Genomic DNA, 72,089 nt, shown 5'->3' on the forward strand with positions numbered 1-72,089 from the left:
TGTGTACACCTGTTTTTGATTTCCCTAATTATGTTCATTATTTAACCCTCTGTCTTTCCTGTTTGTCTTGTCCGTGATTGTTTCCTGTTTTGTGGTTGTTGTTTTTTTTAAACCATGTTATTTTTTGTGAGAAGTTTATTGATAAATTTGAGTAAACACGTTTTGGTTTACACTTATTCCTGTGTCCTGTGCCTGACTCCTCCACTTCTCAATGGAAACCATTACAAATTTACTGTAATTTTATAAGTTTTGCCATTACTTTTGCCATGTTAATATGATATCTGAGTGAGAATGACTAACATAAACAATGGGGCCCATCCTGGAGGTCAGGGCCCTCGGCACGTGCCCAGCTTGCTCTATCGGTATTCAGCCATGATTACTACAAGTTTAGATAGATGGCTAGACTAACTACCAATCAAAATATTTTTAGCTGACATGCTAATTGAGTGAGTGTCAGTGACTGACATAACAAGAGAAAAACTGCTGAATGATCTACAACCAAATGTCAAAATTGCAGCTGGTGTATTCTACTATTTTTGGGGGGCTGGGGTCCCCCTAGCTTTTATTCACCCAACTTCTAATAACCTTAATCCAATAAGACAGAGACATTTTTGGTTGATTTCACATGGAATTCACGTTTGTTGACGACTCAACCAAATGTAAATCAAAACTATACATTGAACTGACGTCTGTGCCCAGTGGGCTGTGACAGATTCAATATCAATGGACTGGTTCAAAATCAACATACGGCAATGGCATCAATGATCAATACATAAGGCCAACAAATCACACTATAGTTAATTAAATGTGTATTTTAAAGTGATACCATGTCCAGACCTTGTTGGTGGAAAACCATCTACAGGAAATCTTGAACAACCAATCAAGTCATTCTTACATGGCACCAAGCAAAATGAATAGTTATTCTCCTTTTGTCACATCAGTCATTGCGTGTTTCATGGTTAAGGGAAAGAACTTAGCAAGATGATCAGAACCAGCTTTATTTTGGTACTTCTCACTCAACTTTGTAAGTGCATGCCTAACCTATTGTCTTACTGAACTGCATAATTTTTTAACTGAATGTGTAACCTACGTCTTCGACTATTGGAAAGTAGTTTAGTAGTGCAGAAACAGGATGGAATACTGTAGTTACATCAATGTAGTTTTGACAGCTATGAGAGGAAATATCACCAAATCAGTATGTTTTCCATGGTTTTAAGGACATTGATTAGGCTTTGTCCTAGCCCATTTCCAGATAGCTCTGACCACTTTGGTAATTATTCTACAAATTGATGTCTGAATTGGCAAAGTTAATATATCTGCAAAACTTCTTTCAAATCTATTGCAGACCTGATTCAAAATGAAGAAGTTAATCAGCCAGTTCCACTGACCACTGTTCAGCTCGGAGACTCCATATCTCTATCATGCCTATTCGCTGATAACAAACGTTTTCAAGTCCTCTACTGGTACAAGCAAACTATTGGTCAAATGCCCCACGTTGTGGCAGCTATTACTGATTCTTCCAAACCTGTTCTTTCTGGAAAGTTTAATAACCTACGTTTTAAAGTGGACAAAGCTGAAGACGTATCTCATCTCATTATCAGCAATATCAGCACATCAGATGAGGCAACCTATTACTGTGCAGTGGGAACAAAGTATCAAATGGATTATAGAAATGGAACCTTTTTGGCTACAAATGGTAATTTCATTTGAATTGTATATTTTATTGTTCATCAGTATATTATTATCAGTGTACAGTATAGTCCTCAGTGGATATTATAAAGTTCATCTTGGTACATTGTTCTAAACTTGAGAATATCCTTCATCCAACAAAATGCACAATGTAGGTGACAGTGGAAAGAGGTTTACCAAGATAACTCTGGAGCAGCAGCCAGAGTCTGACCCAGTCCATCCAGGAGACTCTGTGACTCTGCAGTGTACAGTACTCTCTGAGACCTGTACAGGAGAACACAGTGTGTACTGGTTCAGAGCCGGATCAGGAGAATCCCATCCAGGAGTTATTTACACCCCTGGGAAAAGGAGTGATGAGTGTGAGAAGAGCCCTGAGACTCCCTCTCCTACACAGAGCTGTGTCTACAGCCTCTCTAAGAACAACCTCAGTCTCTCTGATGCTGGGACTTACTACTGTGCTGTGGCCACATGTGGGGAGATTCTGTTGGGCAATGGAACAAAATTGCACATTGGTAGGTGATGAATATTATTTACAAATAATGAAGGTGAAATACAGATGTGTAATAACTTGTCTACTGTGTAACACTTTATGCTGAGTATACAAAACATTAAGAACACCTGCTCTTTCCACTACATAGGCTATTGATTGATGTCACTTGTTAAATCCACTTCAAATCAGTGTAGAAGAAGTGGAGGAGACAGATTAAATAATGATTTTTAAGCCTTGAGACAGTTGAGACATTGATTGTTTATGTGTGCCATTCAGAGAGTGAATGGGCAAGACAAAAGATTTAAGTGCCTTTGAAGGGGGTATGGTAATAGGTGCCATGCGCACCATTTTGTGTCAAGAACTGCAATGCTGCTGGGATTTTCATGCTCAAAAGTTTCCCTTGTGTATCAAGAGTGGTCCACCACCCAAAGGACATCCAGCCAACTTGATACAAACATTGGAGTCATCATGCTTCTACATCTGCATTGCTTGCTGTTTGGGGTTTTAGGCTGGGTTTCTGTACAGTGCTTTGTGACATCGGCTGATTTAAAAAGGGCTTTATAAATACATTTGATTGATTGATTGATTGATTGATTGATTGATCATGGGCAAGCATCCTTGTGGAATGCTTTCGACACCTTGTAGAGTCCATGCCCGACAAATTGAGGCTGTTCTGAGGGCAAAAGGGGAGTGTGCAACTCAATATTTGGTAGGTGTTCCTAATGTTTGGTATACTCAGTGTAGTTTAAAGGGATTTTTTTTTTTTTTAAATGCCATATACACTACCGTTCAAAAGTTTGGAGTCACTTGGAAATGTCCTTCTTTTTGAAAGAAAAGCAAATTTTTTGTCCATTAAAATAACATCAAATTGATAAGAAATACAGTGTAGACATTGTTAATGTTGTAAATGACTATTGTAGCTCAAAACGGCTGATTTTTAATAGAATATCTACATAGGCGTACAGATGCCCATTATCAGCAACCATCACTACTGTGTTCCAATGGCACGTTGTGTTAGCTAATCCAAGTTAATAATTTTAAAAGGCTAATTGATAATGCTCCAGACACTCAACTAGTCTAAAGAAGGCCAGTTTTATTGCTTCTTTAATCAGGACAACAGTTTTCAGCTGTGCTAACATAATTGCAAAAGGTTTTTCTAATGATCAATTAGCCTTTTAAAATGGTAAACTTGGATTAGCTAACACAACGTGCATTTGGGACACATGAGTGATGGTTGCTGATAATGGGCATCTGTATGCCTATGTAGATATTCTCATAAAAAAATGGCAATTTCCAGCTGCAATAGTCATTTACAACATTAACAATGTCAACACTGTAATTCTGATCAATTTGATGTTATTTTAATGGACAAAATATGTGCTTTTCTTTCAAAAACAAGGACATTTCCAGGTGACCCCAAACTTTTGAACGGTAGTGTATATGCAAAGATGAAGGAAGTTTTATTCTCAAATGAAATTGTAAAAAAGTGAGGAAAGAAAATCTGATTTCTCGAATACTTTACTGCCAGTATACTATATAGGGAATATACTGTGTACTGTGTTGATCATCATACCACTTCAGTTACTTATAATATTGTAATAAACTAGTTCATTGAACATGCAAATTCTTTTTGGTTTAGAAAAAGCAGCTGATCCTGTCATTATCGCTCTGGGAGCAACGTTGGCTTTAAGTGTGACTGTGATCAGTATCCTTGTCTGCACCAGAAATACAAGGCCAATTTGTGAACATTGTTATGGTGAGCTGTTGAGAATTGCAAATTGTAGATTGGCACAAATACATTTTCGGATACATGTAGCCAAATGTCTTGCTTCTCTGGGAGTATCCTGTCATGGTTATGCTTGTTGCTTGTTTTCTCTCATGGAAAAAGTAGGTGCCTCTCAGGATATAGGACATGACAGCTCAACAGTGGAACAGTTAAATGGCCAGGTAAATAAATTGATTTGTATAACTTTGCTGCCCATTGATTTGGCTGTTGGCATTACTTTTGTACTTTTTATTATTAAGTATTTAATATACCATTCAGAGTACAAAAAGAAAACGCAACGAGATGATGTAGGTGTAATTGCTCTAACAAATCTCAGTTATGACGCAGTGAGTTTATGCCATCACATATATGCTTTATGTTACCAGTATGGCAAAAAAAATGTGATTATTCACAGGATGAATATGCAGATACGTTGAATTATGCTGCATTGAATTTCTCTGAGAGGAAATACAAACGAGGAAGAAAGAAGAGAGAGACACCACAGGAGAGTGTGTATTCTGATGTCAGGCACTCAGATTGGGACTGAAATTGTTTCAACTACGGTACTGAGTAGTGGGTCTAGTTAAGTCATTAATCTCTCAAATGTTTCATTTATTACAATAAATGTTGTGTTTTATCTTTCACATGAAAAGGTAACACAGCAGAACAGCAAAAACGGAAAAGAACACTGAAATGTCTGGAACTTTGACATTCAATTTAAAAATAAATTAAACCTTAAAAGAAAATATTAATAGCATGTGTTTTTGTTTTCTAACCATGTATCTAGATACTGTAAATGCTTGATGTGTTTTAGCACATGAAAGCAGCATTTACATTTGCCTACACAAAGTAAGTTGTTTTTGTAACTTTATAATGTCCCGGCTTCATATTACCTGTTTTGTTGACATGTCAGTCTGTAGAGGTTCCTAATATTTTAGCTTCTACTGTACTTTTTATCAGTGAACTTTCCTGTTCAATGTTTAGCACAAGTGTACAATAAACAATGGAAACCTGTTCATACATGGATAATCCTGATATTGGGTTCTGTCTTCTGTGAACGTTTCTAGCAAATTATTCTTACATTTACATTTTTGCAGTCTTTGTTATGTTGATCTCATTATCAGTGTACTTTCATTATCATTCTCCCCCCCATTGCTTTTAACTTTTTTAGAATTAGGGATATTTAAGACATTCTTAGTTCTCAGCCACATATTTCTGTTTATTGAATAAGTCTGTAATTAAACAAAATGTACCAATTCCTATCAAAGTACAATACTTAGTAACTCCAAATACATTTTTGCATATCATTCTATTAAATTGTATGATACCTCAAAGTCGTAGCTGAGTAAATCACTCACGTTGTCTTAAAAAGCCACATTTGTCTTCTCCTCATACTGGATGAACTAACATGGAATTAGGCCTACTCCTTTTTATCAACAATATTTAGATTGATAGCAAACAATTCAAAGAACGCTGCATAATGACATAACGGCTCTAATTAGGCAACTTCTGGCTTCATTTAAACTCTACAGATAGGTTTCCCAGATACAGATTATGCAAGATTGTACACTAAGAATCGTGTTCAAGGACTATTCTCCACTGAAAATACTTTTAAATGCAAGACTAGGCTGACTCTGTCTGGGAAACCGAACATCAAAAGATGATCAGTTGGTTTAAATAGCATGGATACAGAACAGCATTGTTTAACAAGTTGAACGTACAAAACAAGACCATTACAATGTTACAGGAAGCACTGAGTGTCATCACCAGCCTATCAGGTTGGTCTTTGATTTTCATTTACGTATGACACACTTCATGTTATTGTCAGATGACATCGGCATAGTGTAATAGCTACTCAACAAGATGACCAGAAGCAGGGTTATTATCGTACTTCTCAGTATATTGTGTAAGTGCATTTCCAACCTGAACATTGAGGGAACCAGATTAAGATTTGTCCTGGATTTAAAAGCATTTTCAATAGAGGTCTTCTAATGATTTTTATTACTAGGTTTTATCTGGTTCTGGGAAATTGGGTTGGTTGCAGTTATGTACAGGGTTTTTTAGTTCACATTATTTAATTTGAAAATATTTCATATTTGAAGTTTCTTTGAATGCATAGTTTTACAAAAATACTTAACAATTGATATTGATTTTTCAAATCTATTTTACACTTATGTAGGTAAGACTGTCAAGCAGCAGCCAGTATGACCCAGTCCATCCAGGAGACTATGATTCTACAGTGTACATTACTCTCTGAGACCTGTACAGGAGAACACAGTGTGTACTGTAACCCCTAAAACATACAATAAGATACCAAACCAATTCATCATTCAACATTATCTAACTCATCACATTATTTAAAATTGAGCTTTTATAATGGTAATTTGCAAAACTGTCAGCAAAGGTCAACTCTGAAATTGCCTACTAATTTAACATACTGCAAATGTATTCACACTTGATTTCTGAAATAATTACTGAAACAATAAAGCACAAGCCAGACACTGTATATAGGATTGGCTAGTAACTCTGGGAATTACATTCCTTTAAACTGTAGAAAACAATCTGTAATTGATATCTATGAAAAAGTATTGCTTGTTTCTGATAGGTTGCAACTTACAGTGGTGGACCGACTGGGATACCCCCTGTTCATTTATTTCTCAGGGTTCCAGTTGTCTTAGTGGTAAAGGTCACTGCATTGTATTGTAGACAGTCACCACTGAATCCCTGAGATGAAACATGGAGAAAACAATTAATGTAATTAAGATAGTAATCCCTTATATGCTTGTGTAGCCTAGTATTTGTACCTGTTGACCCAAGTGGTTAGCAATGAGAGGGCCATCACAGATTTGCAGAGAGGTGGAACCTGTTCTAACAACAGAATGAATATAGAAGTAACTATATTCTATATGTTATTTAAAATCAATAACCTCCTGACATGATGTTTGGGTTAAATAGAACAAAATGAATGAATCGTTAAAAATTGAATGTTTCATGTAGTCCATTTTTTTATAGCACCTGTTATTAAATTATACCTCAAGTTATTAAATTATAGCACTGGTTATTAAATTATAGCACCAGTTATTCAATTAATCAAATATCAATGCTACACACAGACCATTACCAACTGGAAGCAGGGCATAGCACTGGTCCATCCCAACTACAAACATATGGGGGAGCACAATTAGAATGAACTAATAACATCTTTGTATGATTGTGGGATAACAGATTCACAGAAGAACAACAGACCACCCTCATTTATCTGTCCCTGCTAAAATGCTAAGTATTCAAAAAACGATATAGTCTGAAAACTTGCATTGCAATAGTAAAATACTTTGTAGCTGAATAAGATGATGTCAACTGCAAATGTATATTCAGATTCTTTGTAGCCAAGACAATATGATTGATTTGTTGAGGTGACTTTTTTATTTAACTGCAATATAAATTGTGACGTTCCTGGAATACATACCTTTACTTTCTGATGGATTGTATTGATAGTAATTATGGAAAAGGGGGCAGCAGGTAACCGAAAGCGTTGGGCCAGTAACCGAAAGGTTGCTAGATCGAATCCATCAGCTGACAAGGTAAAAATCTGTCATTCTGCACCTGAAAAAGGCAATTAACCCACTGTTCCTAGGCCATCATTGTAAATAAGAATTTGTTATTAAAAAAATTATTTGGGATCGGTGTCCCTTCCACGGGATGGTTGAGCTACCATAGGCTAATGCGATTAGCATGAGGTTGTAAGTAACAAGAAAAAATCCCAGGAAAACAGACACTGTCAAGTCCTGACCAGTAAAGGGGTTATTTGTTATTGTAGTTTGGTCAGGATGTGACAGGGGGTGTTTGTTTTATGTGTTTCAGTTTTTTGGGGTTATTGTTCTATGTTAGTATATTTCTATGTTCTTTCTAGTTTTTGTATTTCTATGTTTAGTTTATTGGGTTGACCTTCAATTGGAGACAGATGTTCCTAGTTGCCTCTAATTGAAGGTCCTATTTAGTAGGGGTGTTTTTCTATGGGTTTTTGTGTGTAGTTGTTCCATGTGTAGCTGTGTGCCTTACAGGACTGTTTCTCGTCGTTGTTTTTTGATTAAGTGTTTATTTTGGTTTTTTTCATAATAAAGAAGATGAGTATTCACATTGGTCCCATCCTTACGCTTTGGTCCCATCCTTACGACGAACGTGACAGACACATCTAATATTGGCAGAAAGCGTACATTCTTGTTAATCTAACTGCACTGTCCAATTTACAGTAGCTATTACAGTGAAATAATACCATGCTATTGTTTGAGGAGAGTGCACAATTTTGAACATGAAAAGTTATTAATAAACAAATTAGGCACATTTGGAAAATTAGGCTCTGTCTTGATACAACATTTTGAACAGAAATGGAATGGTTCATTAGATCAGTCTAAAACTTTGCACATACACTGATGCCATCTAGTGGCCAAAATCTAATTACACCTTGGCTGGAATAATACATTATGGCCTTTCTCTTGCATTTCAAAGACGATTGTACAACAAAATACATAAGAATTGTTGGTTTGCTCTTTGTATTATTTTTTACCAGATCTATTGTGTTATATTCTACTACATTCTTTTCACATTTCCATAAACTTCAAAGTGTTTCCTTTCAAATGGTACCAAATAATATACATATTCTTGCCTCAAGATTAGATTGTGGTATGACATTTTAGGTGAAAATTGAAAAAAAGGGGAAAATCCTTAACCTTATCTCTAACTAATTATCCATAAAAACGTATTGATTGTTTAAGTTGCATCTCATATTCCCAGTACTACTTCATCAATCTCTAGTAATCGATTATACACACATACAACTTTCTCATTCATTTTTTCATGTCTTCACAGAATCAATCGATAACGTAGGAAATCTTTGGTAGTCACATTTTTAATATAGCCCCCCTTTTTAAAATTTTCGCCGAAAATGATATACCCAAATCTAACTGCCTGTAACTCCGGCCCTGAAGCAAGGATATGCATTTCCTTGGTACCATTTCAAAGGAAACACCTTGATGTTTGTGAAAATGTGAATTGAATGTAGGAGAATAAAGCACAATAGATCTGGTAGAAGAAAATACAAAGAAAAAAAACAATCGTTTTTTCTATCATCATTTTTGAAATGCAACAGAAAGGTACCAGTTTAAGCAATCACTCTGGTTATAATTCCTATGGTGTCCACAAGTTGGCAGCAGTGTATGTGCAAAGTTTCAGATGGATAAGTTGACGTATGGGCGAACTACATGACATTTAGTGTGAAGTCACCCAGGTACATTTGGGAAATTGTGAAGGACAAATTTGCATTCATATTAAATTTTTCTGCAAGAATATTGTCAAATCTGTATACTTGGACTTTGATATAGCTTTTCCAGTATTTGTAGCCATATTATAAGTTCAATATTTGAAAAATATAACTGAATATTCTTATAATTTTTGTCCAAAAGGAAAAGGTATAATGTCGTACAAGGTTAGCAGCTACATTTTACGACAGATACAGGGTTTCCAGATACTCCCGTAAAGCCCAGCTCATTGACTATCTACAGTTGAAGTCGGAAGTTTACATACACTTATGTTGGAGGGATTAAAACTTGTTTTTCAACCACTCCACAAATGTATTGTTAACCTGTTATGGCTAGGGGGCAGTATTTTCACGGCTGGATAAAAAACGTACCCGATTTAATCTGATTATTACTCCTGCCCAGAAACTATAATATGCATATAATTATTAGCTTTGGATAGAAAACACTCCAAAGTTTCTAAAACTGTTTGAATGGTGTCTGTGAGTATAACAGAACTCATTTGGCAGGCCAAAACCTGAGAAGATTCTGTACAGGAAGTACCCTGTCTGACCATTTCTTCCCCTTCTTGATTATCTCTATCCATTACAAAGGATCTCTGCTGTTACGTGACACTTCCTACGGCTTCCATGGGCGCTCAGAGCCCGGGAAAAAGCTGAATGACGTAATTCAAAGCCCTGGCTGAAACACACGAGCGCTTTTGCTAAGTGGTCTATCAGAGGACAAAGGGCTTAGGCTCGTGCACTGGCCGGCCCCGTCTTTCTGTTTTTCCCTCTATTTACCGAAACGCAGATTCCCGGTCGGAATATTATCGCTTTTTTACGAGAAAAATTGCATAAAAATTGATTTTAAACAGCGGTTGACATGCTTCGAAGTACGGTAATGGAATATTTAGAATTTTTTTGTCACGAATTGCGCCATGCGCACGACCCTGATTTACCATTTCGGATAGTGTCTAGAACGCACGAACAAAACGCCGCTGTTTGGATATAACGATGGATTATTTGGGACCAAACCAACATTTGTTATTGAAGTAGAAGTCCTGGGAGTGCATTCTGACAAAGAACAGGAAAGGTAATAACATTTTTCTTATAGTAAATCTGATTTTGGTGAAGGCTAAACTTGCCGGGTGTCTAAATAGCTAGCCCGTGATGGCTTGGCTATGTACTTAGAATATTGCAAAATGTGCTTTCACCAAAAAGCTATTTTAAAATCGGACATATCGAGTGCATAGAGGAGTTCTGTATCTATAATTCTTAAAATAATTGTTATGCTTTTTGTGAACGTTTATCGTGAGTAATTTAGTAAATTGTTAGTAAATTCCCCGGAAGTTTGCGGGGGGTATGCTAGTTCTGAACGTCACATGCTAATGTAAAAAGCTGTTTTTTGATATAAATATGAACTTGATTGAACAAAACATGCATGTATTGTATAACATAATGTCCTAGGTGTGTCATCTGATGAAGATCATCAAAGGTTAGTGCTGCATTTAGCTGTCTTCTGGGTTTTTGTGACATTATATGCTAGCTTGAAAAATGGGTGTCTGATTATTTCTGGCTGGGTACTCTGCTGACATAATCTAATGTTTTGCTTTCGCTGTAAAGCCTTTTTGAAATCGGACAGTGTGGTTAGATTAACGAGAGTCTTGTCTTTAAAATGCTGTAAAATAGTCATATGTTTGAAAAATGGAAGTTTTCGGATTTTAGAGGAATTTGTATTTCGCGCCACGCCCATCATTGGATATTGGAGCAGGTGTTCCGCTAGCGGAACATCTAGATGTAAGAGGTTAACAAACTCTAGTTTTGGCAAGTCGGTCAGGACATCTACTTTGTGCATGACACAAGTAATGTTTCCAACAATTGTTTTCAGACAGATTATTTCACTTATAATTCACTGTATCACAATACCGGTGGGTCAGAAGTTTACATACACTAAGTTGACTGTGCCTTAAAACAGCTTGGAAAATTCCAGAAAATGATGTAATGGCTTTAGAAACTTCTGATACGCTAATCAACATCATTTGTGTCAATTGGAGGTGTACCTGTGGATGTATTTCAAGGCCTACCTTCAAACTCAGTACCTCTTTGCTTGACGTCATGAGAAAATCAAAAGAAATCAGCCAAGACCTCAGAAGAATAATTGTAGACCTCCACAAGTCTGGTTCATCCTTGGGAGCAATTTCCAAACACCTGAAGGTGCCACGTTCATCTGTACAAACAATAGTACGCAAGTTTAAAGACCATGGGACCATGCAGCCGTCATACTACTCAGGAAGGAGACGCATTCTGTGCCCTGGAGATTAACATACTTTGGTGCGAAAAGTGCAAATCATTCCCAGAACAACAGGAAATGACCTTGTGAAGATGCTGGAGGAAAAGAGGTACAAAAGTATCTATATCCACAGTAAAACGAGTCCTATATCGACATGACCTGAAAGGCCGCTCAGCAAGGAAGAAGCCACTGCTCCAAAACTGCCATAAAAAAGCAAGACTACGATTTGCAACTGCACATGGGGACAAATATCGTAGTTTTTTTGAGAAATGTCCTCTGTTCTGATGAAACAAAAATAGAACTGTTTGGCATAATGACCATCGTTTTGTTTGGAGGAAAAAGGGGAGGCTTGCAAGCGAAGAACACCGTCCCAACAATGAAGCACGGGGTGGGAGCATCATGTTGTGGGGGTGCTTTGCTGCAGGAGGGACTGGTGCACTTCACAAAATAGATGGCATCATGACGATGGAACATTTTTGGATATATTGAAGCAACATCTCATAACATCAGTCAGGAAGTTAAAGCTTGGTCACAAATGGGTCTTCCAAATTGACAATTACCCCAAGCATACTTCCAAAGTTGTGGCAAAATGGCTTAAGGACAACAAAGTCAAGGTATTGGAGTGGTCATCACAAAGCCCTGACCTCAATCCTATAGAAAATTTGAGGGCAGAACTGAAAAAGCGTGTGCGAGCAAGGAGGCCTACAAACCTGACTCAGTTACATCAGCTCTGTCAGTAGGAATGGGCCAAAATCCACGCAACTTATTGTGGGAAGCTTGTAGAAGGCTACCCAAAACGTTTGACCCAAGTTTAAAGGCAATGCTACCAAATACTAATTGAGTGTATGTAAACGTCTGACCCACTGGGAATGTGATGAAAGAAATACATACTGAAATAAATTATTCTCTCTACTATTATTCTGACATTTTACATTCTTAAAATAAAGTGGTGATCCTAACTGACCTAAGACAGGGAATTTTTACGAGGATTAAATGTCAGGAATTGTGAAAAACTGATTTTTAATGTATTTGGCTAAGGTGTATGTAAACTTCCGACTTCATCTGTAGCTAGCTTTGTTTTACCCCGATTGGTTCTTATTTGACAAAGTTAGAGACGTTCAAGTGAAGACCGCCCATGTTAACCTGTTAGGGCTAGGGGGCAGCATTTGCACGTCTGGATAAAAAAAATGTACCCGATTTAATCTGGTTACTAATCCTACCCAGTAACTAGAATATGCATATACTTATTATATATGGATAGAAAACACTCTAAAGTTTCTAAAACTGTTTGAATGGTGTCTGTGAGTATAACAGAACTCATTTGGCAGGCAAAACCCTGAGACATTTTCTGACAGGAAGTGGATACCTGATGTGTTGTATTGACTTTAAACCTATCCCATTGAAAAACACAGGGGCTGAGGAATATTTTGGCACTTCCTATTGCTTCCACTAGATGTCACCAGCCTTTACAAAGTGTTTTGAGTCTTCTGGAGGGAGATCTGACCGAACAAGAGCCATGGAACGATGATGTCCCATTAGACACCTGGCGCGCGAGTTCATGTTGGGTACCCTCGTTCCAATACGTTATAAAAGAGTATGCATTCGTCCACCTTGAATATTATTCATGTTGTGGTTAAAAAAGGCCCTAATGATTTATGCTATACAACGTTTGACATGTTTGAACGAACGGAAATATATTTTTTCCCCTCGTTCATGACGAGAAGTCCGGCTGGCTTAGATCATGTGGTAACAAGACGGAGATTTTTGGACATAAATGATGAGCTTTTTTGAACAAAACTACATTCGTTATGGACCTGTGATACCTGGAAGTGACATCTGATGAAGAGAATCAAAGGTAATGGATTATTTACATAGTATTTTCGATTTTAGATCTCCCCAACATGACGTCTAGTCTGTATCGCAACGCGTATTTTTCTGGGCGCAGTGCTCAGATTATTGCAAAGTGTGATTTCCCAGTAAGGTTATTTTTAAATCTGGCAAGTTGATTGCGTTCAAGAGATGTAAATCTATAATTCTTTAAATGACAATATAATATTTTACCAATGTTTTCTAATTTTAATTATTTAATTTGTGACGCTGACTTGACTGCCGGTTATTGGAGGGAAACGATTTCCTCAACATCAATGCCATAGTAAAACGCTGTTTTTGGATATAAATATGAACTTGATAGAACTAAAAATGCATGCATTGTCTAACATAATGTCCTAGGAGTGTCATCTGATGGAGATTGTAAAAGGTTAGTGCATCATTTTAGCTGGTTTTATGGTTTTGGTGACCCTGTCTTTGACTTGACAAAACATTACACACAACTCTTGTAAATGTACTGTCCTAACATACTCTAAATTTATGCTTTCGCCGTAAAACCTTTTTGAAATCGTAAAACGTGGTTAGATTAAGGAGATGTTTATCTTTCAAATGGTGTAAAATAGTTGTATTTTTGAAAAATTTGAATTTTGACATTTATTTGGATTCAAATTTGCCGCTCTTGAAATGCACCTGCTGTTGATGGAGTGCACCACGGGTGGCACGCTAGCGTCCCACCTAGCCCATAGAGGTTAACGGCATGCCATGAAGGCGTCGCTCTCTGACCAAATATGGTGTCCTATAGGATATCCTACACCCCTAATGATATAGTGAAGTCTGGTTACGTTCTAGGATCTCTGAGGAATACATACTAATGTAATGTGACTGGTTGCAACAACGTTCAGGGTTAAATTTTCACAGATGACTTTTTTTGCAAATTGAACGAATGGAAATACAAAATCGATCGTGCATGCTATATGGACCTTTTTAGGATATGAAAAAGGATTTTATCTAACAAAATGACACTTCATGTTATCTTGTTGTGGAGCATGAACCTACAGGACCGGGTCACCGCCTTGATGTTAGCGGAGAACGACAGGGTGTTGTCCAGGGTCACGCCAAGGCTCTTAGCACTCTGGGAGGAGGACACAATGGAGTTGTCAACCGTGATGGTGAGATCATGGAACGGGCAGTCCTTCCCCGGGAGGAAGAGCAGCTCCATCTTGCCGAGGTTCAGCTTGAGGTGGTGATCCGTCATCCACACTGATATGTCTGCCAGACATGCAGAGATGCGATTCGCCACCTGGTTATCAGAAAGGGGAAAGGAGAAGATTCATTGTGTGTCATCTGCGTAGCAATGATCGGAGAGACCATGTGAGGATATGACAGAGCCAAGTGACTTGGTGTATAGCGAGAATAGGAGAGGGCCTAGAACTGAGCCCTGGGGGACACCAGTGGTGAGAGCACGTGGTGAGGAGACGGATTCTCGCCACGCCACCTGGTAGGAGCGACCTGTCAGGTAGGATGCAATCCAAGAGTGAGCCGCGCCGGAGATGCCCAACTCGGAGAGGGTGGAGAGGAGGATCTGATGGTTCACCGTATCAAAGGCAGCAGATAGGTCTAGAAGGATGAGCGCAGAGGAGAGAGAGTTAGCTTTAGCAGTGCGGAGAGCCTCCGTGACACAGAGAAGAGCAGTCTCAGTTGAATGACCAGTCTTGAAACCTGACTGATTTGGATCAAGAAGGTCATTCTGAGAGAGATAGCAAGGGAGCTGGCCAAGGACGGCACGCTCAAGCGTTTTGGAGAGAAAAGAAAGAAGGGATACTGGTCTGTAGTTGTTGACATCGGAGGGATCGAGTGTAGGTTTTTTGAGAAGGGGTGCAACTCTCGCTCTCTTGAAGACGGAAGGGACGTAGCCAGCGGTCAAGGATGAGTTGATGAGCGAGGTGAGGTAAGGGAGAAGGTCTCCTGAAATGGTCTGGAGAAGAGAGGAGGGGATAGGGTCATGTGGGCAGGTTGTTGGGCGGCCGGCCGTCACAAGTCGCAAGATTTCATCTGGAGAGAGAGGGGAAAAAGAGGTCAAAGCGTAGGGTAGGGCAATGTGAACAGGACCAGCGGTGTCGTTTGACTTAACTTACATCTAGACGTTCCGCTAGCGGAACACCTGCTCCAATATCCAATGATGGGCGTGGCGCGAAATACAAAGTCCTCGAAAATCCAAAAACTTCAATTTTTCAAACATATGACTATTTTACACCATTTTAAAGACAAGACTCTCCTTTATCTAACCACACTGTCCGATTTCAAAAAGGCTTTACAGCGAAAGCAAAACATTAGATTATGTCAGCAGAGTACCCAGCCAGAAATAATCAGACACCCATTTTTCAAGCTGGCATATAATGTCACAAAAAACAAAACCACAGCTAAATGCAGCACTAACCTTTGATGATCTTCATCAGATGACACTCCTAGGACATTATGTTATACAATACATGCATGTTTTGTTCAATCAAGTTCATATTTATATCAAAACCCAGCTTTTTACATTAGCGTGTGACGTTCAGAACTAGCATTCCCACCGAACACTTCCGGTGAATTTACTAAATTACTCACGATAAACGTTCACAAAACACATAACAATTATTTTAAGAATTATAGATACAGAACTCCTTTATTCAATCGCGGTGTCCGATTTTAAAATAGCTTTTTGGTGAAAGCACATTTTGCAATATTCTGAGTAGATAGCCCAGCCATCATGGCTAGCTATTTTGACACCCACCAAGTTTGGTACTCACCAAACTCAGATTTACTATAAGAAAAATTGGATTACCTTAGCTGTTCTTCGTTAGAATGCACTCCCAGGATTTCTACTGCAATATCAAATGTTGCTTTGGTTCCAAATAATCCATAGTTATATCCAAATAGCGGAGTTTTGTTGTGCGTTCAAGACACTATCCGAAGGGTAACGAAGGGTGACGCGCCCGGCATGTTTTGTGACCAAAAATTGTAAAATATTCCATTACCGTACTTCGAAGCATGTCAACCGCTGTTTAAAATCAATTTTTATGCGATTTTTCTCGTAAAAAAGCGCTAATATTCTGACCGGGAGTCGTTGTTTTCGTTCAAAGACTGAAAATGAAAACATGGAGTCTTCTCATGCACGCGCCCCCAGTCTCATTGTTCTCAGATCGACCACTATCCAAATGCGCTACTGTTTTTCAGCCATGGCCTGCAAAGTCATCATTCAACGTTCTGGCGCCTTCTGAGAGCCTATGGGAGCGTTAGAAAATGTCACGTTATGCCAGAGATCCCCTGTTTTGGATAGAGATGATCAAGAAGGCCAATAAATGGTCAGAGAGGGCGCTTCCTGTTTGGAATCTTCTCAGGTTTTGGCCTGCCAAATGAGTTCTGTTATACTCACAGACACCATTCAAACAGTTTTAGAAACTTTGGAGTGTTTTCTATCCAAAGCTAATAATTATCTGCATATTCTAGTTTCTGGGCAGGAGTAATAATCAGATTAAATCGGGTACGTTTTTTATCCGGACGTGAAAATACTGCCCCCTATCCATAACAAGTTAACAAACGAGGATCGGATGTCGTCAACCTTCTTTTCAAAATGGTTGACAAAGTGATCCGCAGAGAGGGAGGAGGGGCGGGAGGAGGATTCAGGAGAGAGGAGAAGGTGGCAAAGAGCTTCCTAGTGTTAGAGGCAGATGCTTGGAGTTTAGAGTGGTAGAAAGTGGCTTTAGCAGCAGAACCAGACGAAGAAAATGTGGAGAGGAGGGAGTGAAAAGATGCCAGGTCCGCAGGGAGGCTACTTTTCCTCCATTTCCGCTCGGCTGCCCGGAGCCCTGTTATGTGCGCTCGCAATGAGTCGTAAAGCCACGGAGCAGGAGGGGAGGACTAAGCCGGCCGGGAGGATAGGGGACATAGAGAGTCAAAGGATGCAGAAAGGGAGGAGAGGAGGGTTGAGGAGGCAGAATCAGGAGATTGGTTGGAGAAGGATGGGGCAGTGGGAAGAGATGATAGGATGGAAGAGGAGAGAGTAGCAGGAGAGAGAGAGCGAAGGTTGCGACGGCGCAATACCATCTGAGTAGGGGCAGAGTGAGTAGTGTTGGAGGAGAGCGAGAGGGAAAAGGATACAAGGTAGTAGTCGGAGACTTGGAGGGGAGTTGCAGTGAGATTAGTAGAAGTACAGCATCTAGTAAAGATGAGGTCAAGAGTATTGCCTGCCTTGTGAGTAGGGGGGGACGGTGAGAGGGTGAGGTCAAAAGAGGAGAGGAGTGGAAAGAAAGAGGCAGAGAGAAATGAGTCAAAGGTAGACGTAGGGAGGTTAAACCTCTTACATCTAGACGTTCCGCTAGCGGAACACTTGCTCCAATATCCAATGATAGGCGTGGCGCGAATTACAAATTCCTCAAAAATACAAAAACTTCAATTTTTAAAACATATGACTATTTCACAGCATTTTAAAGACAAGACTCTCCTTTATCTAACCACACTGTCCGATTTCAAAAAGGCTTTACAGCGAAAGCAAAACATTAGATTATGTCAGCAGAGTACCCAGCCAGAAATAATCAGACACCCATTTTTCAAGCTAGCATATAATGTCACAAAAACCCAGAAGACAGTTAAATGCAGCACTAACCTTTGATGATCTTCATCAGATGACACACCTAGGACATTATGTTATACAATACATGCATGTTTTGTTCAATCAAGTTCATATTTATATCAAAAAACAGCTTTTTACATTAGCATGTGACGTTCAGAACTAGCATACTTCCGGGGAATTTACTAACAATTACTAAATTACTCACGATAAACGTTCACAAAAAGCATAACAATTATTTTAAGAATTATAGATACAGAACTCCTCTATGCACTCGATATGTCCGATTTTAAAATAGCTTTTTGGTGAAAGCACATTTTGCAATATTCTAAGTACATAGCCCAGCAATCACGGGCTAGCTATTTAGACACCCGGCAAGTTTAGCCTTCACCAAAATCAGATTTACTATAACAAAAATGTTATTACCTTTGTTGTCTTCGTCAGAATGCACTCCCAGGACTGCTACTTCAATAACAAATGTTGGTTTGGTCCCAAATAATCCATTGTTATATCCGAATAGCGGCGTTTTGTTCGTGTGTTCCAGAAACTATCCGAAATGGTAAATCAGGGTCGTGCGCATGGCGCAATTCGTGATAAAATATTTCTAAATATTCCATTACCATACTTCGAAGCATGTCAACCGCTGTTTAAAATCAATTTTTATGCAATTTATCTCGTAGAAAAGCGATAATATTCCGACCGGGAATCTCCTTTTCGGCAAACAGAGTAAAAATCACAAAGACGGGGGCGGCCAGGGCACGCGCCTAAGCCCACAGTCCCTTGATCGGCCACTTGATAAAGGCGATAATGTGTTTCAGCCTGGGGCTGGGATGACGACATTCAGGTTTTTCCCGGGCTCTGAGCGCCCATGGAAGACGTAGGAAGTGTCACGTAACAGCAGAGATCCTTTGTAAAAGATAGAGATGGCAAAGAAGTTCAAGAAATGGTCAGACAGGCCACTTCCTGTAAAGGAATCTCTCAGGTTTTGACCTGCCATTTGAGTTCTGTTATACTCACAGACACCATTCAAACAGTTTTAGAAACTTTGGAGTGTTTTCTATCCAAAGCAAATAATTATATGCATATTCTAGTTACTGGGCAGGAGTAGTAACCAGATTAAATCGGGTACGTTTTTTATCCAGCCGTGAAAATACTGCCCCCTAGCCATAACAGGTTAAAGTCACCCAGAATTGTGAGGGGTGAGCCATCCTCAGGAAAGGAACTTATCAAGGCGTCAAGCTCATTGATGAACTCTCCAAGGGAACCTGGAGGGCGATAAATGATAAGGATTTACTCAGTACTGGTACTCCCTATATATAGCCATGCTCTTTTTACTCGTTATTCGTTATTCACTTTGTATTTATTCCTCATTTCACTTTTTCTATTTGTATTTTTTTGTATCTTTATTTATTAATCTGCATTGGTGGAAAAGGACCCGCCAGTAAGCATTTCACTGTTACTCCTCATGTTAGTCTACACTTGTGGTTTATTACGCATGTGACAAATAAATGGGGGTGTACCCTCTATCTAGTTGGCTTGCTAGGTAGCCAGCATTCGCTTAGGTTATCTAAACCTAATCAGCTATCTAATCAGCTAGCTAGAAATGTACCAATCAAAATCATCATTATTCTGTGACTTTCTCAGAAAATGTAATGCAGAAGAATCTACCAAATTAGTGTGCATCTGGCTTTGTAGCATATTGGCCATTGCCATATTGTTAAGTACCTCAGTAAACATTTAGGCCATGTAACCCACATAATTGATGCACTGACAAGTACAGTTGCTTTATCACGATAAACACCAACCAGGTTGCTGGTGGGAACATTTTACAGGAAGTGTTACATGATTTATCTAAACAGATGTGATACAATGATGTTCAGTATCAAACTCAAGTTTGGGAGGTTCAACGTGAGGACCCAGTCACTCTCTACATTGAAGATTACTATATGAACAGGGCAGCTGGGTGAAAATGCAGGAAAACTAAACTTCCGGAGGAACTATCATTCTTTCACTCCCTCCTCCCTACCTTTCCTTCCTCTGTATCCGCTGCTAAAGCCACTTTCTCTCACTCTAAATTTCAAGCTTCTGCCTCTAACACTAGAAAACTATTTTCCACCTTCTCCTCCCTCCTTAATCCTCCACGCTCTCCCCTCCCTCTCTGCATCTCTGGAGACCTTCTCCCATTCCTCACTTCCCTCGTCAACTCATCCCTGACCGCTGGCTGCGTCCTCTCTCACTTCAAAATAGCCCAAGTCGCTCCCCTCCTCAAGAAATCAACACTCAACTCATCTGACGTCAAAAACTATAGACTTATATCCTATAGTCGCCTTTATTGTATTAGCGGACTGAAATAGAATGTCTGTAGTACAGGCAAAACACTTTTTCAGCATCTCTGCTTCAGCAAAATAGGTAATTGTATAATTAAGAACAGTATCTTGCAGTATTGAATGGGTGGAATTGTATGAGTTGTTGCGCTGTCCCTTTCTCTGCAATATATAATTCTAATGGAATCCAGAAAGGTACAAAATCCTGTCCTCAAACATTTACATCAGAAGGTGCAAAGTCACAAAACATCCACATCTGTAAGGACTGACGCCGGAGATGAGAAGCAGGTAGGGGGAGTCAACCCCCTACTAGTTAATCAGAAACAAACAGGTAACAAGAAGAGCACAGCGTCAGTAAACAAGGACATACAACAATCTATGCTGAAGCAGGGAACAGACCGGGAAACCAGACATATATATGGAAGGTAATGACAGAGGTGATAACGTCCAGGTGAATCCAATAATCGCTGATGCACGTGACTGGGGGAAGGCAGGTGTGCGTAATGATGTTGGCAGGAGTGCGCAGTAATGGGGAGCCTGGCGCCCTCGAGTGCCAGGGGGGAAGAGGCGTGACAGCATCAAATTAAATATTTTTCTATATCAAATAACATGGAAAACAATCACTGTTTGTGCAGTATTAATTGACCATCCTTACAAACCACTTAATGTAAATGTACATTACTGTATTGTACGTAATCTGGTCATCTAGGTTTGTCCCTGTAGACTTTCCATCACCATGAAGAAAAATAAGTACAGTAATTGTGTACATTGAGACATCAAGTAGTTTGTGATGATGTGATTTGATAATGTGGCTCAGTTGGAATGCAAGGGTTGTGGGTTTGATTCCCACGGGCGACCAGTAGAAAAAGTATGAAGATATATGCATTCAGTACCATAAATTGCTTTGGATAAGCGTCTAGGAAAAGGAATGTTATCACGTAGAAATAATTTTCATTTGCTGGAAAACATAGGAAACATATCCAGCAGATATTTTTATATTTTTATATTTATTCATACTATTATATTAAGATTTATCAGATAAAAAAACTGCTGGTAAACACTGAAATACATTTAGTTTTTTCACAAAAGCAGTGGACTGGGCCTTTACTAGTCCTGTATTAGCGGACTGATATAGATGTCTTCAGCAAGGGCAATTTCTTATTTATGCACCCCCCCTCCCCCGAAACTACCTGGAGTGGGCCCATTCCTCCAGGGCTCCCGGCGGACCCTGGCGTTTGTGCGACTACGCTTTTGGTGGCCCAACATGGTTCCAGACGTCTCCGCATTCATCGCCGCTTGCTCCGTATGTGCTCAGAACAAGACTCCTCTGCAAGCTCCGGCTGGCCTTCTGTAAACTCTGCCTGTCCCTCACAGTCCTTGGTCCCACATATCCCTGGATTTCGTCACCTGTCTCCCCCCGTCTGAGGGCAATACTGCCATCCTGACGGTGGTCGACCAATTTTCCAAGGTCGCCCACTTCATTCCTCTCCCCAAACTACCCTCGGCCAAGGAGACGGACCAGCTTATGGTGCAGCACGTCTTCCGCATCCATGGACCGCCCGTGGACATGGTCTCCGACCAGGGCCCTCAGTTCTCGTCTCGGTTCTGGAAGGCGTTCTGCACCCTCATTGGCTCGTCGGCACGCCTGTCCTCTGCGTTACACCCCCAGTCCAAAATTGAATTTATTAATCGGTTGATGTACAGCATATTTTTCTTTATTATGTTACAAAATGTACCATTTCCTATTAAAACACATTTCACCAATAAATGATTGTTTCCATGTGAACCCAGTGCAGTCTCACAAAGTTGCATCAATAATGTCATAATGAAATCATGTAAAACCACCATAGCCCATATCGCTTCATGGAGGTCATCTGGGCACCCTTTCCACCCATGTACATACTTTATATCCACATGGTACCGTCTACATTCAAGGACTTGACAACACCCCCTCTTACAATTCATGCAAGATAACCACACTGCAGTTTCACTTATACCCTGTTCACACTGCTAAACTGAGCTTTACTGCACCACCCTGGTTGCCTGGCATAGAGATGTAGGATCTTAATTTGATCACCCTGACATTTTTTTAACTTGAGGTGTATTTGAGATTTAAAAAGGCTTCAGAAGTTTGTAATTTCTATTTAAACATTTCAGATTTAATTTTCTCTCACAAAATAATTATCAACCACAAAAAAATCTCCATTAATTATAATACACATTATTATTAAAATGTCCTGTTGCTGCAGGGTTTTTTTGCTTGACAATTACCTTTAACTATGTGTAATTTCTGAAAAAAAGATAATAGAGTTGGTGATGTGCCATCATGGTTATTACAGTATATTACCTGTACAATAAAGTTAGAATGAACTCACAACTTTTGGTTGGCTATTCTCCTTCACAAACTTTTGGCAGTGACTACCTTTGGCATAACATTATCTAAAAGATGTACACATAGCAATGAAGCCTATTTGACATTTTTATTTTTTTATTTCACCTTTATTTAACCAGGTAGGCAAGTTGAGAACAAGTTCTCCTTTACAATTGCGACCTGGCCAAGATAAAGCAAAGCAGTTCGACAACATACAACAACACAGAGTTACACATGGAGTAAAAACAAACATACAGTCAATAATACTGTAGAAAAATAAGTCTATATACAATGTGAGCAAATGAGGTGAGATAAGGGAGGTAAAGGCAAAAAGGCCATGGTGGCAAAGTAAATACAATATAGCAAGTAAAACACTGGAATGGTAGATTTGTAGTAGAAAAAAGTGCAAAGTAGAAATATAAATAATGGGGTGCAAAGGAGCAAAATAAATAAATACAGTAGGGGAAGCGGTAGTTGTTTGGGCTAAATTATAGATGTACAGGTACAGTGATCTGTGAGCTGCTCTGACAGCTGGTGCTTAAAGCAAGTGAGGGAGATGTGTTTCCAGTTTCAGAGATATCTGTAGTTTGTTCCAGTCATTGGCAGCAGAGAACTGGAAGGAGAGACGGCCAAAGGAGGAATTGGCTTTGGGGGTGACCAGAGAGATACGTGCGTGCTACAGGTGGGTGCTACAGCGCATGCTACAGGTGGGTGCTGTAATGGTGACCAGTGAGCGGAGATAAGGGGGGACTTTAAATAGCAGGGTCTTGTAGATGACCTGGAGCCAGTGGGTTTGGCGACGAGTATGAAGCGAGGGCCAGCCAACGAGAGCGTACAGGTCGCAGTGGTGGGTAGTATATGGGGCTTTGGTGACAAAACGGATGGCACTGTGATATTACCCTCTTGTAAAGCATTTCAGGAAAGAGTGGCAGACCTCTATATAATAGATACATTGAGAAGTGCAACAGCTTCAGCAAATCACAGACTAGTGGCTAAATGAAACACTGTAGGTGTTTGGGTAACCAAAAACACTATTGCTAGTTGGAAAATTTTACAGGAAGTACTGTGTTTTATTTTTTTTGTAACAGCCTATCAGGTACAGTAGATCTTTGACTTCAAACCTGCATATTGGTACATCTTTTATTAAGCCTTTCTCCACCGGTCAGAGGACTAACCTGAAGTTGGAGCTACACACCAAGATGATCAGAATCGGGGTTGTTGTGGTATTATTCAGTACAATATGTAAGTTTTGCAATTCCTACCTTGACTTGTCTAACCATAATGTGATTCAGTTCAGTTCACAATGTAAGCATTTGAGGGGGAATTTGTCTTTATAGGGTTTCTGATACTGTTCAGTTTTCTTCAGTCCTACAGTCCTCGCCCTTCTCATTAACGTAAACTTTTACATTGTTTTTGCATTTTTAGATGTGACACAATGCAACAATGTTCCGCGGCATTTTCAAGTTCAGCGGGTTCAAATTGGTGACCAAGTGATTCTCTACTGTGTTTTCTCAAAGCAAGTATACAATGAGGGAAACATGTTCTGGTTCAAGCAAGTAACAGGGGAAATTCCTCATGTTGTTGCAAAGATGCAGAAAAATCAGTCAAGGCCTGAACTGCACAAGGAATTTAGAAATTTGCATCTTAGTATTGAGAAGGCTCAAGCTGACGGGATATATTGTCTTACAATCCAAAAGATGGAACCAATGGATGAAGCTATTTACTATTGTGCCTATATCACAGACTGTGAAGTCAACTTTATCAATGGAACTTTTTTAGTATTGAAAGGTAATTGAAGATATTAATGCCCTTTATTTTTTGTTCAGGGTTCTTACATCGTCATATGTTTTCTATGCAGCTGTATGGTATTATTTTGTTGCATTGCATTTTAGAAAGTGTTGTTTCAGATTGATTTATATGAAACCTTAAATGTACCTTTTAGGCAAGAATCACCAGAGGTCTGATTACAAGACCGTGGTACAGAGGTCAGTTTCTGACCCATTCCACCCAGGAGAAAATGTGACTCTGCAGTGTACAGTACTCTCTGAGACCTGTATAGGAGAACACAGTGTGTACTGGTTCAGAGCTGGATCAGGAGAATCCCATCCAGGAGTCATTTACACCCCTGGGAACAGGAGAGATGAGTGTCAGAAGAACCCTGAGACTCCCTCTCCTACAAAGAGCTGTGTCTACAGCCTCTCCAAGAACAACCTCAGCCCCTCTGATGCTGGGACTTACTACTGTGCTGTGGCCATATGTGGGGAGATCCTTTTTGGCAAAGGAACAAAATTGGACCTGGCCAGTAACGCGGAAGTGAATGTGTCAGGTAGAATCAGGTTAATTGAAGTGTACAGATGTAGGATCTTAATTTGAGCCAGGTCGCCCCAGTCAGGAAAATAATCCTGCAGTAACAGGAAATGTGGATTATTATGTCGATTGAAATTGTTTGACATTTTAGTAAGGGTTAATACATTTTTTGTTAAGGCAAATCAAGTCTGAGATTTAAAAGTGGAAATTACAAACTTTACAAGCCTTTTTATAACTCCAATACACCACACTTTGTGCAGGAAAGTTATTAGGAACAAAAGACTGATCAAATTAAGATCTAATGTTTTATAGTGCATCATTCTGTTATAGTGCCAATATATGAAAATAAATCTGGCTATCAATCTTTATACATTTTTCTTGAGTAAAAATTTTAATATATACTTTATGACATTCCTTTTTATGTTTGTTTCAGAAATGGCTCTGGTAGTGGTTGTTGCAGGTTTGACAGTGGCGTTGGTGTTGTGTGGGATTGGGATCATGTTCCTTGCCTGCACCAGACGAAAAGAGCAAATCTGTGAAAATTGCAAAGGTAAGCAATATGATTATGAAAATATGCTAGATATCTTTTGCTGTGCTGACGTAACAATAGTTTTGAATTGACATGGAAAATGATCTTGCCTTTTGGTCACTGTCTGATGAAAACCTTGTAACTTTAATTTGTCTTTACATTTATTGAAAGCTGTAACGCCCCTCAATGCACTCTGAACATTTCATGACTCTAGGACCATGACAATGTATTTAAAAAAGCTTCTGAAATTTCTAAATTGTATGTTTTTTAATGGGAAAATCAGGTAATTTAAAAAAAATCCTGGAAAGTTTCTGTTTAGGTGATAAGATGTTTTCAACAGACAGCAACATTTTATTAGATTTGTTGTTCTTCTGTTGAAGCATTAGGTGCCTCTCAGGTTGGCAGACATGACAGATTACGGGGAGAACAGGTATATTTATATTGTGAAATGGTTTGATTCCAATTTTAGGTTGAAATCCCTCAATAGCTCATGATAACCCTTGAAAACTACTCTATGTGATGAATATTGAGCCAGTAATTATCTATTTTCCAACCAATATGTGGCCTACAGACTCATATAAACTTTTTTTATTTCAATGAACATAACCAAGTGATATGAACAACATCTCTCTGACAAGTATTTATGTGTAATAATCATGGTGTTTCTATGTTTCTAAAATGTGTTCCTCCTTAGGATCAAGATGGAGATAAGTTGAATTATGCTGCATTGAATTTCTCTGAGAAGGAAACTAAAAAAGGGAGAAAGAAGAGAGAGATGCCACAGGAGAGTGTGTACTCTGATGTCAGGTGTTAAGGCTAGGATAAACTTAGCTTAATCATTCTAAAATGTCGTGTTAATAATATTTTTTTTCTTTTAAATGTGTTAGTCAGTGCCCCTTGTACAAAGACAATTTGAAAATATGATAACATGACAAATGTAATAAATGTTTGATAAAAATCATGATCAATCCGAACACAAATTAACTAATTGAAAGAAAAGCAATAGTTTTTCTAAAAAGGTACATGTTTCTCCAAAACACATATTTTAGTATTTTGTTTATTAGTCCAGTGTTGATACAGTGCCAAACAATTGTGCATGTCAGCAGTTAACAAAATAGAGCACTTTCTGGAAATATCTAATATTGTGTAATGATCTTGTGTTTTGAATCATACGCATTTTAAATCATCATCATCATCATCATCATCATCACACGTTTAGCTTTGTACTGAAAGTGTTCTACTCTTGTCAAACTCATGATTTAATACTAGAGACAGGTACCCTGGGATCCAGACCAGGTGGTGGTACAAGACAAGCTTTTTGTGTTCTGGTGAAGCTCTTTTTTCATTCTTGCTGTTTGTATTAGAAAATAAATGGTTGTAAAGCTACGGGGTGGTGCTCTAGGGCTGTGTGGGTGGCTGTTTGAGTGAAACAGATGTGGAGGAGAAGCAACCAGTGTAATAGCACATCCCATTCATTTATTGAGGCATAATGTTAAGAACATAAAAAGAGCATCCCCAGATGCATAGGTTCTGCATGGTCTTATAGACTAGACGTAACATAGTAAAAGTAAATCCGGGGCACTGATATTAGTATGATATGTTAGGTTTGGTATGGTTACATAAGAGCAAATATTACTTAACCCTTTTATGTGACCCTTCCTCAAACCCTAAACGTAACTCTTTAACATAACTCTTAACCTTAACTCTAACCCACAGCCTAGCTAGCGTTAGCCAGCTAGCTAACATTAGCGTTAGCCAACTAGCCACAACAAATTGGAATTTTGTAAATTATTGTACGTTTGCAAATGCGTAATATATCATAGAAATTGTAATTTGTAACATGTCAATCAAAATAGATGATGGACATCGACAAATTAATTCATACAAAACTGATTTACTAATAGAATAATACAAAATGCTCTGAGACCAGGTTGATAGATTAGACTGATGATGTATCAAACCGATTCCCTTATCGCGCTATGAGCCAAGCTGTACTGGGCTGGCCTGCGCACACATCCAACGTTGTTTCTAGAACTGTGCTGGAAAGGACAATGTGAAAAGAATCGATCTGAGCCTGCCCATGATGGTTCCGCATGAATGGATATGGTTAGAGTGTTGGCTAACTGATTCTGAACACTCCAATATGAAACAAAATAAACCCAACATTTATAAAAGAGGAGGTCGAAAGAGGGTAATATGACAATTTAACAAAACGTACAATATTGCAAGCAGTCACAAACCGAGTGAGAGAGTCCTGACCAACCCCTAAAGGAGGTGTAGCAAAGTGTTATAGCATTTAGCTCCATGCATCGGGGGGGGGGTTCCACTTATGCTCCAAACTAGTTTAGCAAAACATGGACTAGTCAGTCAGTGGTCTGCAGTTCAGAGAGATAATTATTTGGTTTCATCTGAACATCATTTCTTAATTTGCAAAGGCATAGGCATAAAAAGTGTGAATAGCTATAACATACAATGGTTTGTTTTACTCAATAGAATAAGTAGTAGAAGACCTAACTGGAGTGGGTGTTTGTTGCCAGCTATACTTCAGAGTCCTTTTTGAGATTTAGTATTTGCCCCAAAGACAGCAAATACGCTTAGTACTTACCTGGTAATGCATACATCTAGCCTACAATGTTGAGTAAAATACAATTCAAGTGTGAAGAACTTGTTTAAATTGATTCACCGGTGCTTCAATCTAAGAAACATAATAAAAAATCCAGATTCAAATCTGTCAGTTTAAGCTAGAGATGTCTGTTTTTTGCAAGGGCTGCGTCTCAATCCCTCGCATTGGCCTATGTCCCCCTTCCACCTCTGCGGTGGAAAGTAGCAGAGCTACACTGCTGTTTGTCAGACGAGGAAGCATTATGAAAATCGGTCTATGCCCTGTATATAACTAGGTGGTACCGTATGCCCTGTATTTAAGTCTTTGGTACCGTATGTCCTCTGTATAACTTGGTGTTACCATATGCCCTGTATATAACTAGGTGGAATCATATGTCCTGTATATACATTAACTAGGTGGTACCATATGCCTTGTATATAACTATGATGTACCGTGTGCCCTGTATGTACATCAACTAGGTGCTACCATATGCCCTGTATATCCCTAGGTGGTACCGTATGTCCTGTATATAAGTATGTGGTACCATATGCCCTACATATACAGTTGAAGTCGGAAGTTTACATACACTTACGTCGGCGTCATTAAAACTCGTTTTTCAACCACTCCACAAAGTTTCTTGTTAACAAACTATAGTTTTGGCAAGTCGGTTAGGACATCTACTTTGTGCATGACACAAGACATTTTTCCAACAATTGTTTACAGGCAGATTATTTCACTTATAATTCACTGTATCACAATTTCAGTGGGTCAGAAGGTTACATACACTAAGTTGACTGTGCCTTTAAACAGCTTGGAAAATTCCAGCAAATGATGTCATGGCTTTAGAAGCTTCTGATAGGCTAATTGATATCATTTGAGTCAATTGGTGTAACGCGGGTCGTATAAATTTTAATTAAAATGAACACCGATACAAAAAAACAACAAAACGACAGCCAACAGTTCCATCAGGTACACTTGACAAAACGAAAAATAACTACCCACAAAACCCAGGAAGAAAAACCCCTACTTAAATATGATCTCCAATCAGGCAACGATGACCAGCTACCTCCAATTGGAGATCAACCCCAAAAACAACAACATAGAAATAGAAAACCTAGAACACAAACATAGAAATAGAAAACCTAGAAAAACACAAAACACCCCCTGTCACGCACTGACCTACTCTACTATAGAAAATGACATCTTACTAGGGTCAGGACATGACAATTGGAGATGTACCTGTGGATGTATTTCAAGGCCTACCTTCAAACTCATTGCCCCTTTGCTTGAAATCATGGGAAAATCAAAATAAATCAGCCAAGACCTCAGAAATAAATGGTGGACCTCCACAAGCCTGGTTCATCCTTGGGAGAAATTCCCAAATTCCTGAAGGTACCACGTTCATCTGTACAAACAACAGTACGCAAGTATAATAACCATGGGACCACGCAGCCGTCATACCGCTCAGGAAGGAGACGCATTCTGTCTCCTAGAGATGAACGTACTCTGGTGCAAAAAGTACAAATCAATCCCAGAACAACAGCAAAAGACCTTGTGAAGATACTGGAGGGAACAGGTACAAAAGTATCTATATCGACAGTAAAACAAGTCCTACATCAACATAACCTGAAAGGCCGCTCAGCAAGGAAGAAGAAACAAAAATAGAACTGTTTGGCCATAATGACCATCGTTATTTTTGGAGGAGAAAGGGGGAGGCTTGCAAGCCGAAGAACACCATCCCAACCGTGAAGCACGGGGTTGGCAGCATCATGTTGTGGGGGTGCTTTGCTGCAGGAGGGACTGGTGCACTTCACAAAATAGATGGCATCATGAGGGAGGGAAATTATGCGGATATATTGAAGCAACATATCAAGACATCAGTCAGGAAGTTAAAGCTTGGTCGCAAATGGGTCTTCCAAATGAACAATGACCCCAAGCATACTTCCAAAAGATTTGGCAAAATGGCTTTAGGACATCAAAGTCAAGGTATTGGAGTGGCCATCACAAATCCCTGACCTCAATCCTATAGAACATCTGTGGGCAGAACTGAAAAAGTGTGTGTGAGCAAGGAGGCCTACAAACCTGACTCAGTTACACCAGCTCTGTCAGTAGGAATGGGCCAAAATTCACCCAACATATTGTGGGAAGCTTGTGGAAGGCTACCCAAAACGTTTGACCCAAGTTAAACAATTTAAAGGCAATACTACCAAATACTAATTGAGTGTATGTTAACTTCTGACCCACTGGGAATGTGATGAAAGAAATACATACTGAAATAATTCATTCTCTCTACTATTATGCTGACATTTCACATTCTTAACATAAAGTGGTGATCCTAACTGACCTAAGACAGGAAATTTTTACTAGGATTATATGTCAGTTTAAATGTATTTGGCTAAGGTTTATGTAAACTTCCGACTTCAACTGTACATTAACTAGGTGGTACCGTATCCCCTTTATATACATTAGCTAGGTTGTACCGTATGCCTTGTATATAACTAAGTTGTACCGTATGCCTTGAATATAGCTAGGTGGTATCATATATCTTGTATATAACTAGGTGGTATCGTATGACCTGTATATACAGCAAGTAGGTGGTACCATTTGCCATGTATTTAACTAGTTGGTCTGTATGCCCTGTATATAACTAGGTGGTTTAATATGGTACTATAGGAGAGGACGGCTAATAGTAATTGCTGGAATGGAGGGAATGGAATGGCATCAAACACATGGAAACCTGGATCCATGTGTTTGATGTATTTGCTACAATTCCAGTCATTCTGCTCCAGCCATTACCACGAGCCCTTCCTTCCCAATTAAGTAGCCTCCAACCTCATGTGGTACCGTATCCCCTGTATATAGCTAGGTGCATCAATACATGCTGACTGCTCACAGTTTCTAGGACGATGATGGCAGGATCACCACTACACTACCACAATTGAAAGGTTCGACTTGATGTTGATACTGTATGTATCACCCTTGAACTAGTAAATAACATCTAGTGTGTTAAACTGATTATCCTTAATATCATGTGATGTCAGTACCTTCAGTGACAGAACTGCAGCACCACCAGTTTCAGTTTACCATATAAGGAAAACGTTCATTTGTAGATCAAAGGGGCTGTTGTTTGTTTGTGACTTTCTTCCTGGCACCAGTTTGGTGTGTGACGATAATCACCCTGTAATTTTCCACCCGGTTTCGACCAAGCAAGAGAGCAAGACCCACACAGGATGACTAACCTTCAGTTGGGGTCTCACACATAGATGAATTGGCAAACACGTGCATTGACAAGACAAAACCTCCACTCTGAGCCAGCAGAGGGACTCACCACTTCAAAGCAAAGATGTGAACTCCTAGTCAAAGCCTGTCAGTGTGTGGAAGTCTGGAAATGTACTGCTGCAAGTAGAACCATGTTCTCATAAATGATTCTACATTAACCCACTCCACTTAGTTATTTCAATTATCCTTAATTAACAAAGCCTTAAATAACTTAAGCTTAGTTTAACCAAAAGCTTTATTAACAGAAGTTATTAATTATTATAACCAGTAATATTGTTTTGTAATCCTTGGTCACCTGATGACATCAGAAATGTGAAAAAGTGTGGCTAGTTATTCAAATATTTACAGCACGCATTGCTTAAATTTCTTTAAGCTCTTTAGGTAATGTGCCACCATCACCCTGATATAAGTAAGTCAACTTTGCATAAAAAACACTGCTATTTGATATGAAGCAGCAGATCTATTACCCAGGGCTGTTTGACCTCCTCTAGAGAGAAGCAGATCTATTACCCAGGCCTGTTTGGCCTCCCCACTAGAGAGCAGCAAATCTATTAACCAGGCCTGTTTGGCCTCCACACTAGAGACCAGCAGATCTATTTCCCAGGCCTGTTTGACCTCTCCACTTCACAATCATGTCACTATCGTGTGTCATGGTGTTTAGGGTAGTGCGTATGGCCCAGTACATCACTGGGGCTATGCTGCCTGCCATCCAGGACCTCTACACCAGGCGGTGTCAGAGGAAGGCCCTAAAAATTGTCAAAGACCCCAGCCACCCCAGTCATAGACTGTTCTCTCTACTACCGCATGGCAAGCGGTACCGTAGTGCCAGGTCCAGGACAAAAAGGCTTCTCAACAGTTTTTACCCCCAAGCCATAAGACTCCTGAACAGGTAATCAAATGGCTACCGGGACTATTTGCATTGTGTGCACCCTCCAACCCCTCTTTTTACGCTGCTGCTACTCTCTGTTTATCATATATGCATAGTCACTTTAACTATACATTCATGTACATACTACCTCAATTGGGCCGACCAACCAGTGCTCCCGCACATTGGCTAACCGGGGCAATCTGCATTGTGTCCCACCACCCACCACCCGCCAACCCCTCTTTTACGCTACTGCTACTCTCTGTTCATCATATATGCATAGTGACTTTAACCATATCTACATGTACAGACTACCTCAATCAGCCTGACTAACCGGTGTCTGTATGTAGCCTCGCTACTTTTATAGCCTCGCTACTGTATATAGCCTGTCTTTTTACTGTTGTTTTATTTCTTTACTTACCTATTGTTCACCTAACACCTTTCTTGCACTATTGGTTAGAGCCTGTAAGTAAGCATTTCACTGTAAGGTCTACACCTGTTGTATTCGGCGCACGTGACAAATAAACTTTGATTTGATTTGTGAGACTGTGTGTGGGAGTAAGTGATGGAGTGTGCAGGATGGTAATAAGTGTCTCTGTGTGTGTAACCATATGCTGGTATATTTGTGTAAGTAGGTACACATTGGTGTGAGTGAGACTGATCATGCATGTGTGTGTTTGTCTATGTTTGCTGTTGGTGTGTAGGCGTGTGCGTTGGTGTGTAGACCTGTGTGTTGGTGTGTAGGCCTGTGTGTTGGTGTGTAAGCCTGTGTGTTGGTGTGTAGGCCTGTGTGTTGGTGTGTAGGCCTGTGTGTTGGTGTGTAGGCCTGTGTGTTGGTGTGTAGGCCTGTGTGTTGGTGTGTATGCCTTTGTGTTTGTGTGCAGGCCTGTGTTGGTGTCAAGCATGTTCCAAGGTTTTATCTTTTTTGGAAATCTGCAGTTCAAACAATCAATCAAATGTATTTATAAAGCCCTTCTTACATCAGCTGATGTCACAAAGTGCTGTACAGAAACCCAGCCTAAAACCCCAAACAGCAAGCAATGCAGGTGTAGAAGAACTCCTTAGAAAGGCCAGAACCAAGGAAGAAACCTAGAGAGGAACCAGGCTATGAGGGGTGGCCAGTCCTCTTCTGGCTGTGCCAGGTGGAGATTATAACAGAACATGGCCAAGATGTTCAAATGTTTATAGATGACAAGCAGGTTCAAATAACAATAATCACAGTGGTTGTCGAGGGTGAAACAGGTCAGCACCACAGGAGTAAATGTCAGTTGGCTTTTCATAGCTAATCATTCAGAGTATCTCTACTGCTCCTGCTGTCTATAGAGAGTTGAAAACAGCAGGTCTGGGACAGGTAGCACGTCCAGTGAACAGGTCAGGGTTCCATAGCCGCAGGCAGAACAGTTGAAACTGGAGCAGCAACACGGCCAGGTGGACTGGGGACAGCGAGGAGTCATCAGGCCAGGTAGTCCTGAGGCATGGTCCTAGGGCTCAGGTCCTCTGAGAGAGAAAAAAAGAAAGAAAGAAAGAAAGAAAGAAAGAAAGAAAGAAAGAAAGAAAGAAAGAAAGAAAGAAAGAAAGAGAAAAAGAGAGAATGAGAAAAAAAGAGAGAGAATTAGAGAGAGCATACTTAAATTCACACAGGACACCGGATAAGACAGGAGAAATACTCCAGATATAACAGACTGACCTTAGCCCCCGACACATAAACTACTGCAGCATAAATACTGGAGGCTGAGACTGGAGGGGTCGAGAGACACTGTGGCCCCGTCCAACGATACCCCCAGACAGGGCCAAACAGGCAGGATATAACCCCACCCACTTTGCAAAAGCACAGCCCCCACACCACTAGAGGGAAATCTTCAACCTCCAACTTACCATCCTGAGACAACGCTGAGTATAGCCCACAAAGATCTCCGCCACGGCACAACCCAAGGAGGGGTGCCAACACGGACAGGAAGATCACGTCAGTGACTCAACCAACTCAAGTGACGCACCCCTCCTAGGGACGGCATGGAAGAGCACCAGTAAGCCAGTGACTCCGCCCCTGTAATAGGGATAGAGACAGATAATCCCAGTGGAGAGAGGGGAACAGGCCAGGCAGAGACAGCAAGGGTGGTTCGTTGCTCCAGTGCCTTTCCGTTCACCTTCACACTCCTGGGTCAGACTACACTCAATCATAGGACCTACTGAAGAGATGAGTCTTCAATAAAGACTTAAAGGTTGAGACCGAGTCTGCTTCTCTCACATGGTTAGGCAGACCATTCCATAAAAATTGAGCTCTATAGGAGAAAGCCCTGCCTCCAGCTGTTTGCTTAACAAGAAATAAGTGGGCACCCTCCACTGTTTGGGTAAACCGCTGAGCAATTGAGCTGGAGAAATTCATAGACAGAAATATGGATGCAAGGGCTGACCATCCATGATAACAAAATTATAGTTTTAACCATATTTTGAGGCTATACAGTGTTTGTTTAAAATTACAATGTTTACAAACGATTGAGTAAAATCAGCGTATATGTTGGGTTCTGATGAGGTATGACAATTGAACTTGCATTTATAAATATATTCCTCAAGAATCAATGGGTATATATCATTAATTTAAAAGTATAAAATGTATGTACCTATCACAGATTGCCCCTTTAATGGCAAGGCCCTCATTTTGTGGTTGTCTGTTGTTTTGATTGTGTTGTTCATGCTCTTGGGGCATATAAGCTGTCTGAGTTTACTGCTGTCTCAGCTGTAACAGGTTGTATCAGCTGAGTTTAATATTGTCTCAGTTGTAACAGGTTGTGTCAGCTGAGTTTAATGTTGTCTCAGCTGTAACAGGTTGTGTCAGCTGAGTTTAATGTTGTCTCAGCTGTAACAGGTTGTGTCAGCTGAGTTTAATGTTGTCTCAGCTGTAACAGGTTGTGTCAGCTGAGTTTAATGTTGTCTCAGCTGTAACAGGTTGTGTCAGCTGAGTTTAATGTTGTCTCAGCTGTAACAGGTTGTGTCAGCTGAGTTTAATGTTGTCTCAGCTGTAACAGGTTGTGTCAGCTGAGTTTAATGTTGTCTCAGCTGTAACAGGTTGTGTCAGCTGAGTTTAATGTTGTCTCAGCTGTAACAGGTTGTGTCAGCTGAGTTTAATGTTGTCTCAGCTGTAACAGGTAGCATTTACACGTATGCACAGAAGAGAACATGAACATGACTCAGGGACTGTATGACCAAGCATCTGTAATGATTTCATCTGTTTGTAACATTCCCTTTGTTAAATACCTAAATAAAAATGCAAATGTATGCATTTGTGTAAATGTGTGTATGGTACTTGCATGTCTCTGCATGCAAGTGTGTGCATCAACATTCATAAGGAACAGCCAATATGAGTCAAACCTTGCTGGCCATTACAATGTTGGGCTCCCGAGTGGCGCAGCTGTCTAAGCCACTGCATCTCAGTGTTAGAGGTGTCACTACAGACCCTGGTTCAATCCCATACGGTGGTGCGCAATTGTCCCAGTGCCATCTGGATTAGGGTTTGGCTGGGGTAGGCTGTCATTGTAAATAAGAATGTGTTCTTAACTGACTTGCCTAGTTAAATAAAACCTTATTTTGTTTTGCAGCACTGTTGCAGGCACTCTTTGCACGCCCACGCTTGTCAAGTGGTTAGCCAGTCCACGGTGCTTTAGCTCGTAGGCGTAGGCTGTGGCGGGCCGTCTCTTCACTTTGGACAGACCTCTGAGCTGTTTGCTCACTACAGGCCTGCCTTCCCTGCCTGTGTGGGTAGCCGCAAGATGCACAGCTATGTTATGACTGTGAGAGACTTTGACAAACAAGCTAATTTTAGAAAACCTGTTAAGTTGAGAGTTGTAAGGCCAGCTTCACTGACATAGAATAAAGCTTGGAGTGAGCCTTGCTATCACTTTGTAAATGACTATATTTTACCCTCAACAAGTCTTGATCTAATATAGTTCTAACGTTTTTGATATAAAGCTGACTTTTATAGACAGTTAGTCAAAGTCCTCTTGGAGTACATCTAAAACATGTTGTCAATGCAGTGTTCAATGCAAACATATGAAAAACTGGTCATGAGGTACCTATACATACCTGTTCATTGATGTATATGACATTGTCATGACATGTCCTACATTCAAGATGTGCTTTTCAACTGATATCTGCAATGTGCTAGGCCTACATATGGAACAGTCTCTTCATTAATGCACTTGTACCATAGTGTCATCCACCAGCCGGCTGGCCTGGAGACCAGGTTACTAGCACTGTAACTTTACGTCAGGTCAAACAACAGTACTAAAGTGGGACTGGCAAGTCCGTTTTTCCATCCAATTTTTCTGTACTACAATCTACTGAGGGCAGGCCGTAGCATGTTTATTTACCTAAATTAAGGCAACAGTCGTCCTCTTCTCCCGAGAAGAATTGAGTATTATCCCAAAGCTTCCATCAATGTAGTGATTTAGAGGGAACTGTCAGAGCAGGGTTCCAACCAGCAACCCTGCAGTTATGGCTCAGAACTCTTGGCAAAGATCATAGTATGCTCACGTTTATACAGGGAGGCTGTTACAGAAACAATGAACACTGAAAAGCCCCACTTAGTTTCAGCTGCTTGGCCAGGATGACATGTGTGCTGGGGGAGTGTAATTGGGTTAATCAGTAACACTCTGAGACTCACCACCTTATTGTGACCTATTTTCAGAAAGAGCTGTTTCTATGACTTACCGGATGTAGAGACAGGCTCCCTGTACAACAAAACTCTGTTTCAAAGTGCCAGTCCTTTGTGCATCCAAAATTGCACCCTATTCCCGACTGTATACGGTGCACTACTTTGACAAGGGCCATAGGGCTCAGGTCAAAAGTAGAGCACTATATCAGGAATAGGGTGTATTTTAGACGTCTGTTTTTAAATGGGCTAAAAGCACACTGGCAGATGAAGTAACTGGTTAGACACATTCAAATTAACCCATAGTCTATTTACAAAATGAGTGTCTTGAGCATAGGCTACATTATTAACACCTTCTCTTGAATTATTATTGGGTAGTCTTATAACATATGTGACCGACCACCTCGATTCACTCTTTTGCAGCAACATTTGAAATGTTGTTTTTTACATTGGATAAAAGTATAGAGACAGAGCTACGAAATTGTATATCATACACTGCAGTTGAGGAACAATGGGAAAGTAATTCTGCATTGAAAGTTGCTAAAATTGTAACTCCACTTTTGAGAAATTGGCCCTTGAATGTTTGTCACACGTACTGATGAGCTCTTCTTTGTCTACACCTATTTAGCATCTTTCAGACCCTCTTACTCCTTAGCCCCACCCATCTCTTTAAAGTGCTTTAAGTAGTAGCCTATACTAAGGAAACACTACTGTAAAACATACACTTTATCTAGTCCTTGGCCTATATCCTAATCTGACTTTGAAAGTGTCCAGATAAAAATATTGCATAAATATTTTAGAATTATTAGATGATTCTTACCCAAATTGATGGGTCATGTGAAAGAAATGTTATAACCACCCCCCAGCCACATCTAGCTAAGTGGATGGGTCACTATTGTCTAGACATGTTCATGAAATACAATAGATGTCCGTAATCACCCTCAGACACACCTGGCTAACTTGATGGGTCATGTAATCATTCTATGGCGAAAGGGAGTCTTTTATATCGACATGTAGCTAGTTAGCTAAACAATGAACCATAATCCTAACCCATAGCTACAATACAAACAGATTGTCATAGCTAGCCATCATGCATGAAATGCTGGAGTAGGAATCTGCAGGTAGCTAAAGCTAACCAACAAGGTTCAATGTTAGGTAGTGAGCTAATATTAGGCTCTAACTAACCATGCAAATTAGTTTCTGAGATACAAATAATATTACTACACAGATCATACACGTACCTTTAGCGAGCGAGTCAGAAAGCTAATGTTCGCTAGCTAGCTAACAGTATGTTTCAACTTGCAATGAAAACAACTTAATGACAAAATTAGAAATGTATAATATCTGAAAATGTAGATAGATTCTAACCCATATACATGGGTGAGCGCTTCACAACAGTGTGTCTTTTCCATTAGGATTGTAGCTAGCTACAGCTTGTTTGGCCCATTGTTTTGTCAAGTCACTCCGGGTTCACACTGACTGTGTGCAGAAAGCAGTCCATCACAACTTTTTCCCACTGATCTTTGTCAATAGCGCCCGCTAAATTCTGGGCAGAAATGTTGTTGAGAGCAGTAGCAACACTTTTGCAGGTCTCCATTTCTAACATTATGTCTTTCATAAACTCTGCGGTAGCAAGACGTATCTACACATACTGAGCAGCTCATGTTTTTGAAGCGTGCTACATGGCAGACCAATCCAAACTCATTTCCTGGCATGTCAAGCCCATCCATTATCTCAGCCAATTATGGCTAGCAGGAAGGTTCCTGTCTTTTTTCATGGCTAAACCAACTAGGCTCGTAATTTAACAATTTTATTCATATTTACAGATGGCATACAAGTTTTTTATTAAGGCACATGAAAGTTCACATGTTCCTGAAAGTATTTCAGCCCAAAAAATCATTTTGCTAAAAAAAAATATCAAAAAAACTTTAGAATGCCTCTCCTGTGAAGTAGCAATGTACGACATACGCCTATTTTCTTGAAATAGGTCACATATGGTATATCTGATAGTTGATATGTTCAATTACTTCTGGATTATGGTTAATATTCATGTTGAAAAGATTGAAGAACAGAAAGCAGAGGCATTTTAAATAAAAAATCTAATTCAATCAAATTTTATTTGTCACATTTTTTTTTCTCCCAAAATGGCGTAGCAGTTCAGACGTCCTCTACCCTCCTCTTGTCGTGTCCCATGTATATATATATTTACATATTTTTTCTTCACTTATCTTTTTATATATATATTTTTTTTTTTATTCTAAAAACTCAACCTCAAAGCACTCTCCTGCAACCCGCCTCACCAATTTAAAAAAGAAAGTATTATTTACCTCATCTGAATTCCACAACAGAAGCTAGCAAGAGGTTAGCCATTTTCACTGGCTAACGTTGAAGTTCAGCTAGCCACGGTTAGCTGTCCTCAGCTATCCATTAGCTCGAAAAGCTATCGCCAGTTTTTGTACAGCGCGACTCAGACCAGAGCATACCGGACCTATTCTCTCTCCTTTCCCCGATTTCTACCGCAGGCTCTGGACATTTACACCTGGATCTTGCAGCTAACTAGCTGCTACCTGAGTGACTATTGGCAACGTCGGTCACGGAATTAACACACATTATTACGGAGCTAGCCAGCTAGCCAGCTGAAGAGTTCCGTCAGCCACTCCTGGGCTATTCCTGAGCTAGCCAGCTGAAGTGTCTCCTGGGCTACAACTCACCTATCCTGACCCGTTTTACTGCCGATGCGGAGCCCCATCGGGTCTTCACGACTGGACCACCGACGTTATCTGCCCGAGGGAGTTATCCAACTGGCCCCTCCGTCGCGACGTAACCTGATCGCCCATCTGCGGCCCGCTAATCGTTAGCTGTCTTTTCGGCTGCGATCTGAATAGGTCTATCGGACACTTTTCTTGGGCCACTATAACTAACTATTTTGCCAACTTGGACTGGTCCCCCCTTCCACACGGAACCCCACTAACCCACAGACGGAAACGCACGAGGTGGCTAAAAACAGACCTCCCTCCCATCTTCCACCAGCTTGCTACCTATGGCCCGGCTAGCTGTCTGAATCTCACTGGACCCTTTGATCACTCGGCTAAGCATGCCTCTCCTTAATGTCAATATGCCTTCTCCATTGCGGTTCTGGTTAGTGTTTATTGGCTTATTTCACTGTAGAGCCTCTAGCCCTGCTCATTATACCTTATCCAACCTCTCAGTTCCTCCACCCACACATGCTATGACATCTTCTGGTTTCAATGATGTTTCTAGAGACAATATCTCTCTCATAATCACTAAATGCCTAGGTTTACCTCCTCTGTACTCACATCCCACCATACCTTTGTCTGTACATTATACCTTGAAGCTATTTTATCGCCCCCAGAAACCTGCTCCTTTTTCTCTCTATTCTGGACGTCACAGACGACCAATTCTTATAGCTTTTAGCCGTACCCTCATACTTATTCTTCTCTGCTCCTCTGGGGATGTAGAGGTGAATCCAGGCCCTGCAGTGCCTGGCTCCACTCCTACTCCCCAGGCGCTCTCTTTTGATGACTTCTGTAACCGTAATAACCTTGGTTTCATGCATGTTAACATTAGAAGCCTCCTCCCTAAGTTTGTTTTATTCACTGCTTTAGCACACTCTGCCAACCCGGATGTCCTAGCTGTGTCTGAATCTTGGCTTAGGAAGTCCACCAAAAACTCTGAAATCTTCATCCCTAACTACAACGTTTTCAGACAAGATAGAACGACCAAAGGGGCGGTGTTGCAATCTACTGCAGAGATAGCCTGCAGAGTTCTGTCCTGCTATCCAGGTCTGTACCCAAACAATTTGAACTTCTACTTTTAAAAATCCACCTCTCCAAAAACAAGTCTCTCACCGTTGCCGCCTGCTATAGACCCCCCTCGGCCCCTAGTTGTGCTCTGGACACCATATGTGAACTGATTGCCCCCCATCTATCTTCAGAGCTCGTGCTACTAGGTGACCTAAACTGGGACATGCTTAACCTCTATGGGCTATGTGGTGCACTCCATCAACAGCAGGTGCATTTCAAGAGCGGCAAATTTGAATCCAAATAAATGTCAAAATTCAAATTTTTCAAACATACAACTATTTTACACCCTTTGAAAGATAAACATCTCCTTAATCTAACCACGTTTTACGATTTCAAAAAGGTTTTACGGCGAAAACATAAATTTAGAGTATGTTAGGACAGTACATTTACAAGAGTTGTGTGTAATGTTGTGCCAATTCAAAGACAGGCGTCACCAAAACCATAAAATCAGCTAAAATTATGCACTAACCTTTTACAATCTCCAACAGATGACACTCCTAGGACATTGTGTTAGACAATACATGCATTTTTAGTTCTATCAAGTTCATATTTATATCCAAAAACAGCGTTTTGCTGTGGCGTTGATGTTCAGGAAATCGTTTCCCTCCAATAACCGGCATTCAAGTCAGCACCACAAATTAAATAATTAAAATTAGAAAACATTGGTAAAATATTATATTGTCATTTAAAGAATTATAGATTTACATCTCTTGAACGCAATCAACTTGCCAGATTTAAAAATAACCTTACTGGGAAATCACACTTTGCAATAATCTGAGCACTGCGCCCAGAAAAATACGCGTTGCGATACAGACTAGCCGCCATGTTGGGGAGATCTAAAATCGAAAATACTATGTAAATAATCCATTACCTTTGATTCTCTTCATCAGATGTCACTTCCAGGTATCACAGGTCCATAACGAATGTAGTTTTGTTCAAAAAAGCTCATCATTTATGTCCAAAAATCTCCGTCTTGTTAGCACATGATCTAAGCCCGCCGGACTTCACTTCATGAACGAGGGGAAAAAATATATTTACATTCGGTCAAACATGTCAAACGTTGTATAGCATAAATCATTAGGGCCTTTTTTAACCAGAACATGAATAATATTCAAGGTGGACGAATGCATTCTCTTTTATAACGTATTGGAACGAGGGTACCCAACATGAACTCGCGCGCCAGGTGTCTAATGGGCCATCATCGTTCCATGGCTCTTGTTCGGTCAGATCTCCCTCCAGAAGACTCAAAACACTTTGTAAAGGCTGGTGACATCTAGTGGAAGCAATAGGAAGTGCCAAAATATTCCTCAGCCCCTGTGTTTTTCAATGGCATAGGTTTAAAGGTAATACAACACATCAGATATCCACTTCCTGTCAGAATCTGTCTCAGGGTTTTGCCTGCCAAATGAGTTCTGTTATACTCACAGACACCATTCAAACAGTTTTAGAAACTTTAGGGTGTTTTCTATCCACATATAATAAGTATATGCATATTCTAGTTACTGGGTAGGATTATTAACCAGATTAAATCGGGTACATTTTTTTATCCAGCCGTGCAAATACTGCCCCCTAGCCCTAACAGGTTAACACCCCAGCCATCCTACAATCCAAGCTTGATGCCCTCAATCTCACACAAATTATTAATGAACCCACCAGGTACAACCCCAAAGCCGCAAACACTGGCACCCTCATAGATATCATCCTAACCAACGTGCCCTCTAAATACACCTCTGCTGTTTTCAACCAAGATCTCAGCGATCACTGCCTCATTGCCTGCACCCGTAATGGGTCAGCGGTCAAACGACCTCCACTCATCACTGTCAAACGCTCCCTGAAACATTTCAACGAGCAAGCCTTTCTAATCGACCTTGCCCTGGTATCCTGGAAGGATATTGACCTCATCCCGTCAGTAGAGGACGCCTGGTTATTTTCTAAAAATGCCTTCCTCTCCATCTTAAATAAGCATGCCCCTTTCAAGAAATTTAGAACCAGGAACAGATATAGCCCTTGGTTCTCCCCAGACCTGACTGCCCTTAACCAACACAAAAATATCCTGTGGCGTTCTGCATTAGCATCGAACTGCCCCCGCGATATGCAACTTTTTAGGGAAGTTAGAAACCAATACACACAGGCAGTTAGAAACGCCAAGGCTAGCTTTTTCAAACAGAAATTCGCTTCGTGCAACTCCAACTCTAAAAAGTTCTGGGACATTGTAAAGTCCATGGAGAATAAGAACACCTCCTCCCAACTGCCCACTGCACTGAGGATAGGAAACTCTGTCACCACCGACAAGCCCACTATAATTGAGAATTTCAACAAGCATTTTTCTACGGCTGGCCATGCTTTCCACCTAACTACCCCTACTGCATTCAACAGCACTGCACCCCCCACAGCTACTCGCCCAAGCCTCCCCCATTTCTCCTTCTCCCAAATCCATTCAGCTGATGTTCTGAAAGAGCTGCAAAATCTGGACCCCTACAAATCAGCTGGGCTTGACAATCTGGACCGTTTCTTTCTAAAATTATCTGCCGAAATTATTGCAACCCCTATTACTAGCCTGTTCAACCTCTCTTTCGTGTCGTCTGAGATTCCCATAGATTGGAAAGCAGCTGCTGTCATCCCCCTCTTCAAAGGAGGTGACACTCTTGACCCAAATTGCTACAGACCTATATCCATCCTACCCTGCCTTTCTAAGGTCTTCGAAAGCCAAGTTAACAAACAGATTACCGACCATTTCGAATCCCAGCGCACCCTCTCCGCTATGCAATCTGGTTTCAGAGCTGGTCATGGGTGCACCTCAGCCACGCTCAAGGTCCTAAACGACATCGTAACCGCCATCGATAAGAAACAATACTGTGCTGCCGTATTCATTGACCTGGCCAAAGCTTTTGACTCTGTTAACCTGTTTAGGATAGGGGGCAGTATTGACACGGCTGGATAAAAAACATACCCGATTTAATCTGGTTACCACTCCTACCCAGTAACTAGAATATGCATATACTTATTACATATGGATAGAAAACACCCTACATTTTCTAAAACTGTTTGAATGGTGTCTGTGAGTATAACAGAACTCAAATGGCAGGTCAAAACCTGAGAGATTCCTTTACAGGAAGTGGTCTGTCTGACCATTTCTTGAACTTCTTTTCCATCTCTATCATTTACTAAGGATCTCTGCTCTAACGTGACACTTCCCACGTCGTCCATAGGCGCTCAGAGCCCGGGAAAAAACAGAATGTCGTCATTCCAGCCCCAGGCTGAAACACATTATCGCCTTTCTCAAGTGGCCGATCAAGGGACACTGGGCTTATGCTCGTGACCCGACCGCCCCCGCCTTTGGGATTTTTTCCTCTGTTTGCCGAAAAGGAGATTCCCTGTTGGAATATTATCGCTTTTCTACGAGAAAAATGTCGTAAAAATTGATTTTATACAGCGGTTGACATGCTTCGAAGTACGGTAATGGAATATTTAGAATTTTATTGTCACGAATTGCGCCATGCGCGCGACACTTCTTTACTATTTCGGATAGTGTCTGGAACGCACGAACAAAACGCCGCTATTCGGATATAACGATGGATTATTTTGGACCAAACCAACATTTGTTATTGAAGTAGCAGTCCTGGGTGTGCATTCTGACGAAGACAACAAAAGGTAATCAAACTTTTATAATAGTAAATATGATTATGGTGAGTGCTAAACTTGCCGGGTGTCTAAATAGCGAGCCCGTGATGCCTGGGCTATGTACTTAGAATATTGCAAAATGTGCTTTCACCAAAAAGCTATTTTAAAATCGGACATATCGAGTGCATAGAGGAGGTCTGTATCTATAATTCTTAAAATAATTGTTATGCTTTTTGTGAACGTTTATCGTGAGTAATTTAGTAAAATGTTAGCGAATTCCCCGGAAGTTTGCGGGGGTATGCTAGTTCTGAACGTCACATGCTAATGTAAAAAGCTGGTTTTTGATATAAATATGAACTTGATTTAACAAAACATGCATGTATTGTATAACATAATGTCCTAGGGTTGTCATCTGATGAAGATCATCAAAGGTTAGTGTTGCATTTAGCTGTCTTCTGGGTTTTGGTGACATTATATGCTGGCTTGAAAAATGGGTGTCTGATTATTTCTGGCTTGGTACTCTGCTGACATAATCTAATGTTTTGCTTTCGTTGTAAAGCCTTTTTGAAATCGGACAGTGTGGTTAGATTAACGAGAGTCTTGTCTTTAAATAGCTGTAAAATAGTCATATGTTTGAGAAATTGAAGTAATAGGATTTTGAAGGTTTTGAAAATCGCGCCACAGGCTGCCAGTGGCTGTTACGTAGGTGGGACGAATTCGTCCCGCCTAGCCCAGAGAGGTTAATCACCACATCCTCATCGGCAGACTCAGTAGCCTTGGTTTCTCAAACGATTGCGTCGCCTGGTTCACCAACTACTTCTCTGACAGAGTTCAGTGTGTCAAATCGGAGGGCCTACTGTCTGGACCTCTGGCAGTCTCTATGGGGGTACCACAGGGTTCAATTCTTGGGCCAACTCTTTTCTCTGTATAGATAAATGATGTCGCTCTTGCTGCTGGTGAATCTCTGATCCACCTCTACGCAGACGACACCATTCTGTACACTTCTGGCCCTTCTTTGGACACTGTGTTAACAACCCTCCAGACGAGCTTCAATGCCATTCAACTCTCCTTCCGTGGTCTCCAACTGCTCCTAAACACAAGTAAAACTAAATGCATGCTCTTCAACCGATCGCTGCCTGCACCTGCCCGCCTGTCCAGCATCACTTCTCTGGACGGTTCTAACTTAGAATTTGTGGACAACTACAAATACCTAGGTGTCTGGTTAGACTGTAAACTCTCCTTCCAGACTCACATCAATCATCTCCAATCCAAAGTGAAATCTCGAATTGGCTTCCTATTTCGCAACAAAGCATCCTTCACTCATGCTGCCAAACATACCCTCGTAAAACTGACCATCCTACCAATCCTCGACTTCGGCGATGTCATTTACAAAATAGCTTCCAATACCCTACTCAACAAGCTGGATGCAGTCTATCACAGTGCCATCCGTTTTGTCACCAAAGCCCCATATACTACCCACCACTGCGACCTGTACGCTCTCGTTGGCTGGCCTTCGCTTCATAATCGTCGCCAAACACATTGGCTCCAGGTCATCTACAAGACCCTGCTAGGTAAAGTCCCCCCTTATCTCCGCTCACTGGTCACCATAGCAGCACCCACCTGTAGCACGCGCTCCAGCAGGTATATCTCTCTGGTCACCCCTAAAGCCAACTCCTCCTTTGGTCATCTCTCCTTCCAGTTCTCTGCTGCCATTGACTGGAACGAACTACAAAAATCTCTGAAACTGGAAACACTTATCTCCCTGACTAGCTTTAAGCACCAGCTGTCAGAGCAGCTCACAGATCACTGCACCTGTACATAGCCCATCTATAATTTAGCCCAAACTACTACCTCTTCCCCTACTGTATTTATTTATTCTATTTATTTTGCTCCTTTGCACCATATTATTTATATTTTATCTCTGAACTTTCTTCAAACTACAAATCTACCATTCCAGTGTTTTTCTTGCTATACTTTATTTACTTTGCCACCATGGCATTTTTTTGCCTTTACCTCCCTTATCTCACATCATTTGCTCACATTGTATATAATCTTATTTTTTTTCTTATTTTTTTTTTCTACTGCATCATTGATTGTATGTTTTACTCCATGTGTAACTCTGTGTTTTTGTATGTTGTCGAACTGCTTTGCTTTATCTTGGCCAGGTCGCAATTGTAAATGAGAACTTGTTCTCAACTTGCCTACCTGGTTAAATAAAGGTGAAATAAATAAAATAAATAAATAAAAACATGCACCGAATACAACAGTGAAATGTCTACTTACTACAAGCCCTTAACCAACAATGCAGTTATGAAAAAATGTGTTAAAGTATTTACTAAATAAACTGAAGTAAACAATAAATAAATACAAATAATTAAAGAGCAACAATAAAATAACAGTAACGAGGCTATATACAGGGGGTACAAGTAAAGAGGTAATGTGCGGGGGCACAGGTTAGTCGAGGTAATTTAGATGATGATGATGATGATGATGATATTGATGATAATGAGGATGAGTATCGTGACTATATTGATGATTCTGATGATAATGACTATGATGATGATGATACTGATGATGATGATATAATAACAATGATGATGATATATGCTGTGAAAGAGAGCGTACTTTTCTGACATCAAGTCATTATTGCAAACACCTTTAAAGACACTCATAGTTTATGGGGTCATACCGCTTTACCGCTGTACTTTTCAAGCGTCCTGGAGAATTTATTTAATCTGGGTCTGTGAATCTGCCCACTATGCAAAAACTGGATGTAGCATCATTTCAACCAAAACAATCAATGTGATGATGTTAAATCAACATGGAAAACTGATTGGATTTGCAAAAAGTCATTATCGTAAGGGCATTTTGTCTTTTTTTCAACAAACTTTAACCTAAATCCAATGACATGCTGACATTTGCTGTTGATTTCACTTTGAATTCACAGTTAGTTGACCACTCCACCAAATGTTAATCAGAACTACTCGTTGAATCCACCAATAGGTTCCAATAGTCTTGCTGCTACTCTATAGAATATCTGAATGACATGCACTTGTGTTATGCCTCATACAAACACACAAGTACAGTCAACATCATGTGGTGCTCTCATCAAAATAGAAATCCAGCAATTGATATACAATGGCACATAATTGTTGTTTGTTAGCTGGACTCAAACTCATGTGAGAATGTGATGGTCTCTTTGATATTTTCCACCCACAGTGCTCTTCGTGTGAGAGCGAGTCTGTTACAGGAAGAGTAGCTTCTGTAGAATTCACACCTCTAACACCAAAACCAAACTGATGCTGAAGTTTCCAGGCATCATTGTTTGTCTCTGGACATGTTTTGTGTTTGTTGGTTTCATTGCGGATGGCTAAAAGACCGCAGTGGAAAATGTTACAGCCCTCTCGTTCTGGAAGCCCTCCCTCCTTATTCAAGCCAAACACAGATAACCTCTTGGTCTTATTCCCCTGAATGTGACCCCTAACCATGTTCGCCATATCCACTGACGTAGCTACTTCTACCCATTATGAAGAATCACTTCGCTATAACTCTATATTACCCTGCTGCTATTCTCAAACAATATGATATATTACATTTGACTACAAGGTCAATAGATATTGCATATGCACAAAGATCGTGCCTGCAAAACATGCTAAGCTCTCATCCTTACCAATAGCAGCGGAAATAGCATATTCAGCGGAAAATAGCATATTTGGGGGTATGATCTTTGTTCCTCTGTAACTTTCTCACTGATTATTATTCACGATTCATTCATGATTATCCATTATCATGGTGGAATCCACATTCATTTAGAAGTTTTCAGAAACATATTCTTATTTACAATAAAAGTGACTCCAAATTGACACAATGCATTAATCATCATTCAGTTCCTATTGGGCACAACATAATCTGAAACACAACCAAAACAAACAGCAAATGCATCCTACAAGTTTGTAGAGTCACACGCTTTATGTAGTCATTGCATGTGTCATGCCCTGACCTTAGAGATCCTTTTAATTCTCTATTTGGTTAGGTCAGGGTGTGACTAGTGTGGGCAATCTATGTTTTCTATTTCTTTGTTGGCAGGGTATGGTTCCCAATCAGAGGCAGCTGTCTATCATTGTCTCTGATTGGGGATCATACTTAGGCAGCTTTTTCCCACCTGTAGTTTGTGGGATCTTGTTTTGGTCTGTGCTGTTTAGCCTTACTATACGTTACGTTTGTATAATAAAAATAAATGTGGTGTTCATTTAATAAAGTAAGATGTACGCCTACCATGCTGCACCTTGGTCCAATCCTTCCAACAACGAGCGTAACAGCATGCTAGGAATATGGGACCAAATACTAAACATTTGACTACTTTAAAACACTATATGTGAATAATGTGTTCGAAATACTAATTTAAAAAAATGGGGGGACGAGATACATGAAGTGCTTTCCTTTATAAATGGTAAAACAGATATGAAAATACCCTCAAATAAAAGGTCACATTCTGTACTGGAGACTCATATGAAACATTTGCTCTCAAATCCAAAATGCAGGAGTATAGAGCCACATTTACACATTTTAGCTTCATTGTTAAAATAAATACAGAGGGGAGTGTATGTTTGATAATTTCATTTTTCTAAATACAACAGTGAAGGCTAACAAAATCATTAAAATGTGTTGCATAAACCATGACCAACAGACTACAGCGCTTTAGCAGTATAGATTGATTACAACTGAGAAGGAACATCAACATGCTTCATAATTGTAAATCATCACCACATTGACATAAGGTCAGACTTTGAGACTGGTGAGAGAATTCTGTCCTAGTGCAACATTGCCATCTGGTGAAAGACTACCAGAGCATCATCATGTAAAATGTTCCTCCCTGATGCTGTATCAATTGTAATGTCATTGACAGAAATGTGACCATGTTCATGTTACACCACTCTGTTATGTCTTACAATAGTAAAGTGTGGTTGGTATCGTTCCTTACTCCTTTCTCACATCTATTGTCAAGTTTCACTACTTTAGACAAATAACAGCTGTTACCATGACAGTGATCATGAAAGTGAGCAGCTACATACTGTACATGTTCTCCCTTTAGCCATTTCTCATGGACTTTCACACCTTTCTCTTTAGTATTATCAAGTGATCAACACTGTACAGTACAGTATCACTGGTTTGCCGCTGTGAACACAACCACCAGACTTTTGACCCAAGGGTGTGAAGTTCCTCATGTCCTTAGAATATTAACAAAAGCAATCAAACCATAAACATGTGCTTGAGTCCTTTGAGATAAATTCCCCTTGAACCACTCCTTATCTGTCAACTTCTGCAGCAAACACTGTATACCACAGCCAGTGCTGTGTCACATTCCATTTCTGTAGTGTTGCCCTCCCATTCGGCTTCACAACACGAGGACACCACAGAAGAAGCTATTGGGTTAGCTAGACCAGAGAGTTGTACCAACAACACCAACATGACAATTCAATGGTGGGGCCTCCTACTGGACCGGTGGTTTCATTTGGCCTGCCTACCATTTCACATCTCAGCTTTCAATCTGGACACGGACACAAAGCATGTTCTGAGGAAAAATGGTGATCCGGGAAGCCTGTTTGGATTCTCCCTGGCACTGCACCAACAACTGAATCCTGTCAATAAGAAACTGTGAGTTGACCTCTTATAAGAAATGATTAACAGTGTCCATACATACTATTATCTGGCATAAAATAGATGACCTTCGCGGAAGATTAAACTACCAACGGGACATTAAAAACTGTAATAGCTTTTGCTTCACAGAGTCGTGGCTGAACGACGACATTATCAACATAGAGCTGGCTGGTTCTACGCTGTAATGACAGGATAGAACAGAGGCGTCTGGTAAGACAAGGGGCGACGGACTAAGTATTTTGTAAATAACAGCTGGTGCACGATATCTAATGAAGTGTCAAGGTTTTGCTCACCTGAGGAAGAGTATCTCATGATAAGCTGTAGACCACACTATCTACCTAGAGTGTTTTCATCTGTATTTTTCATAGCTGTCGACATACCACCACAGACTGATGCTGGTACTAAGACCGCACTTTGAATGAGCTGTATTCGCCATAAGCAAACAGGAAAATGCTCACCCAGAGGTGGCTCTCCTAGTGGAAGGGGACTTTAATGCAGGGAAACTTAAATCCGTCTTTCCAAATTTCTATCAGCATGTTAAATGTGCAAATAGAGGGAACAAAAACTCTGGACCACCTTCACTCCACACACAGAGACGCATACAATGCTCTCCCTCACCCTCCATTTGGCAAATCTGATCATAATTCTATCCTCCTGATTCCTGCTTACAAGCAAAAGTTAAAGCAGGAAGCACCAGTCACTAAATAAATGTGGTCAGATGAAACAGGACTGTTTTGCTAGCACAGACTGGAATATGTTCCGGGACTCCTCCTATGGCATTGAGGAGTACACCACATCAGTCATTGACTTCATCAATAAGTGCATCGATGACGTCATCCCCAGAGTGACCGTAAGTGCATACCCCAAACGTAAGCCATGGATTACAGGCAACATCCACACGGAGATAAAGGCTAGAGCTTCCACTTTCAAGGAGCGGGACTCTAACCCGGAAGCTTATAAGAAATCCCGCTATGCCCTCCGACGAACCAGCAAACAGACAAAGAGTCAATACAGGGCTAAGATCGAATTGTACTACACCGGCTCTGACGCTCGTTGGATGTGGCAGGGCTTGCAAACAGTTACAGACGACAAAGGGAAGCACAACCGACAGCTGCCCAGTGACACGAGCCTACCAGATGAGCTAAACTACTTCTATGCTCGCTTCGAGGCAAATAACACTGAAACATGCATGTTGCGGAAGACTGTGTGATCACGCTCTCCGCAGCCGATGTGAGTACGACCTTAAAACAGGTCAACATTCACAAGACTGCAGGGCTGGACGGATTACCAGGACGTGTATTGCGAGCATGCGCTGACCAACTGCAAAGTGTCTTCACTGACATTTTCAACCTCTCCCTGTCTGAGTCTGCAATACCAACATGTTTTAAGCAGACCACCAGATTTCCCTGTGCCCAAGAACACTAAGGCTGGTCATGGCTCACATCAACACCATTATTCCAGAAACCCTCAACCCACTCCAATGTGCATACTGCCCTAACAGATCCACAGATGATGCAATCTCTATTGCACTATTCCACACTGCCATTCCCACCTGGACAAAAGGAACACCGATGTGAGAATGCTATTCGTTGACTACAGCTCAGCGTTCAACACCATAGTGCCCTCAAAGCTCATCAATAAGGTCAAGCTCCTGGGACTAAACACCTCCCTCTGCAACTGGATCCTGGACTTCCTGACGGGCCGCCCCCAGGTGGTAAGGGTAGGTAACAACACATCCGCCACGCTGATCGTCATCACAGGGGCCACTGAGGGGTGCGTGCTCAGTCCCCTCCTGTAGTCCCTGTTCACTCATGAGTGTACAGCTAGGCACGACTCCAACACCTTCATTAAGTTCGCCGATGACACAACAGTGGTAGGCCTGATCACTGACAACAACAAAACAGCCAATAGGGAGGAGGTCAGAGACCTGGCCATGTGGTGTCAGGACAACAACCTCTCCCTCAATGTGATCAAGACAAAGGAGATGATCGTGGACTGCAGGAAAAAGAGGACAGAGCACGCCCCCATTCTCATCGACGGGGCTGTAGTTGAGCAGTTTGAGAGCTTCAATTTCTTTGGTGTCCACATCCCCAACAAACTAACATGGTCTTAGCACACCAATACATTCGTGAAGAGGGGACGACAAAACCTATTCCCCCTCAGGAGACTGAAAAGATTTGCCATATGCCAAGCTGATCTGGCACCTTTGATCCTCACCCAGGAGAGAGAGTCATGACACTGCCTTGACCTGCCTTGACATGTGATTCCTCATAAAAGGACGCCTTCAATGTATTTTTTTTGTATTATTTAATTGTATTTATTGATATAAGTGTTGTTTTATTTCGATGCAGGAATTGATTGGAAGTGTTAGGGGCAGTATTTCTCCCAAATTCTGGTCCTGGAGGTCACCGATATGTGCTGGTTTCTATGGAATGTGCATCTCAGATGACAACCTCCTTGTAACATTGGCATGTTGTAAAGTTAATGTCCATTTCATTGTTCATCAGTCGCCAGTTCATTGTGGAATCGTTTGCTTATCATCAGTTTAGGGCTCCTTCAAACCAGACAAACTGATGCGTAAAAAACACTGAAGGAAAGTTAATGTTTTTTTTATTGGAGCAGTGCATTAGGGAGAGGATTATGTTGAGCTGTCTGTCAGAAAGATTACGATGACATGTCCTTGAAACAATTGGACAAGTAGAATAGCATTTTTACTGAATACTTTATCCTCACCACACCTCTGCATTGGACATGCATTTCATGCTTCTTCGTTTGAAGGCGGAGATATTAACTAGCAATATTTGAGAACCACTGGATCGTCCTTCGTACAAAGTTTCCCTTGATATCTCCCGTGGAAAGATTGTTCCTGGGACTCATGATAGGTTCGGAGAAGCGTGTGTGGTTTTGTATCGTTTGAGAAAGGCTTAGTAAAAAAAAAGTAACGGGGTGTTGATAGGGGAGGATCCAAAATGCTGGTCAAAACATTCTTTAAACTTTTGTATTTACTTTTCTGAAAAGCAACAGAATCCCAATGGTAGATTGGTTGAATGAGTTGGAATAGAGGAGGATGAGTGTTAAAGAAATGTGAAAGAGTGAAAATAGAGGTATGGTGAGTGTTGTCTTAACCCTACAGTAAATCCACCTTAAATGTAGCTCTCATACAGGTTTGACTGGGTTACTTTCTAAATGTAATCCGTAACAGTTGCTAGTTTTCTGTCCGAAATTGTAATCAGTCACGTACCCAAACTCAGTAACACAATCTGATTACTTTCAGTTACTTTTAGATTACTTTCCTCTTAAGAGGCGCAGGTCAGCGTTTTTTGTCAGGAATCTTTTCTGGAGGCAGCTCTACAGAGTGGTCACTATAGCTGGCACAGCCACAAAGTCATAAAATCTTAACCTTAACCACACTGCTAACTCTAATGCCTAACCCTAAATTAAGACAATTTTCATAAATATTTACAATATTGACAATTTTTACTTTACAGCTGTACCATCTAGTGGAAATCACTCGTCCCAATAAACGTCAACCTGCTTAAGAGGCATTAGAAGAAGACAAAGATGAATATTACCAAATGAACGACATCTGTTGCAGGATAATCAACCTTAGAGTTTACATAGCTGGATGACTTTTGGGATCTGAGGTGTAGGTGGTCCTGCTGTGTTGATTATGATTGGACAATATGCAAGGACTTATGGGATAGCCAATCATAAAAAATGTGACTTCCCTTATGCATGAATACATTTTTGACAACAAGATTATTTAGGGCATTTTGTGCTAATTTCAACCACATTTATGATTACATTTCTCTCTTTCTCCTCTAGAATAACCAAACACATCCACTGTCATTGTGCTGATGATCAAATAGGAAAACTAAATCCTTCCTCAACCCAACCATAACAACCAACCTCAGCTGGTTCATGTTCAATACGATTACCTGGAGATATCCAATAAGAAATGCATTTTTGTTCCGTTTCAAAATGTTTTGGATGTCAACTAAGGGCACGAAAAACAATCAAACTCTGCCCCTTTCTAAATTTTCAAATCAAATCAAATCAAATTTGTGGTGTGCCTTTGGTGGTTTGTTGAAGTGTCATTCTGGTCATGCGCACCTCGACCAACGTAGCTTGTTCATTAGCTAAGCTAGCCACTTTAGCTAGCCACTAACTCTTCCAGCATGTTGTTCTTCCCTGTGGCTCAGTTGGTAGAGCATGGTGTTTGCAATGCCAGCCTGGTGTGTGCAACACCAGAGTTGTGGGTTCAATTCCCATGGGGGGCCAGTACAACAAAAAAAAAATGCATGAAATGTATGCATTCACTACTGTAAGTTGCTCTGGATAAGAGTGTCTGCTAAATGACTAAAATGTAATGTGTTAATGTGACGTAGCTAGTTCGTTAGCTAAGCTAGCCACTTTAGCAAGCCAGTAACTCCTCAAATATGTGTTGACATCATTTCACAGAATTTGTTTTTGGATGGAAGCTGTAGAGATCGATAAACAATTGCACTTCTGTATTACACATGAGTGGAAGCATGAGTGGAAGCAAACAAACCATCTTTGTGGAGCTTGACATGCTCCCAGCTCTTAGAATCAATGGTGAGCTCACACTTGTAGATTCCTCCAGTAACTTCAGCTTTGGTCAATGACTTGGCACGTGGTGCTCCAACCAGCAATCTAGGAAAATACAATAATAATAATACAATAAAATATTCAAACTAAGAACAACTTTGTCACTGCTGGTCTGAGTTGTATCAATCAATCAACCAAACAATCAATATTACTTTATAAAACCCTTTTTACATCAGCAGTTGTCACAAAGTGCTTTACAGTTATCCGGCCTAGACCCCAAAGAGCAAGCAAAGCAGACGTGAAAACAGAGAAGCCATGAAAAACTCCCTAGAAGAATGAAACGGAGGAAGAAACCTAGAACGGAACCATGCTCAGAGAGGTTGCCTGTTCCCTTCTGGCTGTACCAGGCAGAGATTCAGAGTAGCCATTAAGCCCGTTCCAAAGATTGTACGTTTGCTAGTGAATGGAAGGCAGTGGGGGCTTGTTCGATTGCCTACAAATTCTCAGAAGGCAGCCCGCCCGCCCTCCAGACCCTTATACTTCGCCTTCTCTTCAAGCAAATGACGGGGATCTGTGTCTGTTCCCGGAAAAGCAGTATGTCATTCACATCGAGCTCGTCGGACTCGATAAAGGAAAAAAAGGATTCTGCCAGTTCCTGGTGAGTAATCGCAGTTCTGATGTCCAGAAGTTATTTTCGGTCATAAGAGACGGTAGCTACAATATGTACAAAATAAGTAAAAAAATGTGTTACTAACAGCACAAAGAAACAAACAAAAAACACAATTGATTATGGACACGTAAAACGTAAGCCTTCTTCTCCGCGTCCATTTTTTTCACTCTGAGGTTAGCTCCTCCATGGATAACATAGCTATGGAATAGACTCCTTCATACCTATTGACACTACAATGGTGTAAGACATCAATTCTTATTGACCTCCAGGCATTGACATGGAAATTATCTGTTGACATCAGACTCATTCTGAACAGGTCACAGCCTTCCAGGACACTTGCTTTTCTTTCCCTTGGCATGTGTGCTTGTGTAAGCATAAATGCACATGTACAACGGAACATTTAAACATTTGCCATAATCAGCATGATCCTAATCTTTAGGCTGCAGTAATTGACAATCTCCACATGGGGGCGACAGTGACCATAAATGATAACCAAATCAAAACCGTCAGAGAGAAGAGGCTGAACGATGAACTACGACAACTGCGACCTGGCCAAGATAAAGCAAATCAGTGCGACACAAACAACAACACAGAGTTACACATGGAATAAACAAACGTACAGTCAATAACACAACAGAAAAAAATCTATATACAGTGTGTGCAAATGAGGTAAGATTAGGGAGGTAAGGCAATAAATAGGTCGAAGTTGTTTAATTTAGCAATTAAACACTGGAGTGATAGATGTGCAGAAGATGAATGTGCAAATAGAGATACTGGGGTGCAAAGGAAAAAAAAAATAAGATGGGGATGAGGTAGTTGGATGGGCTACTTACAGATGGGCTATGTACAGGTTCAATGATCTGTGAGCTGCTCTGACAGCTGACGCTTAAAGTTAGTGAGGGAGATATGATTCTCCAGCTTCAATGATTTTTGCAGTTGTTCCAGTCATTGGCAGCAGAGAAATTGAAGGAAAGGCGACCAAATGAGGAATTGGCTTTAGGGGTGACCAGTGAAATATACCTATTGGAGCACGTGCTTCGGGTGGGTGCTGCTATGTTGACCAGTGAGCTGAAATAAGTCGGGGCTTTACCTAGCAAAGACTTGTAGATGACCTGGAGCCAGTGGGTCTGGCGACGAATATGAAGCGAGGGCCAGCCAATGAGATTGGATGCAGTGGTGGGTAGTATATGGGGCTTTGGTGACAAAATAGATGGCACTGTGATAGACTGCATCCAATTTGCTGAGTAGAGTGTTGGGGGCTATTTTGTAAATTACATCGCCAAGGATCGGTAGGATAGTCAGTTTTACGAGGGTATGTTTCGCAGCATTAGTGAAGGATGCTTTGTTGCGAAATAGGAAGCCGATTCTAGATTTAATTTTGGATTGGAGATGCTTAATGTGAGTCTGGAAGGAGATTTTTCAGTATTACCACACACCTAGGTATTTGTAGTTGTCCACATATTCTAAGTCAGAACCGTCCAGAGTAGCGATGCTGGACAGGCGGGCTGGTGCAGGCAGCGATTGGTTGAAGAGCATGCATTTAGTTTTTCTTGCATTTTTAGAGCAGTTGAAAGCCACGGAAGGAGAGTTGTATGGCATTGAAGCTCGTCTGGAGGTTAGTTAACCTGTTTGGGATAGGGGGCAGTATTTTCACGGCCGGATAAAAAACGTACCCGATTTAATCTGGTTACTACTCCTGCCTAATTATGCATATCATTAGTAGATTTGAATAGAAAACACTCTAAAGTTTCTAAAACTGTTTGAATGTTGTCTGTGAGTATAACAGAACTCATATGGCAGGCCAAAACCTGAGAAGATTCTACACAGGAAGTGCCCTGTCTGACAATTTGTTCTCCTTCTAGGGCATCTCTGTCAAAAATACTGCATCTCTGCTGTAACGTAACATTTTCTAAGGCTTTCATTGGCTCTCAGAAGGCGCCAGTAAGTGGAATGAGAGCTCTCCAGTCTCTGGGCGAAAAACAGCAGGAGTTTTTGTCAGTGGTCCTGCTGAGAACAATGACACTGGAGCGAGTGTGCACGAGACGACTCCATGTTTTTCTTTCAGTGTTTGAATGAATACAATGTCGCCCGGTTGGAATATTATCGCTATTTTATGAGAAAAATTGATTTTAAACAGCGTTTGACATGCTTCGAAGTACGGTAATGGAATATTTTGAAAATCTTTGTCACGAAATGCGTCGGCGCTTCACCCTTCGGATAGTGACTTGAACGCACGAACAAAATGGAGCTATTTGGATATAACTATGGATTATTTGGAACCAAAACAACATTTGTTGTTGAAGTAGAAGTCCTGGGAGTGCATTCTGACGAAGAACAGCAAAGGTAATCCAATTTTTCTTATAGTAAATCTGAGTTTGGTGAGGGCCACACTTGGTGGGTGTCAAATTAGCTAGCCATGATGGCCGGGGTATGTACTCAGAATATTGCAAAATGTGCTTTCACCGAAAAGCTATTTTAAAATCTGACACCGCGATTACATAAAGGAGTTCTGTATTTATAATTCTTAAAATAATTGTTATGTTTTTTGTCAACGTTTATCGTGAGTAATTTAGTAAATTCACCGGTAGTTTGCAGTGGGTATGCTAGTTCTGAACATCACGTGCTAATGTAAAAGCTGGTTTTTGATATAAATATGAACGTGATTGAACAAAACATGCATGTATTGTATAACATCATGTCCTAGGAGTGTCATCTGATGAAGATCATCAAAGGTTAGTGCTGCATTTAGCTGTGGTTTGGGTTTTTGTGAGATATATGCTTGCTTTGAAAATGGCTGTGTGAATATTTTTTGCTGGGTACTCTCCTGACATAATCTAATGTTTTGAAATCAGACAATGTGGTTAGATAAAGGAGAGTCTTGTCTTTAAAATGGTGTAAAATAGTAATATGTTTGAGAAATTAAGACAACCAGGTGAGGGGAGTTCCCTACTAATTATACTGACCAAAAATATTAACACAACACGTGTTGGTCCCATGTTTCATGAGCTGAAATAAAAGATACCAGAAATGTTCCATATGCACAAAAAGCTTCTCTGTCAGAAACTGTCTCAGGGATGCTCATCTGCGTGCTCATTTTCCTCACCAGGGTCTTGACCTGACTGCAGTTCGGTGTCACCTTCGATGGCCACTGGCATGCTTGTGAAGTGTGCTCTTCACGATGAATCCCGGTTTCAACTGTACTGGGCAGTTGTGTGGGTGAGCAGAGTGCCCCATGGTGGAGGGGGGGTTATGGTATGGCCAGGCATAAGCTACGGACAACACACACAATTGCATTTTATCTAAGGAAATTTGAATGCACAGAGATACTGTGAGGAGATCCTTATGCTCATTGTCGTGCCATTCATCCGCTGCCATCACCTCATGTTTCAGCATGATAATGCATGGCCCCATGTCGCAAGGATCTGTACACAATACCTGTAAGCTGAAAGTGTCCCAGTTCTTCCATGGCCTGCATACTCACCAGACATGTCACCCATTGAGCATGTTTGGGATGCTCTCTGTTCCAGTTCCCACCAATATCCAGAAACTTCGCACAGCCATTGAAAAGGAGTGGGACAACATTCCCCAGGCCACAATCAACAGCCTGATCAACTCAATGCAAAGGAGATATGTTGCACTGCTTGAGGCAAATGGTGGTCACACTGGTTTTCTGATCCACGCCCCTACCTTTTTTTTAAGGTATCTGTGACTAACAGATGCTTATCTGTATTACCAGTCATTTGAAATCCATAGATTAGGGCCTAATGAATCTACTTAAATTGACTGATTTCCTTACATGAATTGTAACTCAGTAAAATCTTTGAAATTGTTGGATGTTGGATTTATATTTTTCAGTGTAATTCAATCACGTACAAGGGTGGAGCAAAAACCCTCAGACACTCGGACCTCCATGGAATGAGTTTGACAAATGTGGCCTACACGCACTTTATCTACGAGCCGTTGGCTAGAGCCTATGTGCCATGACCAGGAATATTTGCTATTTAACGCAACAGTTTTTGTGACAAAACTATCGTCAGAGTTTAAAATGCGATGGAAGCACATTGAACTTAACCTCTATGGGCTAGGTGGGACGCTTGCCAGCCTGTGGCGCGATTTTCAAAACCTTAAAAATCCTATTACTTCAATTTCTCAAACATATGACTATTTTCCAGCCATTTAAAGACACGACTCTCGTTAATCTAACCACACTGTCCGATTTCAAAAAGGCTTTACAACGAAAGCAAAACATTAGATTATGTCAGCAGAGTACCAAGCCAGAAATAATCAGACACCCATTTTTCAAGCCAGCATATAATGTCACCAAAACCCAGAAGACAGCTAAATGCAGCACTCACCTTTGATGATCTTCATCAGATGACAACCCTAGGACATTATGTTATACAATACATGCATGTTTTGTTCAATCAAGTTCATATTTATATCAAAAACCAGCTTTTTACATTAGCATGCGACGTTCAGAACTAGCATACCCCCCGCAAACTTCCGGGGAATTCACTAACATTTTACTAAATTACTCACGATAAACGTTCACAAAAAGCATAACAATTATTTTAAGAATTATAGATACAGACCTCCTCTATGCACTCGATATGTCCGATTTTAAAATAGCTTTTTGGTGAAAGCACATTTTGCAATATTCTAAGTACATAGCCCAGGCATCACGGGCTCGCTTATTTAGACACCCGGCAAGTTTAGCACTCACCATAATCATATTTACTATTATAAAAGTTTCATTACCTTTTGTTGTCTTCGTCAGAATGCACACCCAGGACTGCTACTTCAATAACAAATGTTGGTTTGGTCCAAAATAATCCATCGTTATATCCGAATAGCGGCGTTTTGTTCGATGCGTTCCAGACACTATCCGAAATAGTAAAGAAGTGTCGCGCGCATGGCGCAATTCGTGACAATAAAATTCGAAATATTCCATTACCGTACTTCGAAGCATGTCAACCGCTGTTTAAAATCAATTTTTACGACATTTTTCTCGTAGAAAAGCGATAATATTCCGACAGGGAATCTCCTTTTCGGCAAACAGAGGAAAAAATCCCAAAGGCGGGGGCGGTCGGGGTCACGAGCATAAGCCCAGTGTCCCTTGATCGGCCACTTGAGAAAGGCAATAATGTGTTTCAGCCTGGGGCTGGAATGACGACATTCTGTTTTTTCCCGGGCTCTGAGCGCCTATGGACGACGTGGGAAGTGTCACGTTAGAGCAGAGATCCTTAGTAAATGATAGAGATGGAAAAGAAGTTCAAGAAATGGTCAGACAGGCCACTTCCTGTAAAGGAATCTCTCAGGTTTTGACCTGCCATTTGAGTTCTGTTATACTCACAGACACCATTCAAACAGTTTTAGAAAATTTAGGGTGTTTTCTATCCAAATGTAATAAGTATATGCATATTCTAGTTACTGGGTAGGAGTGGTAACCAGATTAAATCGGGTATATTTTTTATCCAGCCGTGTCAATACTGCCCCCTAGCCCTAACAGGTTTTAAGGGAAAAAGTACATTTTGTGTGCACTACGTCATCAAGCACTGGTTTTTATCTGCAAAAGTACATTTGGTGGAAACACACCACTGGTGGGAAAATGTGCATACTTTCTTTATGCAGATTTTAGAATGTGAACATTTTCATACCGCTGCTACAACCTAAGACATAAACTACTGGAATGTAAGAAAATTCATAGAACTTACTACACTCCTGCCAGAATGAATGTAATGCACCCAGAAATGTCACATCTCTGTTGGAGAAGCAAAAAACCCAAAGCAACCGTATTACATATGCTGTGGTCTAATGGTAAACTGACACCACTTTGGGATAATGTATGACCCATCATTTCATTGTGTCTAGGAATTTATATCCATCGATCTTCATGACTATGTCTGTTGGGAAATGTAAATGTTGGTGATTAACATCAGAGAACATTTAGTAATGTAGGTCTAATTGCTGCAAAAAAAGGTATAGTCATCAGTTGGAAAGCCTCATTTTCACCCTCAATAACAAACTGGAGGACTGAACTATCTACAGCTACATACCATTGGATTTTGTATATTCTAAAATTGAACAAAAAACAGAAGTGTTTGACTAAATTTGGAAATCACATGTTGATTACCTTGGGGAATGTGTTGTATAGTAGGTGTTTGATTTTTGTGTTGCTCTGTTTGTGGCATGCTGTGTGAATATATCCGTTTTTTTATTGTCAATTTATACAAATTTAAAAAAAGAAAATGTAGAATTCTATTTCACATATCCTAAATTTAACTATGATTTGGTGAATTGGATGATGTCATTTCGAAGTCAATAAAAACACGTGGATTCTGGATATTCAAATTCTGTCACGCTGTCCCAGCGTATTCTCTTTTTAATTAGAATGCTTCTTGGCACATCATACCCATATTATAATGCCAATTCTTTGGAAGTGTGTCCGCTATACAGTATGTTTGTGATGATGCAAATTCTCTGAAACTGGTTTAGCTATATTTTATGTACTGTTAGGTTCTTAATGAACCTTATAACATTTCATGGACAATTAGTAAAACTCAAACCAGGTTTATTAACTCATTGGGTCATATAGCTGCACAGACAAGGAACATATTCACACCAGCACTGGTATTTAACCCTTTATCCTATGCTGAGGCCCTTATTACACATCTTAACAGCCAATACACCTCTGTTGCTATCCAGTAGATTAGTGATATATGTTGTTCCTCACTTCATCTTAACCTGACCTCTGCCCAAATTGCTCACTCCTCCGCAGCTCACAGCTGTCATGTTGATTCGTACTAAACTGTGTCTCTTCTCTGCTCCCATAGGATCACTGAGGTCTGACAATAACATATCCTGGTAGAATGTAAACATTCTACATTCTCCTCTCTCCTTCAGTGACATGAAAAAGGATATTTCATATTTTCAAGTTTAAAAGTCAGAACAGAACAGTACGATGATTCTAATTCTCTGGAACTCTGTCCTCTATATGTTGTTTGCGATGATGTCACTTCTCTGAAACTGGTTCTATTTTTTGGGACATGATGCCAATTCTCTGGAACTGTATGGGAATCCATTTCACTTCTTAGGAAAAGCCCCCTTTTTTCATTTTTCACCTAAAATGACATACCCAAATCTAACTGCCTGTAGCCCAGGCCCTGAAGGAAGGATATGCATATTCTTGGTACCATTTCAAAGGAAAGTATTTTGTGTGTGGCTCAAAACTTTTTCTGCCATTGTTTATTATGCTGCATTCAATGTGTAGTGTAGTATAGTGGTTTTGATGCATATCCGCTTTTTTGATAGTTTGCCTCACCAACATTATCATGTTCAAATCGCCACTGGGAACAGTGTCTGTTGTATTTACAATATTTTTTTAATATTGATTTTACTATTTGAAATGAGAACGTCCCTCTTCAGCATATGTATATAAATCAAGCAGGTTTGGTACCTTCTACCATACTCTGGGAGACAGAGGCCATAACCATCAAGATAAGACCACACAAGAAGGCTCACTGCAGACAGGTAAGATTGACTTGATTGTTTCTAGGGTTGTGTTGCGCTGTCCGCCAGAAAAGTTGAAAAGACGAATCGGTCAACCAACTGAAAATGTAGAACAGCATTTCTACCGAATCATTTCTCCCCACCCCAACACTGTCAGACATGCATTTTATGAGTTTTGATTTGAAGGCACCCTGATATGAAATCTCTCTTGATTGACTGTGGCAGATATTTGGGGAAGACTTGACTGTTAATAGTTAAAAAGCTAATAGTTCATTTTAAACCCTTTTAATCCATGCAATGTTTTACCACAGGTGTCCAGGGTGACCAACATCTAAGTTCATCACAAACAGGTAAAATGTAATTGCCTGAGCATTACAGTGCTAGAGCATTAAAGAATAGCTCTGTATCTGAAGATTGCTGTCTTTGATTAATGCTGTATTGTATCTGTAGAGATATTTGAGAGGACAGAAAACAACTAACCAGTTACATCAAAGGCCATTGAAACCAGTTCTCGCTCTAGTAAAATATTGCCACATCTTTGTAACCAACATATGATTTCAATTATATAATGTAGATCATGTTTGTGTAATTTACAGTATATATAATTTGGAATATGATGGCTCTACTTCCTCTATCTTAGTATGTAACTGTTTTTAACACAGTGCATTGCTGTAAATCACATGTTGTCTTGTTTTTGGTATAAATTAATTGTTTGAGATACAAAGCAGTTTTAACTGTCCCCTTTAACTCTCCCCTTTTAAGAAAATATACAGAACCTTAATTTGAGGGGAAGGGGTGGGTGCTACATTTACTATGGAATGTTGCTGGTATGCATACTGCATTTACTGGAAGATGGCAAACATAGTATTGTACTGTATGCATTCATCTACCACCCTGTCTGACGGATCTCTCTTGTTTCTCCATTTAGTGAAGATAGTAGTAATATACATCTACCACCCTGTCTGACGGATCTCTCTTGTTTCTCCATTTAGTGAAGATAGTAGTAATATACATCTACCACCCTGTCTGACTGATCTCTCTTGTTTCTCCATTTAGTGAAGATAGTAGTAATATACATCTACCACCCTGTCTGACTGATCTCTCTTGTTTCTCAATTTAGTGAAGATAGTAGTAATATACATCTACCACCCTGTCTGACTCATCTCTCTTGTTTCTCCATTTAGTGAAGATAGTAGTAATATACATCTACCACCCTGTCTGACTCATCTCTCTTGTTTCTCCATTTCGTGAAGATAGTAGTAATATACATCTACCACCCTGTCTGACTGATCTCTCTTGTTTCTCCATTTCGTGAAGATAGTAGTAATATACATCTACCACCCTGTCTGACTGATCTCTCTTGTTTCTCCATTTAGTGAAGATATTAGTAATATACATCAACCACCATGTCTGACTCATCTCTCCTGTTTCTCCATTAAGACCAAGTCATGACGTTCCAGAAGGCTTTCCTGTTCCTGTTGTTGCTGTGTGCTACAGTGATGGCCGACGTCAACCAACAATATAATCACTTCCTAAAACAACACGTCGATGGGGAAATGACGACCCTGAAGTGTAAGAGTCAGATGGAAATCTTGAATTTGAACAGGCCTGATAGAAAATGCAAATTGAAGAACACCTTCATCTTGGCCAATCCAGATCAGGTCCAAGCCATCTGCACTGGTGGTGGCACACTGAAGGGAAACAATCTGGTTCAAAGCAACAAACCCTTCAGTGTAGTCATATGTACACATACAGGTGGGGAGTCCCATCCCAATTGTACATACAAGGGATCTTCGGCCACTAAGAAAGTTATCATTGCTTGTGATGGAAAATTTCCAGTGCACTATGATGGTGATGTTGATATTGGCACCACGGATGGAAAGTGAATACATATGAAAGGTGTGTCACCGCTAAATGTAAGCACAACTGGAGACATGTTACTGACAAGGCAGTGGTACTGTAGCTAGCAAATGAGTGTAGGAGTGTTTGCTCACAACTAGATCTCTGCTAACAATTGCAACACTGTCTCCAAAACTGCAGGTTTCCTGTAATGTCTACTTTCCAAGCGTAACTCAACTAAACTGCTTTGTGAAATAAAATAACAAAGTTGTCACTCAAATTTTTGTGTCCTGTTTTGTTTTTCGGTATGGGGATTTTCGACCAATCGTACTGTTTCGATAAGTTTACATGAGCTGCAACCATGGATATCTCTAGAAAAATATGCTGGGAAAGACCTTCGTATTTCCTGGATCAAGTCCCATACTGGTTTAGAATGTGTTTCAAGATTATATCATCAAATTCATGAAAACGTGTTCATTTAAAATATTATATTGATATTTGTGGATTAAATTATAAGCATTTTATTACCAAATGTCTCTGACTGACACTTTGCCATCTAATAGAAGCCTAACCTCAAAGTGCTTAACCTCTATGGGCTAGGTGGGACGCTTGCGTCCCACCTACTCAACAGCCAGTGTAATCCCGTGGCGCGATATTCAAATACCTTAGAAATGCTATTACTTCAATTTCTCAAACATATGACTATTTTACACCATTTTAAAGACAAGACACTCGTTAATCTAACCACACTCTCCGATTTCAAAAAGGCTTTACAACGAAAGCAAAACATTAGATTATGTCAGCAGAGTACCCAGCCAGAAATAATCAGACACCCATTTTTCAAGCTAGCATATAATGTCACAAAAACCAAAACCACAGCTAAATGCAGCACTAACCTTTGATGATCTTCATCAGATGACACTCCTAGGACATTATGTTATACAATACATGCTTGTTTTGTTCAATCAAGTTCATATTTATATAAAAAAAAACAGCTTTTTACATTAGCATGTGACTAGCATGTGACTAGCATTCCCACCGAACACTTCCGGTGAATTTACTAAATTACTCACGATAAACGTTCACAAAAAAATAACAATTATTTTAAGAATTATAGATACAGAACTCCTTTATGCAATCGCTATGTCCTATTTTAAAATAGCTTTTCGGTGAAAGCACATTTTGCAATATTCTGAGTAGATAGCCCGGCCATCACAGGCTAGCTATTTAGACACCCACCAAGTGTGGTACTCACCAAACTCAGAATTACTATTAGAAAAATTGGATTTCCTTTGCTGTTCTTAGTCAGAATGCACTCCCAGGACTTCTACTTCAATAACAAATGTTGGTTTGGTTCCAAATAATCCATAGTTATATCCAAATAGCGGCGTTTTGTTCGTGCGTTCAAGACACTATCCGAATGGTAAAGAAGGGTGACGAGCACGACACATTTCGTGACAAAAAATGTCTAAATATTCAATTACCGTACTTCGAAGCATGTCAACTGCTGTTTAAAATAAATTTTTATGCCATTTTTCTCGTAGAAAAGCGATAATATTCCGACAGGGAATCTCCTTTTCGGCAAACAGAGGAAAAAATCCCAAAGGCGGGGGCGGTCGGGGTCACGCGCATAAGCTAGTGTCCCTTGATCGGCCACTTGAGAAAGGCGATAATGTGTTTCAGCCTGGGGCTGGAATGACGACATTCTGTTTTTTCCCGGGCTCTGAGCGCCTATGGACGACGTGGGAAGTGTCACGTTAGAGCAGAGATCCTTAGTAAATGATAGAGATGGAAAAGAAGTTCAAGAAATGGTCAGACAGGCCACTTCCTGTAAAGGAATCTCTCAGGTTTTGACCTGCCATTTGAGTTCTGTTATACTCACAGACACCATTCAAACAGTTTTAGAAAATTTAGGGTGTTTTCTATCCATATGTAATAAGTATATGCATATTCTAGTTACTGGGTAGGAGTGGTAACCAGATTAAATCGGGTATATTTTTTATCCAGCCGTGTCAATACTGCCCCCTAGCCCTAACAGGTTTTAAGGGAAAAAGTACATTTTGTGTGCACTACGTCATCAAGCACTGGTTTTTATCTGCAAAAAGTACATTTGGTGGAAACACACCACTGGTGGGAAAATGTGCATACTTTCTTTATGCAGATTTTAGAATGTGAACATTTTCATACCGCTGCTACAACCTAAGACATAAACTACTGGAATGTAAGAAAATTCATAGAACTTACTACACTCCTGCCAGAATGAATGTAATGCACCCAGAAATGTCACATCTCTGTTGGAGAAGCAAAAAACCCAAAGCAACCGTATTACATATGCTGTGGTCTAATGGTAAACTGACACCACTTTGGGATAATGTATGACCCATCATTTCATTGTGTCTAGGAATTTATATCCATCGATCTTCATGACTATGTCTGTTGGGAAATGTAAATGTTGGTGATTAACATCAGAGAACATTTAGTAATGTAGGTCTAATTGCTGCAAAAAAAGGTATAGTCATCAGTTGGAAAGCCTCATTTTCACCCTCAATAACAAACTGGAGGACTGAACTATCTACAGCTACATACCATTGGATTTTGTATATTCTAAAATTGAACAAAAAACAGAAGTGTTTGACTAAATTTGGAAATCACATGTTGATTACCTTGGGGAATGTGTTGTATAGTAGGTGTTTAATTTTTGTGTTGCTCTGTTTGTGGCATGCTGTGTGAATATATCCGTTTTTTATTGTCAATTTATACAAATTTAAAAAAGAAAATGTAGAATTCTATTTCACATATCCTAAATTTAACTATGATTTGGTGAATTGGATGATGTCATTTCGAAGTCAATAAAAAAACGTGGATTCTGGATATTCAAATTCTGTCACGCTGTCCCAGCGTATTCTCTTTTTAATTAGAATGCTTCTTGGCACATCATACCCATATTATAATGCCAATTCTTTGGAAGTGTGTCCGCTATACAGTATGTTTGTGATGATGCAAATTCTCTGAAACTGGTTTAGCTATATTTTATGTACTGTTAGGTTCTTAATGAACCTTATAACATTTCATGGACAATTAGTAAAACTCAAACCAGGTTTATTAACTCATTGGGTCATATAGCTGCACAGACAAGGAACATATTCACACCAGCACTGGTATTTAACCCTTTATCCTATGCTGAGCCCCTTATTACACATCTGAACAGCCAATACACCTCTGTTGCTATCCAGTAGATTAGTGATATATGTTGTTCCTCACTTCATCTTAACCTGACCTCTGCCCAAATTGCTCACTCCTCCGCAGCTCACAGCTGTCATGTTGATTCGTACTAAACTGTGTCTCTTCTCTGCTCCCATAGGATCACTGAGGTCTGACAATAACATATCCTGGTAGAATGTAAACATTCTACATTCTCCTCTCTCCTTCAGTGACATGAAAAAGGATATTTCATATTTTCAAGTTTAAAAGTCAGAACAGAACAGTACGATGATTCTAATTCTCTGGAACTCTGTCCTCTATATGTTGTTTGCGATGATGTCACTTCTCTGAAACTGGTTCTATTTTTTGGGACATGATGCCAATTCTCTGGAACTGTATGGGAATCCATTTCACTTCTTAGGAAAAGCCCCCTTTTTTCATTTTTCACCTAAAATGACATACCCAAATCTAACTGCCTGTAGCTCAGGCCCTGAAGGAAGGATATGCATATTCTTGGTACCATTTCAAAGGAAAGTATTTTGTGTGTGGCTCAAAACTTTTTCTGCCATTGTTTATTATGCTGCATTCAATGTGTAGTGTAGTATAGTGGTTTTGATGCATATCCGCTTTTTTGATAGTTTGCCTCACCAACATTATCATGTTCAAATCGCCACTGGGAACAGTGTCTGTTGTATTTACAATATTTTTTTAATATTGATTTTACTATTTGAAATGAGAACGTCCCTCTTCAGCATATGTATATAAATCAAGCAGGTTTGGTACCTTCTACCATACTCTGGGAGACAGAGGCCATAACCATCAAGATAAGACCACACAAGAAGGCTCACTGCAGACAGGTAAGATTGACTTGATTGTTTCTAGGGTTGTGTTGCGCTGTCCGCCAGAAAAGTTGAAAAGACGAATCGGTCAACCAACTGAAAATGTAGAACAGCATTTCTACCGAATCATTTCTCCCCACCCCAACACTGTCAGACATGCATTTTATGAGTTTTGATTTGAAGGCACCCTGATATGAAATCTCTCTTGATTGACTGTGGCAGATATTTGGGGAAGACTTGACTGTTAATAGTTAAAAAGCTAATAGTTCATTTTAAACCCTTTTAATCCATGCAATGTTTTACCACAGGTGTCCAGGGTGACCAACATCTAAGTTCATCACAAACAGGTAAAATGTAATTGCCTGAGCATTACAGTGCTAGAGCATTAAAGAATAGCTCTGTATCTGAAGATTGCTGTCTTTGATTAATGCTGTATTGTATCTGTAGAGATATTTGAGAGGACAGAAAACAACTAACCAGTTACATCAAAGGCCATTGAAACCAGTTCTCGCTCTAGTAAAATATTGCCACATCTTTGTAACCAACATATGATTTCAATTATATAATGTAGATCATGTTTGTGTAATTTACAGTATATATAATTTGGAATATGATGGCTCTACTTCCTCTATCTTAGTATGTAACTGTTTTTAACACAGTGCATTGCTGTAAATCACATGTTGTCTTGTTTTTGGTATAAATTAATTGTTTGAGATACAAAGCAGTTTTAACTCTCCCCTTTAACTCTCCCCTTTTAAGAAAATATACAGAACCTTAATGTGAGGGGAAGGGGTGGGTGCTACATTTACTATGGAATGTTGCTGGTATGCATACTGCATTTACTGGAAGATGGCAAACATAGTATTGTACTGTATGCATTCATCTACCACCCTGTCTGACGGATCTCTCTTGTTTCTCCATTTAGTGAAGATAGTAGTAATATACATCTACCACCCTGTCTGACTGATCTCTCTTGTTTCTCCATTTAGTGAAGATAGTAGTAATATACATCTACCACCCTGTCTGACTGATCTCTCTTGTTTCTCAATTTAGTGAAGATAGTAGTAATATACATCTACCACCCTGTCTGACGGATCTCTCTTGTTTCTCCATTTAGTGAAGATAGTAGTAATATACATCTACCACCCTGTCTGACTGATCTCTCTTGTTTCTCCATTTAGTGAAGATAGTAGTAATATACATCTACCACCCTGTCTGACTGATCTCTCTTGTTTCTCCATTTAGTGAAGATATTAGTAATATACATCAACCACCATGTCTGACTCATCTCTCCTGTTTCTCCATTAAGACCAAGTCATGACGTTCCAGAAGGCTTTCCTGTTCCTGTTGTTGCTGTGTGCTACAGTGATGGCCGACGTCAACCAACAATATAATCACTTCCTAAAACAACACGTCGATGGGGAAATGACGACCCTGAAGTGTAAGAGTCAGATGGAAATCTTGAATTTGAACAGGCCTGATAGAAAATGCAAATTGAAGAACACCTTCATCTTGGCCAATCCAGATCAGGTCCAAGCCATCTGCACTGGTGGTGGCACACTGAAGGGAAACAATCTGGTTCAAAGCAACAAACCCTTCAGTGTAGTCATATGTACACATACAGGTGGGGGAGTCCCATCCCAATTGTACATACAAGGGATCTTCGGCCACTAAGAAAGTTATCATTGCTTGTGATGGAAAATTTCCAGTGCACTATGATGGTGATGTTGATATTGGCATCACGGATGGAAAGTGAATACATATGAAAGGTGTGTCACCGCTAAATGTAAGCACAACTGGAGACATGTTACTGACAAGGCAGTGGTACTGTAGCTAGCAAATGAGTGTAGGAGTGTTTGCTCACAACTAGATCTCTGCTAACAATTGCAACACTGTCTCCAAAACTGCAGGTTTCCTGTAATGTCTACTTTCCAAGCGTAACTCAACTAAACTGCTTTGTGAAATAAAATAACAAAGTTGTCACTCAAATTTTTGTGTCCTGTTTTGTTTTTCGGTATGGGGATTTTCGACCAATCGTACTGTTTCGATAAGTTTACATGAGCTGCAACCATGGATATCTCTAGAAAAATATGCTGGGAAAGACCTTCGTATTTCCTGGATCAAGTCCCATACTGGTTTAGAATGTGTTTCAAGATTATATCATCAAATTCATGAAAACGTGTTCATTTAAAATATTATATTGATATTTGTGGATTAAATTATAAGCATTTTATTACCAAATGTCTCTGACTGACACTTTGCCATCTAATAGAAGCCTAACCTCAAAGTGCTTAACCTCTATGGGCTAGGTGGGACGCTTGCGTCCCACCTACTCAACAGCCAGTGTAATCCCGTGGCGCGATATTCAAATACCTTAGAAATGCTATTACTTCAATTTCTCAAACATATGACTATTTTACACCATTTTAAAGACAAGACTCTCGTTAATCTAACCACACTCTCCGATTTCAAAAAGGCTTTACAACGAAAGCAAAACATTAGATTATGTCAGCAGAGTACCCAGCCAGAAATAATCAGACACCCATTTTTCAAGCTAGCATATAATGTCACAAAAACCAAAACCACAGCTAAATGCAGCACTAACCTTTGATGATCTTCATCAGATGACACTCCTAGGACATTATGTTATACAATACATGCTTGTTTTGTTCAATCAAGTTCATATTTATATAAAAAAAACTGCTTTTTACATTAGCATGTGACTAGCATGTGACTAGCATTCCCACCGAACACTTCCGGTGAATTTACTAAATTACTCACGATAAACGTTCACAAAAAAATAACAATTATTTTAAGAATTATAGATACAGAACTCCTTTATGCAATCGCTATGTCCGATTTTAAAATAGCTTTTCGGTGAAAGCACATTTTGAAATATTCTGAGTAGATAGCCCGGCCATCACAGGCTAGCTATTTAGACACCCACCAAGTGTGGTACTCACCAAACTCAGAATTACTATTAGAAAAATTGGATTTCCTTTGCTGTTCTTAGTCAGAATGCACTCCCAGGACTTCTACTTCAATAACAAATGTTGGTTTGGTTCCAAATAATCCATAGTTATATCCAAATAGCGGCGTTTTGTTCGATGCGTTCAAGACACTATCCGAATGGTAAAGAAGGGTGACGAGCACGACACATTTCGTGACAAAAAATGTCTAAATATTCAATTACCGTACTTCGAAGCATGTCAACTGCTGTTTAAAATAAATTTTTATGCCATTTTTCTCGTAGAAAAGCGATAATATTCCGACAGGGAATCTCCTTTTCGGCAAACAGAGGAAAAAATCCCAAAGGCGGGGCGGTCGGGGTCACGAGCATAAGCCCAGTGTCCCTTGATCGGCCACTTGAGAAAGGCGATAATGTGTTTCAGCCTGGGGCTGGAATGACGACATTCTGTTTTTTCCCGGGCTCTGAGCGCCTATGGACGACGTGGGAAGTGTCACGTTAGA

At 40.1% G+C, this 72,089-nt stretch overlaps 3 protein-coding genes across 3 annotated transcripts; all 3 read left to right on the forward strand.

Annotated features, from left to right (window-relative positions):
- The first annotated feature begins 981 nt into the window (after nt 1-981).
- On the forward strand, nt 982-4,625 carry LOC106604430 (uncharacterized). Its single transcript, XM_014199033.2, has 6 exons — nt 982-1,024; nt 1,346-1,696; nt 1,845-2,201; nt 3,819-3,935; nt 4,068-4,109; nt 4,343-4,625. The coding sequence occupies exons 1-6, from the start codon at nt 982-984 to the stop codon at nt 4,489-4,491; spliced, it is 1,059 nt and encodes a 352-aa protein (XP_014054508.1). The 3' UTR covers nt 4,492-4,625.
- A 16,929-nt stretch (nt 4,626-21,554) lies between these two features.
- On the forward strand, nt 21,555-26,208 carry LOC123743240 (uncharacterized). Its single transcript, XM_045719401.1, has 7 exons — nt 21,555-21,593; nt 21,717-21,929; nt 23,750-23,903; nt 24,087-24,449; nt 24,604-24,987; nt 25,402-25,518; nt 26,192-26,208. The coding sequence occupies exons 1-7, from the start codon at nt 21,555-21,557 to the stop codon at nt 26,206-26,208; spliced, it is 1,287 nt and encodes a 428-aa protein (XP_045575357.1).
- A 23,466-nt stretch (nt 26,209-49,674) lies between these two features.
- On the forward strand, nt 49,675-64,858 carry LOC106598396 (ribonuclease-like 3). The gene is made up of 4 exons (XM_045717969.1): nt 49,675-49,988; nt 62,678-62,760; nt 63,051-63,089; nt 64,180-64,858. Exons 1-4 carry the CDS (start codon nt 49,801-49,803, stop codon nt 64,623-64,625), a joined length of 756 nt encoding a protein of 251 aa, XP_045573925.1. The 5' UTR covers nt 49,675-49,800; the 3' UTR covers nt 64,626-64,858.
- The last annotated feature ends 7,231 nt before the right edge of the window (nt 64,859-72,089 follow it).

Source organism: Salmo salar, chromosome ssa05 (assembly GCF_905237065.1).
Source record: "Salmo salar chromosome ssa05, Ssal_v3.1, whole genome shotgun sequence".
NCBI classification, from domain to species: domain Eukaryota; kingdom Metazoa; phylum Chordata; class Actinopteri; order Salmoniformes; family Salmonidae; genus Salmo; species Salmo salar.

Excerpts from the sequence above, each read along its gene's own strand:
- LOC123743240 (XM_045719401.1), top strand. The coding sequence starts at position 21,555 with ATGGTTCCAGACGTCTCCGCATTCATCGCCGCTTGCTCC. Across the intron at positions 24,450-24,603 it reads AACTTTTTTAGTATTGAAAG|GCAAGAATCACCAGAGGTCT; the intron begins GTAATTGAAGAT and ends TGTACCTTTTAG. Across the intron at positions 24,988-25,401 it reads CGCGGAAGTGAATGTGTCAG|AAATGGCTCTGGTAGTGGTT; the intron begins GTAGAATCAGGT and ends TGTTTGTTTCAG.
- LOC106598396 (XM_045717969.1), top strand. The coding sequence starts at position 49,801 with ATGACAATTCAATGGTGGGGCCTCCTACTGGACCGGTGGTTTCATTTG. Across the intron at positions 62,761-63,050 it reads AGAAGGCTCACTGCAGACAG|GTGTCCAGGGTGACCAACAT; the intron begins GTAAGATTGACT and ends GTTTTACCACAG. Across the intron at positions 63,090-64,179 it reads TCTAAGTTCATCACAAACAG|ACCAAGTCATGACGTTCCAG; the intron begins GTAAAATGTAAT and ends TTCTCCATTAAG.
- LOC106604430 (XM_014199033.2), top strand. The coding sequence starts at position 982 with ATGATCAGAACCAGCTTTATTTTGGTACTTCTCACTCAACTTT. Across the intron at positions 1,025-1,345 it reads GGTACTTCTCACTCAACTTT|ACCTGATTCAAAATGAAGAA; the intron begins GTAAGTGCATGC and ends AATCTATTGCAG. Across the intron at positions 4,110-4,342 it reads ACATGACAGCTCAACAGTGG|AATGTGATTATTCACAGGAT; the intron begins AACAGTTAAATG and ends TATGGCAAAAAA.